The following is a 72,089-nucleotide window of genomic DNA, read 5'->3' as shown; positions in this document are numbered from 1 at the left end:
ACTAAGCAACTAAATTGGTTGTAGTTGCTAGTGGTGAACAGAAGCAATGGGGAACAGATCTCTAGTTTGAGTTCCAAAGTTTCATGGAGGTATAGCCCAAATAAATTTTTGGAATGGAGTTCCATGGAGGAGTTATCAAGTTCAAAGTTTGAAGGTAAACCTCTAATCTTTGATGAAGAACCAATTGCTAAGGAGGAGGAATCTTCCATCATTCACAATGAATTCCAAAATGATGGAGATAATACTTATTATCATGGGGATTATGATCACATTGTTTATATACATGTCCAACAAAGATCCTTATTCACAATAATTTTTGCAATGTCAAACAAGGTCAATAAAGGAAAAATTAAGTTATTTGAAGATCAAGAAAATGTTTCAGAAGTTAAGAGATATAATGAAGATACTTCAATTCATATTGGAGGATTACACCACTAATTACCCATGAAAAAGATAGAGAAGCACAATAGAAACGAAACACCATATATTAGGGGCCTCTCAAATGGAAACATGAATCCAGGGTCAGATTCTCTCTAACCCAGGGAGGATGGTGCAATAAGGGATTCGACCCAATTAAGTAAACAATTACTAAGTTGGCTTCGACATACCAATTCTCTATTTATATTATTATTTATATAGAAAAGTTTCATAAAAATGGTAACCAATGAGCAAAATTCACTAGGGGCCCGGGGAGGGAGGTGTGAGTGGTCAAAGTTGCATCCAATTCAATTTTGAATCTCTTTAATTGTATCTGTTATTTTCACTCCTACCTAATACAAAATTTGTATTTTTTTATCTCATCTATACGTGCTATCAATGTAAATTTTGCATCTCAAAACTTATGCAAAATGTGTATCACCTTCCTCTTGCCTTAACTTCTGTCATAAAGTGAGAACTGCATCATCTAAGCTTCCAACCTTACTCTCAAACAAATAAACCCCTCCCATATATCTTCATTCTCTTGTATTTATTTTCTATTTTACTTCTCACAAATAAATAAGACAGTCAAATTTGAAGCAAAAACAAATCAGAATTTACCCTCAACCTTTTGCACTTAGGCTCATTCATTTATGCTAATACGAATGAAAGTTGCACTGCAACCAAACTGAACCTTTTGGCTCAATTTGAAAAGTGTATAAATATAAATATGTACGGTGCAAATACAAGATTTAGAAATACAATCAATTTACAAGGTTTTACACTTACATATTAGTATTTGTACTCTTCCCTTGGTATAAATTGCTAAAATTAATGGCATCAAAGCAAACCAAAACATAAAAACAACAATACTACTTTCTATACTTGAGAAATTTTGATATAACTGTGCTTTAGATGCAATATATGTTTTTCTTTAGTCGGTAGACTCGGTACAAGAAGTGAAGAAGAGGGATTTTCAGATTTCCAACATAAATATATGGAGTACACTAATGTTTGAACCTTTACTGATCTCAAAACCTGTAAATATAGTCTAACAGGATTAGTGTAGAAATTAACATACAATTCCTTCATGCCCAGCCAAGATCATGTACTTATCTTTCCTACACTAAGTTTGGTGCATTCAAACTCTAAAGCCTCTCCGATGATCTCTTTCTGGACTTGATTCCCCACTTTAAAACTCAACTTTTGACCAATTCCGTAGGTGTGTGCCCCTAGTATCTTGTACCCAAGAAACTTTGCATTGCAGCTAGGATAAGGATTCAAGAGGAAGAAAGTTCGGTCTGACCATTTAAACCCACTTGTTCTTGCTCCAAAGTAAAGAGTTCAAGAAAATTGAATATAATATGCACTAGGTTAGTCGGCCTAGGCTCCAAGTATTTATGAATCATCATACAATGAAAACTTTACATTTTGAGAAACCAAGATTAAAGAAGATAGAATAAATAAATAGAAAGAATAACAAAGGAAATAAAAGACAACAAGAAATATTTTCAACTAAGAAACATATTGAAGGTTGAGTGTAATTTCCTTTTTAGATGCTGTTACATTTAATGTGTTAAAAAGTTAAACAATTTTATGTTTATTTTGTCTTCTTCTATAGCATGTAAAAGGTAACTTTAGTTGGTTCCTTTCTCACTTTTTATTAACCGAGTTTATTTGTAAGAAGTGTATAGAAGAAGCTTCTATTTGACTTGCTCAAAAAGCCATCTTCTTGTATTACTCTTTGTAAGAAACCAAAATGTGTAAGAAGAAGAAGATTTCAGCCTTTCTCTTACTCTGTTTTGCTCTCTATCTTAATTTAATCTGCTACATGTAAATCCTCTATTCTAGAATATATTCTCTACTTTGCATGCACCCACAGTTAGCTAAAACTACAACCAATACCTAACAAGTGGTATCAAGAGCTGCAATGTCCGTTGGAACAAGTTTAGGTGCAACAAAAGTTAAAGAAAATTGATTGTGGAGAAAACAAATCATGGCCAAAATTTTGATTAGTTTGCTTGAGAAATTTGATCCTATTGCAGTTGTCATTAAAGAAACAAAGGATTTTACTAAATTAAGTGTTTGAGAATTGTTGGCGTCACTAAAATCATATGAGCAAAGATTGGCACATCACTCAAAAAATTCAATAGAGAGTGCATTCCAATTCAAGTTCAATGATAGTTCCAAAAGTTATGATGGGACATCCTCGACTCATGAATATGGAAAAGGAGACTCTTATAGAGGAGGTAGATATGCAAGAGACAGAGGAAGAGATAGAAACCCAAGAGGAAGAGGCAAAGGTAATTTTAATAGAAAATCTAGTGATGAAGGGTCATCATAACAGTATTTCTTTTTTTTTTTTTTTTTGCAAAAGAAATAGCCATGTTGACAAAGATTGTTGGTTTAAAGAAAACCACAATGTCATTATTGCAAAAAGTTTGGGCACCTACAAAAAGGATTCTAGACTAAAAATAATCGATCAACAAGCAAACTTTTCAGAAGAAAAGGAAGACGAAGGAAATTTATTTTATGCATGTCAAAGTGCCAGCAAGGAAAATAATGATGTGTGGTTCTTGGACAGCGGTTGTACCAATCATATGACAGGGCGCCCAAATATTTTTGTTGGCATGGACACATCATTTAGCTCAAAAGTAAAATTGGAAAATGGAGAAACTGTTGAAGTAAAAGGAAAAGGCACAATTGGTGTTGAAACAAAGAAAGAAAGAAAGTTTATACATGATGTGTTATTTGCACCTGAGTTGAATGAGAATCTTCTCAGTGTTGAATAGCTTTCGATGCAGGTTATTCACTCCATTTTGAAGATCTTGGTTGTATTATTTATGATCATGAGAAACATATGATGAAAATGTGAAAATGAAGACAAATATAAATTTTTCGCACTAGTGTTTAATTGTGCAAAAAATGTTGCTATGAATGTCAATGAGGTTGATGAGTCATGGCCATGGCATAGAAAATTTGGCTACCTAAATTTCAAGGGGATGAAGTTGTTATCACAAAAGGAGATGGTTCAAGAGCTTTCCAAACATTGAAGAAAAGCATGAAGTTTGTGAATGTTGCATACTTGGAAAAGCATCACCGATAACCATTTTTAAAAGGAATTGCATGGAGAGCCAACAAAGTGTTGGAATTAGTTCATACCAATGTGTGTGGACCCATGAGGACTCCCTCTTATTCCCAAAACATATACTTCATTCTTTTTATTGATGATTATACTCACATGACTTGGGTTTATTTTATGAGGGTAAAATCTAATGTTCTTACTATTTTTAAGAAATGTAATGTCTTGTTAAGAAAGACAGGGGTTGTTATATTAAAAATTTAAGAAGTGATCATGGCAAAGAGTACACTTTAAATGAATTTGATAAATTTTGTGAATATGAAGATATAGAAAGGCAACTTACAGTCCATTATACTCCTCAGCAAAATAGAGTATCGGAGAGAAGGAACCAAACTATACTGGAGATGGCTAAATCCATGCTATATGAGAAGAAACTTCCTAAAAGTTTTTTGGGTTGAGGTTGTTAACACAATTGTGTATTTTATGAATCAATGCCCCACTGTTACTATTAAAATAATGACTCCATTAGAAGCTTTGAATGGAATGAAACCATCGACTAGACATTGGAAAGTGTTTGGTAGTGTATGTTATGCCCAAATTCCAAAAGAAAAGAGATCAAAACTTGATGAAACAAGTGAAAATGCATTTTTTTTGTTATAACTCTATGTCAAAAGGTTATATTTTGTACATTTTGAAAAGAAACAAAATGATTATTAGTAGAAATGTATTATTTGATGAGAAAGTTGCTTGAAATTGGGAGTAAGAAAATTTTGAAGAACATGTTCTCATGTCTAGTTTGGAAGAGAATACAACTCAAAATGGTGAAGGAACTTCTCAATCATCTCTAATTTCAAGCTCATCTTCATCTATCTCAACTCCAAGAAAAATGAGAAGCTTGAGTGATGTTTATGCAATGTATAATTTTTGTGTTATGGAACCAGAAAGTTTTGAAGAAACTGTTAAGGAAGAAACTTGGAAAAAAGTAATGGAAGAGGAAATTTTCATCATAGAAAAGAATAAAACTTAAGAATTGGTCGATAGACTAATCAACAAAGAAGTGATTAGTGTTAAATGGGTCTATAAAGTGAAGCATAATTCTAATGGTTTTGTGCAAAGAAACAAAGAAATGTTGGTTGCTAAGGGTTATGCACAACAGCCCAATGTTGATTACTTTGAAACTTTTGCTCCCATAGCATTATTGTATACTATTAGAGATCTCATTGCACTTAATGCTCACACGGGTTGATTATTTTGGCAACTTGATCTTAAATTATGTTTCCTTGAATGGAGAATTAACAGAAGATGTATATGTAGAACAACCACAAGGCTTTGTGATTCAAGGCAAGGTATACAGGTTGAAGAAGGCCCTATATGGATTAAAACAAGCACCAAGAGTTGATGCCTACTTTTTTGAGAAAGGATTCATGAAAAGCAAGAGTTAGCCTACTTTGTATGTGAAGAAACAAGGTATGCATGATATTCTCATTGTTGCTCTTTATGTTGATGAAAATGTTTGATGGTTTCACAAATGAAATGGTGGGAATATATGAAATGAGTGATATGGGGCTGTTACATCACTTTCTTGGTATTGAAATTTCTCAAGGTTATGATGGTGTATTCATTTGTCAAAGTAAATACATTGAAAAAGTTCTCAAGAAATTCATAATGTTTAGATTCAAATCTATAGCTATTCCACTAGTTGTCAATGAAAAATTAATGAAAGAAAATGAAGGTAAGAATGTGGGTGAAACCTTGTATAGAAGCTTGGTTGGAAACTTGTTCTATCTAACTATTACTAGAAAGTTAAACTATTTTATGTTTATTTTATCTTCTTCTACAGCATGTAAAAGGTAACTTCAGTTGGGCCCTTTTCCACTTTTTGTTAACCTGGGTTAGTTGTAAGAAGTGTATAGAAGAAGTTTCTATTTGGCTTGCTCAAGAAGCCATCTTCTTGTATTAATCTTTGCAAAAAACCAAAATATGTAAGAAAAATAAGATTTCTGCCCTTCTCTTGCTCTATCTTGCTCTCTACCTTACTTTAATCTACTACATGTAAATCCTCTATTCTAGAATACTTTTTCCACTTTGATGCACCCATAGTTAGCTGAAACTATAGCCAACACTTAATAGATGCAATCAAAGATTCTGGAGAAGTGGAAAGTTGACTAGCGAGGGAACCTTCCTTGTTTTGGTGGTAGCTAGTCGAACAAGAGAGTTCTCCAATAGCCCCCCTCAAATGGACTAGGTCAGAGACCAAGTTCATTTTGGCCTTCAAGAAGAAAAACCAATCAAGGGGAAGGGGTTTAGTAAAAATGTCAGCAATCTAATCCCGAGAGGAGAAAAATTGAACAAGAGAGATTTTTTGGACACTTGTTCATGGATAATGTGAAAATCAATTTCAATGTTTTTTTTCTCATGCATAAAAAACCAGGTTGGTGGTGAGCTAAGTGGCGCCCAAATTATCACACCATAAGATAGTCAGTTTCGGTAGTAAGAAACCTATCTCAGAGAAAAGAGAGTATAGCCAAATTTCAGTATATGCCATAGAGATACTCCTATTTTCCCTTAGTGTTGGACAGAGAGACGGTAGTCTGCTTCTTAGAGGACCAAGATATTATTATTTCCAAGAAAAATGCAATAACCACCCTGAGAGCAATGGTCAGAAAATGAGAAAACTTGGAGTTTCAATTTAAAAAAGGAATAAAGCGCAAGCCCATAATCAATGGTGGGATTCAAATAGTGCAAGATGCATTTGACAACCATCCAATGTTAAGTGATGTCAAGACGTGTAATGGTGATATGCTATATAAAGCCTCAATAATGCTTTTATACTCAAAGGCATCAGCAAGTAACTCACCAAAATCCTTGGAGAGTTTGTAGGTGGTGGACATAGGTGTAGAGATGAATTAGCCCACCATCATACACGAGCTTTGCACAATAAATCCACTATATATATTGAAAGAGAAAGAGAGTTGGGTCAGTATGATAAGCCTTAATGCCATGAAAATAATGAAAAGAGCCTAGATTTTTAACAACAAAATGGCATCTCATATTAGTGATAAGATTATGAACCACAAAAGCATGAGAACCTGTAACAATAATATATCATCAACATAAATTAAATTAAAAAGAGAAGAGCCATTCTTTATGCAAATAAAGAGAGAGGAATCACTTTTGGTGGCATGAAAATCTTGATCTAACAAGAATGGAATAAGTTTCTCATGCCATGCACGGAGAGTTTATGCTTAAGTCCATAAATAGACTTCTTGAGATGATATACATGATCTATATATACATAATGCGCAAATCCCAATAGTTGGTGCTTGTGAACTGTTTCTATCAAAGAACCATGAAGAAAGTCATTCTATATGTCATGCTGAATCGCCTAATCATGAGAAATAGCAATAGTGAGAAGCACCAATGGGGTATCTGGTTTAACAACCAAACTGAATGTTTTAGCATAATCCTAGGTGTTGATGAAACCCCTTAGCAACAAATTGCGTCTTGTAACGATTAATAGAACCATAGGGCTTGAATTTTAGTTGAAAACCAACTTATAGCCCACCAAATTCATGGATTTGTCAAAAGGAACTAATTCTCTCAAGTGTTGTAAAGGAGAGCATTCATCTAAATATGATGACCCTTCATTGCTTCAGAGTAGCAACTCGGTTCAATGTGATCAAGAGGGTGAATGGATGCAGTGCAGGTTTTAGGTTTGAAAATACCACTCTTATATTTTGTAAACATAGATAAGTATAGGTGGAAGGAGGGGGTAAGGATTGCGTTCATGGAGAAGGAGAGGATGATGTTATATTAGAAGGAGAACTAGGGGGAGAAAGAGAGAGAGAGAGAGAGAGAGAGAGAGAGGTATAGAAGTGGTTGTGGGACTTGGGGAGAGAGGTGTTGAAGAGGGTAGAGGGCAAGGTGAACTCAAACCTGGAAAGGAAACCATTGGCAACTGACCAACAAGGGTGGTAGCAGAAGATATGTGGGTGGCAATAATGACAGAGACAAATGGAAAATCATGCTCATTGAATTGAACATGGCGACAAATGTAAACTTGACTAATTGCATGGTGAAACTATTATAGCCGTCAAAATCATTATGATAACCAATAAAAATACATTTAAGAGACCAAAATTGCAATTTGTTAGTGCTGTACAGCCTCAAGAAGAGATAGCAAGAACATCCAAAGACTTTTCAATTGCTCATACTAGGGCTTTGTTTGATATAGTACTTACCAAGGAGACTTCATGTTAGAACTTGAGAAGGTAGTCTATTGGAAAGATAGGAAATAGTGCGAAACGCCTCCCACCAATAGGAAGGAAGTATAGAGGAAGTAGCCAAGAGAGTGAGCCCAGTCTCAAGAATTTGTCTATGGTGCCTTTCTGCAGCCTCATTCTACTCTTATCTGTGAGGATAGGAGAAATTTTGACAAATACCATTAGGTTCTAAATAGTACTTGAAAGTCTTGTAATCTCCTCCATCAAACCGAAAATTTTTAATTTTATGTCCAAGAGAATTATCGACATAAGTCTTAAATTTATAGGTTGGCAAAGCATCAAACTTGTGAAAGAAAGGATAAATCTATTGAAATTTAGAGAAAGCATCAACAAATATTATATAATAACAAAATCCATTAACAGAAAACTCAGGGCAAGTCTCCAAATATTAGAAAACACATACAAGGTGCAAAGGATAGTCATAAACTGTAGTGTTATTATTAAAAGGTAACTAACTTGTGGGACATTCCCATTAGGCTATTATGACAAAAGTAAGACATCTATTATAAGATAAAGGCAAATTGCAAGAAGAAACAATTACACAAACAATCTTGGGTGTTGGATGACCAAGTTGTTCATGCCATTTGTCAATGGACACCCATAGTAAGCTAAAAAATGTAGAGGATTTAGGTTTATTTCTTTCCTGAAACTTGAAGCGATAATGCCCTCCCTCATTCACACCCTAAAGTAGAATTTCATTTGTCTATGCATCCTTCATCAAAATTAAAATTTAAGGGTTGAAAATTCAAAGTAATTATTGTCTTTAATGAACTTAGCAACAGATGAAAGATTTTTGTGAATACGAGATACATGGAGCAAATCATTGAGAAACAATTTATGAGAATTACTAATAAAAGAAGAAGATCCAATGAGTTTAATGTGTAGACCCACACCATTGTCTATGGTGTGATTGTGACCCTAATATATATTTAGATTGTTAGACAGTGTATGCCCTTAGCTCCAATCAGATTGATGTACATTACACATTTATTGTAAATGAATAAAAGTACATAATTGATTCATATTATACTTGGTGTGTTTCTGTGTAATTACCGTTAAACTAAACACTTATGAAACTCGTGTTACTTTAGAATGTTCATAGCCGTTGGATAGACCTGGGGAGGTTTATCTTGCCAAGGCTGACACTAATGTGCTATCAAGTCAGTTAGGTAACTTGTCTCAGCTGCTAGGGTGAGACCCGAAGCACATGTACTATGTGTTTACTTGAAACACCAAACCCGGACCATTTTCCAGTTATGCCCTGGACCTTGGAGACAGGTGGGCAAAACTGGAAAGTTACACCTAACCCCTACACTCGATTATGGTATTGCACTGGGTGTTGGATTGGGTTGTCTTTGATATGCCAATTAATGAGATCATTAGCGGGGGTCAAAACTTGGGTATGTTGGGGTAGTTTGAGAATTCACTCGAGTGGATGATCATAGTGACAGGATGAGCCCTTTGTTAGACAAAGTGAATGATCAGGGACTACGCTCTCTTTGATGGAAACCAAAACTGTTGGCAATCAATTTCAATCGTGTTTGAAATTTGTTTTGCAAAAATATATTTATATGAAAATATATATTATGTTTTATGAAAAGATTTGCAAAAGGTTTTAATTCCTAGGATTCATCCGAGCAGAGAGTGTGACACTATACCTTGCAGCCGAGGGAGAGGTCATTTCTTCTCGGACAGTGTTTGATCATTATGGGCTGAGAGGTTAAATGTAAGACCATTTAGGGCTTTTATACCTAATGGGCTAATCTCACTTAAGAACCATAGTCCTTGGGCCTTCATAAGGTGGCTGGACTTAAGGACTATTTAGTGTAAATGTTGGGCCCATTAAGAACCCATACTGATGGACTCAGGGGTTCACTGTGTACAACAGCGAATTCGACCAGGCCTTGTAGCAGAGGCTAGACTGAACCCATATGTCTTTTGTGAGATCAATGTTAGGGTCCCACACCATACAAATAGAGTCAAGTTAGCCAGCAATTAAAAGGGGAGGTGAGCCCACTTACTTAATGGGACTAGGGCCCAAGATTAATATGATTAATCAGAGTGTCACATAACAGCTTAAACAGTCATGCGACATGGGGTGAATATGTGTATGGATCTGGGTTTGGATCAGTAGATAAGATTAAGGGATAAGCCTTATCACTTAAGGAGTCCAGATCCAAATAAAGATTTGGATTAGTAGAAGATGATCCTTAAGTCTTATAAATAGAGGGGGCGGATTGCTTCAGTTTCACCTTTTTTCCTGCTCTCAGTTCTCTCCCTCTGTTCTTGCTGCCTTACCCTATTCGATCTCCAGTTTCTTGGACTGATCAAGATTGGATCTTGATTCTGATTTTTGCAAGAAAATTCAGATTTAATTCATGCTCACCATCCCTTGCTTGATCCTTACTGAAGGATTGCAATTCTTGCTAAATGACTGCATTGTTGAACCTGCCTCATCTCAAACTGCACCATCTTTAGTGGAAGTGGGTTTTGGTACCTCTTTGAGTGTGAGCACAAATGTTGGGAGCTACACATGTGGATTCTATATCAGGTATTGCTCTCCCATTCTTTTGGTTTCAGATCTGGTCCAGTTTGTTTCAAGAACAATCCTTGAAAAATGTAGTTTTTCTAAAACTAGGAATACGATTCCCAGAAGGGAGAAAAAAAATTGAAATTTTGCTCAGCCACCTTGGATGGTTCGGCCATCCATATGATGGATCTCCCTTTCCTTCATAGACTGTATCTACAAGTTCTGAATATTAGGCATCATGTGATGGATGGCTCCATAATTCCGGTACCGGCTATTACCAACAACGTATGACCTTGCAGTGGCTGAATATGCTATAGGAGATTATCTTTAGCTTAAAACGGGTTGGGTTTCTTGCCTTAATTCATTTCCTGTGATTTGCTTTTAGTGTTTCTACTGTCAAATTTAACACTCTTGTTCTTCATTTATGAAAAGCCATGTTAGAAATAGTTTGGAATCCATCAAAAAGAAGCTTAGTATGTTCAGCTCTGATTTCATGATTCACAAGCAAAGGTGAAATCTTCTAGTTAAACAACAATCGTTGTGACCAATGATTCACAATCAGGTCCAAGACCACTATGAATATACTGTGTAAGTTCATAATCAGAAATAATTTCACCAATAGCTGCTAAGTTATCACAAATTAACCTAGATTTTTTAATTTAATCGGCCATATCTTTGTTTTCTTTCTTCAAGTGAAATAATTCAAACCTTAGTTGCATGATTCTTGCACATGGCTTGGAAGCAAAAAGCTAAGCCAATGTGCCCATGCGGATTTGGAGGTGTGATACCTTATGACCTACGAGCACTCCTTTACTAAGAGAAGAAAGTATCTATAAAATCACAGAGTTGTGATGAGGAAAGAAGACACAGCTCAGTGTAATCTACTATGAAGCAACAGTAGGTGAGCAATGCTCACAACAATTTGTGATGAAGCGACGGTAGTTTGAGATAAGGTGATGGCTGTCAGCTTGCCAAGCAAGTGGCAAGAAACCAAGAAACCAAGATCAAGAAGGCGCTAGTTGGAATGCCAGCTGGGGAAGTTGAGTAGCACATGTAGCGCGTGTTCTTGATGTCTTGATGTCATAATACTCCCCCTCAAGTTGGAACAAGAGGTTGAATGCCCAACTTGGATAAGAGAAACACAAACTGGTCACGCCCCAAAGCTTTGGTAAATAGATCAACTGGTTGCGACTTAGAAGGAATGTGGCTTGTCGCAATGGTGTGGGCTTGAAGATGGGAATGGACAAAATGACAATCAATTTCTATATGTTTTGTCCATTCATGAAAACCTAGATTGGCAGCAATGTGTAAAGTAGCTTGATTGTCACAAAAGAGCTGCATGGGTTGTGGATGTTGCAGCCCAAGATCAGCAAATAGGTGTTTAAGCCAGAGTAACTCACCTGTAGTTGCCGCCATTGATCTATATTCAGCTTCGGTAGAAGAGCGAGAAACGGTTGATTGTTTCTTAGATTTCCATGATAGAGGGGAGGAACCCAAAGTAGTAAGGTAAACAATTGTTGACCGTCTTGTTGATGGGAAACTTGCCTAATCTAAATCACAGTATCCACGTATGAGGAGATCAGATTTAGAAGAGAGAAATATCCCATGCTCAGGTGAAGACTTGTGATATCAAAGAACATGCATAGCAGCGTCCAGGTGTTGTTGTCGTGGGTTGCTCATGAATTGACTAAGGATATGTACTGCATAGGTGATTTCTGGTCTAGTGATGGTGAGGTATATTAGGTGTCCAATCAATCATCTATATTGATCAGGGTGTGGTGTGGGGGGACCAGAATCTGGGCCAAGATGGTGTTGCTGCTCCATAGGAAAAGCACTTGCACGACATCCAAGCATTCCTGTTTTCTTGAGAATGTTGAGCGTGTATTTACGCTAGTTTAGAAAGATGCCAGAAGGAGATCGAGAGCTCTCAATGCCTAGAAAGTATCAAAGTGACCCAAGTCTTTGATGAGAAAGCAATGACTAAAGTACCTTTCAAGTGACTCAATGCTGGCTGGATCATCCCCAGCTATGATTAAATCATCCACATAAGCTAACACAATCAAAGTCCCTCGAATTTTGTGAAGCGCAAATAGAGTATAATCTACAGAAGACTGAGAGAACCCTCTTTGCTTGAGTGCCTGGGTTAGAGTTTCAAACCAATTTCTGGATGCTTGCTTCAGCCTGTAAATTGACTTGTTCAGTTTACAAACACGGTTGTCACCTGGAGGAAAGAGGCCCGGAGAGGACCGCATATATACTTCTTCATGTAGAGTACCGTGAAGGAAAGCATTGTTCACATCCATCCGATGTAAGTGCCAATCCCGTGCAGCTGCTAAGGCTAATAGACAACGGATAGTGATGAGCTTAGCAAGGCATGCTTTGTAGTGCTCTTTGCATAGGTTTCTGTGTAGTTTATGCCCTTAGTTTGGGTGTAGCCCTTGGCGACAGGACACGCTTTGTAGTGCTCTATACCACCATCAGGATTGATCTTAATTTTGTAGACCCATTTACAGTCAATAGGCTTTTTTCTAGGAGGAAGATCTATTAGGGACCAGGTTTTGGAGGTTTCAAGAGCTTTAAGTTCAGCTTCCATGGCATTGCGTCAACACGGATGTTGGTTGGCTTGTTGATAGGTGGTGGGTTCACGGGGTATGCCAAATGGTGTAGAGCTTGAATTAAGATTGGTAAGAAAGTTACAGATTTGATGACTTGTGCTACATATTGTTGGTCCATGTTTGATGGTGGGGGAAATGAAGCCCTTCAGTTTGGTGGGAGCTTGACGCATTCTGATGGTTGTGATTGTGATGGCTCTACAACATCAATCTGATTTGTGGGATCTGCATACAGTTCTTGTGATGGGATCGTGCTTGTACCACCAACTTGATGAAGTGGACTTTGAGATGAATCCAGATTGAGCCCATCCCCATTGATTGTTCCCAATGAAGAGGCAACATCATCAGTGATTGGAACAGGAACCACTGTAGTAGGGAAAGTACCAACATTGCTGCGATCCGTGGTCTTGAACGGAAATTGGTCTTCATAGAACTTTACATCCCAAGAGACTAATACTTGCTTCGTTTCAAGATTAAAAACACGGTAACCTTTCTAGCCATGAGGGTACCCAATGAATATGCATTTGTTGTGATCGTGGACTGAATTTATCCCTACCATGTTTAAGTGTTGTGGCATAGCAAAGGCATCCAAATGTGCGGAGATGATCATAGGCAAGTGACTTTTGGAATAACATTTCATACAGGGTTTTACCAAATAGGTTCGAGGTGGGTAAATAATTGATCAGATATGCAACTGTAAGAATAAACTCTCCCCAAAACTGGATTGGAAAACCTGCTTGGAACCATAGCACTCTGGCTCGCTCAAGAATGTGACGGTGTTTTCGTTCTACCACTCTGTTTTGTTGCGGAGTTTCAACACACGAGCGTTAATGGAGTATGACATTCTCATTAAAGTATGTTTGCATAGGGCCTGACAGGAATTCCAACCTATTAACGGATCGAACGCATTTTACCCGTATACTAAGTTGAGTTTGAACCATGACATAAGCAAGTAATAATAAGCATTAGATTTGCTTTGCATCAAAAAAACCCATGTAGCTCACGAATAATCATCCACAATAGTAAGGAAATATCTAGCCCCTGTAAGTGATGGAGTGTGGTATCCACCCCAGATATCTATATGTATCAAACCAAAGCATTTTGTAGAATGCGTCTTACTAATGGGAAAACAATGACGAGCTTGTTTTGCCTTCATATAAATGTCACAGTAAGTGTTATTAGGTACAGAGACATGTAAATCAGGAATCAATGCAATGTTTTGATAGGAAGCATGTCCAAGTCTCCATAGTCTCGATTCAGCATCACATACAATGTGAAGGGCCATTGGCAGTGGGCTAGGTAGAAGATAATGCAGGCCATCATGCATCAGCCCGAGTCCAATCACCTTCTTGGAGCTCATGTCTTATATCACACAGAAATTTGAAAAAAAAAAAAACCGGACAACACAGTTAAGCTGTGAGGTCAATTTACTGATGGATAGTAACTTGCATTTGAACTCTAGAACGAATAAAACATCCCGTAGTAACAGATCCAGAGATAGTGCCAAATCGGCCTATGATTGCACTGGCATTACAAATCCGCTTGGCAAATGGATAGGCTTGTCGTGTGTAGAGACAATATGATTATCTAGACTCATGGTTGAGGGTGCCATGTGGTCTAATGCACCATTGTCCAGTAACCAAGATCCTGGCTTAAATAGCCAATGAAAACTAGAGGCCTTACTAGCAAAATTTGAGGAAATTACTGGGTTATCAGTCTTGAGGAGATTTAGTAGTTGTTGGTACTGTTCCATTATAAGACTTGCTATCAATGTAGAATTGGAAGCATTTGAAGCATGTGAGCTTGGCCTCGAGGTATAGATGTTATCCTTTTCTTGAAAATGGGTTTTCTTCATGCCGGATTTTCCTTTCACATCCCAGCCAAGAGGATAACCAACAAGTTCATAACAGCGATCTTTGTTGTGTCCTGTCTTTTTGCAGTGATCACAACAGAGCTTTGGCCAATCTTTGGTGTTCTTGGAACTACCCTTGGCTTGATTAGACACATGGAAAACTGCTGCTTCAATCATAGGATTTCATTGCCAGTAACCAACTGATGTTTCTCCTCCTATGTAATTAAGGCATATGCCTTGCTCACAGATGGAAATGGCTCCATTCCAAGAATGTTGGAGCAAACAGTGCTGAAGCGGTCATTAAGACCCATGAGAAACTGGTAGACGCGATCTTTCTCGCGTTCTTCTACTAGACCTTTCATCACACCACATGTACAGCAAGTGCATACAAGCGCTGGGATATAACTTGAGAGTTCATCCCAGATTGCCTTCATCTTCATGTAATACATTGAAATAGAGAGGTTGTCTTGTCTGAGCAGAGCTAATTCTTGTTTCAAGTGAAATACACGGGGAACATTTCCCTGCAAGAATCTTTCTTCAAGATCCAACCAGATTGGGCGGGAATCATCCATGTAAGCAACGCTGTCATATAACTCTCTGGCCAAGGCATTGTAAATCCAAGATATGACCATTGAATTACATTTCTTCCAAGCAAAGAGCTCTGCGGGTCTTGTCTGTTCTAGATTCAATATTGTGCCATCAACAAAACCGATCTTGCTCTTTGCCCATAGAGCATTGGTCATTGCTCTTTTCGAAATCGGATAGTTGTCAACGCTCAAAAGAGTGGTGACTAGCACCATGCTAGGGTTGTTTGAGGAGCCAAAATAGTATGGAGATGTAGGATTAGAGAAGTTTGTGTCTCTGATGTCAATGTCTCTACAGCCGCTACTTCTAACCACCATTATTGGTATGCAATGGTATTTATATATACAATTTGATGGTTGTCAGCTTGTCGAGCAAGTGGCAAGAAACTAAGATCAAGGAGGCGCCAACTGGGGAAGTTGAGTAGCACATGGTCTTGATGTCTTGATGTCGTAATAGTATCCAACTCAATATGAATAGGTCTTGTTACCAGAGAGCACATTCTAGGTTAATAGATTGTCCAGCATCACCTTTAGCAATATGGTCTTGATTGGTCGACCAATTGTGCCATCAATGAAACCAATGGCACAAAACCCTCCAAAATGATTATAAATTGTGATCTCCACATCAAATAGTTGTGGTGATCAAGTTAGACATTGATCAAATTGGCAATGGTAGTAGGAAGATTAAGATTGGGTATAGTAACAACTCCATTAATTATTGTTGCTACTGCAAGAGAGCTTTGAGTTTACGAGGAAGCAGAGGAAGTCCACATGATGAAAAACTCAGTTCTCTACCTTTGGCTAACGGGCTGTGTGCCCGTGCAAAGTGTGGGTTGTGTCATGCCAGCCCATGGGCCATCCTGGGCTGTGCCGTGGGCCTGGGCCATGCCGTCGGGCTTTGGGCATGGGCCGAACTGGGTCAGACTGGTTTTTTTTAACATTTTTTTTCTTTTCTAAGTAAAAAATAAAATATTTAACTTTCCTTTGGGAACAATTTGAAAAAATAATAAATCTAACAAAGAAATGAAAAAAAATACTTAACCAAATAAGAAGTCAAAGAGACAAAGACATAAAGTGAATAACAAATTTGAAGAAAAATAGGAATTTTATTTCATTTAAGTTTGAATGATATAAAGCATACAATGGTTGGATGAATGAAATATGAAAATTGGAAAATGGAATAAATTAATAAAATATAAACAAATACAATATAGTTACAAATTAAAAATAAAAAACTATGTTATTAAAAAATATCAAATAAATTAAATAAAATTAAAACAAAATTTACAATAATTTAAAAAATGCTATACATCTATTGAGTATACAAAATATTTTGACTTCATCATTTTCTCCTATTAATCTTGACTTTGATCATTGTAGGAATTGAAAATGATAGAGGATAGGGCCATTTATAGGAAATGTTGAATTGGTGTGATGAGAATGGTAGAGGATATGGCTATTTATATGAATTGAAAATAAATCAATTGCCCAAAATACCCTAAAAACTAGCCACTTTTTAGTTGTTGGGAGGGGTATTTTGGTCATTATAAAGTTATTTATCACTTTACCAAAATTCCCTCTCCCCCCAAAGTAGCTATTATATAGTTGTTGGGGGGCATTTGTGTCATTCTTTGTCCGCCCCCCCCCCAAAAAAAAAAAACCAAAATACATAAATACCACCCTATATAGTTGTTTATACCTGCTAGGAGGGTATTTCTATAAAAAAAAAAAAACAAATAGCTGAAACTAGCCATTGGGGACCCCCCCCAATGGCTAATTCATCGGGTGGGCTGAGTGCAGCCCGCGGGCCATTGCATGCTGGCCCATGACAAGTCGTGCCATCCTATGGACCTGGAACCCTAGGCCCAACATGGCCCAGACCATCATGTCGGGCCTGACATGACCCACATGCCATCATAACGGCGGTGGAACCTTCCTTGTTTTGATGACAGCCGGTTGAGTGAGAGAATTCTCCAATACAAAGAACAAGCTAACACACACGTCAATGGCCACAAGAACAAATAGGGAGAATGACGGTTCAGCCCAGGGTCAGAATTTTTAGGCCAAAGTACAGATGCGGTAGGTGTCAGTTCGAAATTGATGCCAATTCAAGGGAGGGCATTGATGTATAGAGTGGGGATTTTTGACATTTTGAATGTTTATAGGTCTACAGTGGAATTCAGAGATCTACACTGGGCCTGTCCATAAGAAAATATGGCTCTCTATACGGGTAATCCCTTCAAGACAAACAATAGCCTTGACTCAATAGCATATCCATCATCTCTTCATCTTTATCACTGTCTCTCTTTAGTTGGGCAGTTCTAATTTGTGCAAAACAGCTCAGTTGCTTTACTAATGCTATATGTGATAGCAGTGACAGGTCTCTTAAGGACAAGATAAACATAGAGTGGGTCAAGAAGAGTCCTATGGTTGCATACCTAGAGGACCCCCTTTAGCTTTCTTGGCTTGTGACATTTTTCCAATTTGAGGTAGTAGTGCTATGCAGGATTTGGGTTTTAATAGCATGGTTCCCATCTAGAGGTGTAAATCGGGCCATGCCAAGCCTGACACAATGGTCCATGCTGTGCAGGGCCCATAGCAGGCCAAGCGCGGCCTATCAAAAACTAGTCGTTGCCCCCCTCCCCACAAGCCCCAAGTCCCCCCAACAGCTAGATGGATAGTTTCATCTTTTTGGGGGGTTTTTTACATAAATATCCCCCTAACAGTTGTAAACAGCTATATAGTGGGGTATTTATGTATTTTGCTTATGGAGGGGAGGAAAATAACACAAATGCCCCCAACAACTATATAACAACTAGTTTGGGGGGCTTTTTGGTGAAAATTATTATTAACTTTACAATGACCAAAATACCCCTCCCAACAACTAAAACATAGTTAGTTTTTAGTGCATTTTGGGTAATTGAATTATTTTCAATTCCTATAAATAGCCATATCTTCCACCATTCTTCTCATCACACCATCTGACACCAATTCAAAAATCAACATTCAACAATTCGCTTAATATCTTCCCTCTCTCATACATTCTCTATAATCTGAGTGAACTCTAAGAGTCTAATTGGCTAATTGTCTGATTCTCTAAGTTAGCAATTTGGGAGGCTTGGAGCCTTGGATGTTGAAAGGCTTTAACCATTGAAATCAAATTGGGATTCTAAACCAGCAATCCAGGGTAAGTCCAATAAAATTAATTTTATTTTTTTTAATTTAAAAAAAAAATGGCCTGCTCTTCCTAAAACCCCAAGTTTATTAGCCCGATTTGAAAACTATTTAAAATAGAGAATGTTGAGGGAAAGGGGAAAAGAGCAGTTTGTCAAAAATGTAGAAAATGTTTTATCTATTGTAGCAAGGGTGGCACTGGCCATTTGAGTAAACATTTTCTCACACATGAGAAGGAAGAAAAAATAACCCACAATTTAAATGAATTGTTGAAATAATGGAAAATAAATTTTAAAAATATTGGGAGAACATTTCTCCCCTTTATTGCTTAGCTACAATATTAGATCCTAAGATTAGGAAAGATGGTTTTGACATTTCAATTGAAACATATTGTGAAAATATGAATATTGAAATTGGAAATAAAAAAGAATAAATTAATAATTTGTTATTTGAAATGTATAGTTTATATGAATCTAATTATCTAAAGCAATAGGAAATAATAAGTAAAAGGTAGAAATCTGCTACTCAATACTTCTACAACAAGTTCAGTTACTGAACTTAATTTATTTACTAGCAATTTTTTCTAGTTTAGGTGAGGGAACAAATAATTTTGATATTTTAGCCTGATGTAGTGATTAAGTAAACATTCAAAAAATTATCTAGTTCTTGCCGCCATGGGCCCATGGCACGTGATCTATGATCTACTAACCCCTCCGGTGTCTACAGGCTACAGTTCCATCGGAGTCTTGTTTAGTTGTTTTAGTGTAGGTACCACTATACCAGGGTTGGTTAGATGCAGTCATTCAGAATATAGATCACAACTTTACAATTACAAGACACATGAGGGCATGATACTACTATATACATCGGATATTTCACCTGAAGCAGATGATGAAAGTCATGATTCATGAACAATAGTTGACTAGTTGTATAGAAATTTTTATTTTTTCAAATTATTGTAAATTTTATTTTAATTTTATTTAATTTTTTTACTATTAATGTAATTTTGTATTTTCAATTTGTAACTATATTGTATTTTTTACATTTTATTAATTTATTCCATTTTCATATTTCATTCATCCAAGTATGAAGTATGAAGTATCCAACCATTGTATATTTCAAAATTTGTTATTTGTATCATTATTCATTCAAATTTAAATGAAATAAAATTCCTATTTGAAATGTTATTTATTTTATTTATTTATTTTTTGGGTAATTGTAATCCATTCAGTCTAAACCCGTTCAGCCCAGGCCCAAGGCCCGCCCTGTGACCCAGTCCGGCAGGGCCTACAGCCCTGCTCGACCCAGATTTGAATTCAAATTCAATCCGATTAAGGGTGATCCAAATGTTGTATAATTGTATCTATTAGTAAAATTGATTTGAATATTGCGTTTTTAATAAATTTTTCATATGTTCAAGTTTCATATAAATAATTTTCAATTGATTTTGTTCAGAAAATATAAACGGTCATTTTTAATTCATTTTATTAATACTATACAATATTTTGTTCATAAAACATAGCCAATCAATTGGCATGCGATGACCAATTAAGTGGTATTAATCAAATTTCACAGGAATGCTTTGATTGATCAAAACTCTTCCCATATCTTTTGGTTATTTGATTTTCCCTCTTTATAATATACAATATCTGGTTATAATCTGAATCCAACATAAATCCCATGGAGCAACATGATGCGCTTGACTGTAGAAATTTGAGCAACTTTTCCCGATGTAACAGTCCACATTTAACCCAAACCACTAGCTATTCCATCTCGTTGATTCAATAGAAAAAACCACTTTTGCTATGACGCTGTTGTATCAAAAGTGAACACTTTGACACGTGGCAGTCAACAGGGACTCTCCTTCAAACACCATTAGACATTCATGATCCAATCATTCATGCAGCAGACATTTTTTTTGGAAAAAGTATAAATTTGCTCAATGCGGATTTTTAATTTACAGAGCTATAAACATTGAAAAGGATCACAATTCACTCTATGCACCAACGCCCGCCCGTAAATTGACATCAATTCCAAACCAGCACCTACCCCGACAGTATTTTGAGCTTAAAAATTCTGACCCTGGGCTGATCGGTCATTCTTCCTCTCTTTTTTTTTTTTTGGTATATAATGTTAGAATTCACAAGTTACAACTCACATGTCAGTGTCCATGCAATACAAATGTGAATCAAGTGTCATTCCAGGTGAGCCTTGCAAACAGCCCGGGCAGTCAAACTAGGACAGCCAAAATCTTCCAGAATTTTAACATAACTTGTGGCAAAATGGATGACGGAAGTACTTTGCAAATCGCAATCCACGCAAAATATCCTGAAGCAAACCTGACAGTTTATGCTGGTTGATGACAGTGAATTCTAAAAATAAACAGGCTGGCATGGACGTTATCTGAATAGGTTTTGAAAAAGCAAAACCAGAAACCTGTCAATAGATTACAGCATCAACCCTTTTCTAATTCAGCTAGAAAGCCAGACAGAGAGAGATCAACTTGAAATGCCAAGAGTAGGCAACTGTTTATAATCAAAGGCAACGAGCAAAATGCAACATGAACTCATTTCAAAGAAAAAAAAACATGAACTAATTTAAGTTTCTGGCATTTTTTTGATAGGTCCATTTTTCTAATACCCACCCATCCATCCATTCACAACAGTTGCTTTAGAATTTTCTTGCTGGAGTTCATTATGCCAATACAACACAAGGACCCTCTATAAATAATTATGCTACCTCATTATTCAGAGAACTCCAAAAAAGGGATTTACTATAGCAGAGTTCAGCTCAGAGCCAGCAGAGTTCAGCACTGCCATGTCAACCTTGTCCCTTGCAAGGAACAAAAACTCGCCCCCTTCAATTTTCTCGAATCCGCACAGCTCAAGAAACTCAATGCCTCCTTTCAAACTACCAACTCTATCCTGTTAACCATACACAGAACAGTTGAAGGTTACAGTATCCATGAATAAACGAGAGAAAGATAATGTGTTTGTGTGAATCTGAGAGGATTAACTGGGGGAACTTCAATCAATATCACCCTTTGGAGCAGTCAATAGACCTGATATGTAACACCATCAACTCAAAAGAGCACAATTATTCAGACAAAACAGTCCAATCAGTGTTTTCAACCCACCATTGACCCAGACAGTCAAACCACCCGAACTGTCACCCGGCCACGATTCCTAGTCTATTTTGGTCAAAACCCAGGATTTGCTTAAAAGCTGCTGAACTTGGTCAAAAACCAGTCAGCCCAGATGGTTGAACCGTTGACCCATTCGACTTGGTCACTGGGTCACAGGTTGCACACTCAATGCATGTGCAAGCTTCGGGATGCCATAACTTTGTGCTCAGATGTCTGATTAGCGTGATTTTTTTTATTTTGAGTAACTTTTCAAGATCTGTGTCCAAAGGTGCCTTGCCTCGTTATTTTTGCCAAAATAAAACCTTTTTTGGCCTCATATTGCAATTTTTAGCATTTTTTACAAATAAAAAATTAAAAAATATATAAATTAAATATAAAATTATGCATATATGCATGTATGTATGTATGTTTGTGTGTATTAAATTTGCTGATGTGGCACGGTCTGACCCATTCGACCCAGAGGCAAAAACAGTTGGACCTCTAGGTCAGTTTTTAAAACATTGGGTCCAATCAGTGCAGTTTTAAGGCAACAACCAATACAAGAGTTCCCCATCAACTGGCACATTGGATAATTGAGATACTGATACTAATTACAAGAACCCGAATAAAATCATTCTCTACTCATCTATAAGTATAAATACATTTAAACTAATAAAAGCCATTTGAATGTTTATAATTTACAAAGAGGACTATAAAGAAAAAAAAAAAAAAAAAGACTTGAGTTAAATGGCTTAAACATGACATATTATGTAAGGGAAGTTCTTACCTGGAAGGACGGGTTACTGAGTCGAATCTTCCTGAATTTCTCCTCATTGGGATTCTTTGCAACATTCCCTACATATGTCATTAGAGTTTGGAATGCCCTCTTCACTTTGGCATCGTCATCCTTCCCAAGCAGAACATAAACTAGGGTGAGATTAATGAATGCAACAATTCTATGGAAAACCCAGAATTTTAACATACATAGGAGAAGTACTAGTTCTCATACTAAAAACGGAAAATGCATCCTTCTTCTCATAGATGCATTTGATAAATGAAGGAACAGTGTCCATAAATTTATCTTAGCTCTGCTCTGTAAAGCCAGACTCTTCTACACATTCTTAAGTTTGGAACATAACAGGTTTACAGAACCAGAAGAATTGAACCTTGCAATCTTGAATTTATCTCTTCAGACCATATCAAAAGTTATGGATATGTACCTAGTGTATGGAACATGTATAATATTGTATCGGCAATTTCTTATCCATAATATAACTGCACATTTTAAACATACTACAGGAAGGTTATTGAGTTATATAAGATGAGAATATTTATCATATATGCATACACTAACATCAAATATTCTTGTACAATACAAAATTTAAACAACAAAATTAGGCCTTGTTGGTGGTACTTTTGAAAGTGCTTTTCATACTTTCAAAAGTATGAAAGTATGAACAGTACCAGAACGTGTTTGTTTAGGGTGTCTTTTACTTTTAAAAAACACAAAGTAAAAGCACAAAAAAACACGAAAATCACGAAGCCAGCTTTTGATACTTCGTGCTTTTTGGCTCTTTAACATACTTTATACTTTCTAAAATGTGTACATCAACCACACTTGTGATACTTATACACCCCACCACGTAGTAGCATATATAAATGCTGTGGAATTATGGAAACATTAACGTATTCAATGACACGTGGCATACAGTGTTGTTGACTTACCTTCAGGTGCCACATGCCATTCATCTATTTTGCCATATGGCATCATGTCATTAATCCAACATTCAGATGTCACGTGGCATCCATATATATTGCCATGTGACACTTATGGATGCCACAAGTCATCTGAACATAATTCGTGACGATTATATGCCACATGGCATTCATCTATGCTGCCACATAACATGTAATATTTAGTGTTTTAAAAGGCGTGGGAGGCGTACGCCTGGAGGCACTAAGGCACCCCCCTCCAAATGCCCAAAGGCATATGCCAGAGGCATTGACACCTCTGAGGCGTGGCCTCAAGTGCAAGAGGCATACACCTCACTTTTTTCATGAGGCATATGCCTCATGCACACTTTTTATAAAAAAGACAAAAAAGAAAAAAGTAAAGGAAAAGAAAGAAAGAGAAGGAAAAAAAAAAGAGAAAAAGAAAGAAAAGAAAAGGAAAGGAAAGGGAAGGGAATAAAAGAAAAGGGAAAGAAAGTGGGCCAGGGGCTCTAACCCCAAACCCCCTTGATTAGGGGGGTTCACCCCCCCCCCCCCCCAGCCCCCCTTTTTAATGCAGCTCAATTTGGTTATTTTGTGTTAGGGGGGTTGGGGGGCTTCGCCAAGACCCCCCTTTCAACTAGTATTATGCATCTTCATTCTTCTTAATATAAAAGATTTTTATTAAAAATAAAGAAAAATGAGATCCTCCCTCTTCTTCCTCCTCCCCTTCCTTCTCCTTCCTCTTCATCCCCACCCTCCTCTTAAGGAGGCTTACGCCTCTTACGTTCTAAACTACACCTCAAGCCTCTAGGTAGTGGAACATCTCACGTCACACCTCCGTGTTTAAAACATTGGTAATATCATTGACTTACTTTCAAATGCCACATAGCATTCATATATGATGCCACATGACATCCACATATTATTGCTACATTTAAATGCCACATGGCATCCATATGATGCCATGTGGCATTCACATATCATTGACTTACATTCAAATGCCATATGGCATCCATAGAGGATGCCACATGGCAAATGTAAGTATAAAACATTTTGTTGTATCCAAACACCATCATTTACTTTTACTTTGAAAAAAATTTTTTTGAAAAATTTCCATCAAAACAGTTTTTGAAATAAAAGTACAAAATCAAAAGTATACCACATACTTTGTACTTTTGTGCTATTGAAAGTACAAAGCACGAAGTACCACCAAACAAGGCCTTAGTTTTGTATCTTATGATAATTTTATGTTCTTATATGGTACAAATAGTCCAAACACTAGCAGACAAATGACCTGCTTGGTGGGTCCTACCTTTCCTAGTATTACATTTGGCATGCACTTATTGCATTGGGTAAAATATAAAAACCTCCCCTATAGTTTCACTTTAGCAAAAACCTCCCCTCTATTTTTGAAAAATTCAACAAATACCTCCATTCTGTCAATGACCTTAACGAAAAATGTTAAAGAGATGATATTTTTTCAAAATACCTATTTTACCCTTTATGAATTAATGTACATCTACTATAAAAATAGTCTTGTCTCAGCAACTCCATAATCTACTTGCACTGTTCATCTTCTTCCTCATGACGCACTGCGCAGAATGTTCGAAACCGAGATTCCAAAAATATCACGTTTCACCAACATTTAAGACCATACACGGAGACGTCACCTTTTAAAAGAGAAATATTCAAATAATAGTTCCTCCTCAAATTTGCGTTCGTTTTTTCATGAAGGAGCACGATGTTTTTACACAGAGATTTCCACTCTACGTCTCTACAAGACTGTAACCGAAGCCACAAAAAGTTGTCTATTACGTCTTTTAGTTGGAAAAGGAAAACCCTAGAAGTCTATAACTCATTGAAATCCTTCTTTGATAAGCCTTCGATAGGGAGGTATTTCGTCTGAGGGTCTTCAGTCTTTTTAGGGTTTTTATTTTTGTTCTTATGTTAAAAGGATGACCTCAAGAAAAAAGTTCTAGGTCCTATGAAATAATATTTCCTCGTTCGCAGGTCTATAGGTACAGACAAAAGGAAAAAGCATAGAAAGAACAGAAAATAAGCCATGGGCATTGCGGAAGAGAAACTAAACAGAGATGATAACATCGCCATTAGTGGCGAAAGTGAGGAAAGACATTTTGAGGGAGAAACTAGTGAAGAACCATATTTGGAACACGGGACCAAAAGTGTATGTAGTGCAAGCAATGAGATAAAGCAATCAGGTATCCGTGGTTCCCCTCTTCCCCTCTAGAGTTAGTTTTAAGGTCTTAGGATTTTATAGTATGGATTATAGAACTCTATATGTACTTGTGTTAGAAATTTTGGTTTATTAGATTTGGGGAGAGAGGGTTCTCGCGTTGAAAGTCAGCCCTCCAATGCATGGCCTTAATGGAGAGGTCTATCGATGCAACCTTCTGGAGGGGGAGTGCACCGCCACCGTTGTGCATCGGGAGGAAGAAGATGAACATTAGAGTAGATTATGGAGTTGCTGAGACAAGGTTATTTTAATAGATATACATTAATTTGTAAAAGGGTAAAATAGGTATTTTGAAAAAAAATATATCATCTATTTAACATTTTCCATCTTGGTCAATGATGGAAGGGAGGTATTTGTTGAATTTTTCAAAAATAGAGGGGAAGTTTTTGCTAAAATAAAACTATAGGGGAGGTTTTTATGATTGTCAAAAACTTTAGGGGAGGTTTTTGTATTTTACCCTATTGCATTCCCTCCCAGCTTCTTGCTACACATTTGTTTCACTAACAATAATCAAGAGGATTTATTTACAAGGAAAAATAATAGAAACCCTACATTGAAAATTGGCCCAAATGGAGGGAATACTCAACATGAAGCCATCACAACTAAGTATAACAAAATGTAAGTACAACAAAAGAAAGAAAAACTAAAGTCAGTGTTTTAAAAGCACAAGGTGCAAAAGAAAAAAGCACAAGAAGCATTTTGTGCCCAAGGCACAAGGCAAGTGCACACCTTTTCAAAGCAAGGAACAAAAATACAAAAAAAAATCAAAAATTAATAAATAATAAAAGATAAAAATAATAAACATAATATTAATTAAAAATATATTTTAAATTTTAATACAAATGTTTAAAAAAAAAAGCTATTATCTAAAACCAAAACACATAAACATAACATGTAAAACAAATTCAAATGAAAATTTAAAAATAAAATCAAACATACAAAACATATTAAGCATGTAAAACTCCCAATCTCTTTTTTTCTTTTTGATCAATAACCAATCTCTTTTTTTATCAATTGCATTACTTCAAATAGCTATTGTGATGTAAAACATTTTGCATTCCTGATTCTACAAGCCACCTTTGTACCAAGCCCCTTGAGGCAAGCCCAAACAAGTCCATGTTAGGGTCTTAAATTCTTAATTCCTACACAAAAAGAAATGATTTTATAATTTTATTTGCCTTTTAAGAAGATATTTTATCATGAAAAAACAATAAAAACATGGAATTTGTTGATGAAATTTTATGAATTGTTAAGGGGTCTTTGGTTCACTACAGATAAGTAACTTTTAGTGACCATCAATAGAAGACTAAAATAGTAGATATTGATTCGCATCCCAAGTTCATTTTCAATAATGTGATTCAAAAAAAAAAGTTCATTTTCAATATTTAGTATTTACCTTGTGATTCTGCTTCAGAAATCGTAGACAGTCTCTCATTCGCTCTGCTTTTGTAGCAGGCTTAACAGGTAAGAAACTCTGTCATTTAAATACAATAGCTTGTGTCAAAACAAATGTCAAGCTAAATATTGCATAATAAGGAAGAATATTTAATTGATGGAAATTATTCAGACCTTTTTTTCCTCCACAACAGGTGTTGCAGGTTTAGCATCTGCTGGGTCTTCTGGTGGCAATCCAAGCTTACGCCTTCTTTCTGCCTGTAAATGCATAGAAATACAATTAGATATAAACTGCAATCAAAGTCCTAACAAATCAAAAAAAAAAATGTCAAAAAAGTGAAACTGAATTCCAACTAAAAATTATACCTATACACAAGAAAATGCAAAAAGATGTAAAAGAAAAACAACTCTTCTTGTTTAAAAAGTTAACTACATATGAGCATATGAATTTACCTTCCCAAAAGGAAAACAACAAAATATTAGGGACTTGAAAAAGATACAATTAAATCTTTGCATAAGCTATAAAAGCTCGGGAATATCAAAGAATTTGAGGGATATTACTACTCCCCATGGATACCATATCAAACCCAGCCATGCAGAAAGGTAAATTTAAAATTGACTGGATTGTTGAGCATCCTGATATTTTGAAAAAAAAAATTAAAATGAAGTTCCTTGACAAAAGCTTCAAGGCTTCAAGTGTAACTAATCTATTTGTGTTCTAGTGGTTTTTTATTGGAAATGGTAACTTTAATTAATAAAATAGAAGTAGAACCAGCCACCCCAACAGGAAGGCAACTTTTTGTACACTCCCTAAATTCCTTAGGTTTGTAAGGTATGATGTATGCTCTATAAATTCAGTCCTCTTTCGGGAAGATGTTTGGGTGGGTACTCAACCTCTAAAAGAATGATTCCCTTCGCTTATTCTATTTCCCTCTTTAAAAAGAAATTTCTCAAGGTTCCTCTCCCCACCCCCAGCTCTCCCATTGACTTTAAATTGGGACTTTGGGTTTTATAGAGGTTTAAGGGATGATGAATCTGCTTGTGTTTTTGAGCTTTTGCTTCTTTTAGACTGTGTTTGGACCCCACCTAGACCTGATAAAAAGATTTGGACTTTGACTCAGAGTGGCTCCTTCACTTGTGCCTCTTTTTTTAAATCCTTATGTTCCACCCCTTCCTCTTAGGTGTTCCCTATTAAAGAAATATGGTCAAGGTCAATTCCTCCTAAAATATTTGTTTTCTGTTGGTAAGCCTATTATGGTAAGATCAATACTTTGGAAAACATGCAAAAGAGGAAACCTTATTTGTGTTTGTCCCCAAACTGGTGTATCTTGTGTAAAGTGAAGAGTGAAGACTGTCATCATTTGCTGATATCTTGTTCTTTTGCTGCCAATATTTGGAATTGGGTTTTAATGTTATTTGGGTGTAGGTGGAACTTTCCTTCTGAAGTACAGCTGCTTTTTGAACCATTTGCCTTTGGAGTTTGGGCGGCTGACAAAAGGAGGGAATTTAAAGTGGAAGTGCATTAGGGTAACTAGTTTGTGGACAATTTGGGAGGAGAGGAATGCTAGAATATTCCAAGAAAAGGAAAGAAGCCTTGATGAGGTAAAAGAGTGTATCATGACAAGGACAACTTTTTGGTTGAAAACTTCAGACCTGTTTGTGAATAATTCTTTTGATGATTTAAGGAGAAATTGGGCAGCAATGGCATCTGCACCCTCCACAAAGAACAGTCTACAAGCAGAATGGAAGCCTCCTCTGGAAAGAGTGGTAAAACTGAATTTTGAGAGATAAAGATTGCAACATCATATCTTTATTCTTAGGACCAGTGGAAATTGGTGACCCTACAAGGGCTGAGATACTAGCAGTGTACAAGGAATACAAGTTGCTAATCAAATTGGAGTGGAGAACTTGTTAGTTGAAGGGGACTCCAAGGTGATAGTGGGCCGGCTGTCGAACACAGAAACAGTCTTTTGGGGTACAGGGATCTTCTGAAGAAAGTTAATTGGCTTACAAGGAATATGTCAGTTTTCAGTGGGTCAGCAGATCGACAAATGCCATGGCTGATTCTTTGGCTAAACAAGGGGTATCAAGGGGTGATCTGTTTGGGCTACCTTATAATTGTAATTCAGGCAAGAGTGTGCTTATTTCCTTAATTCTAAGGGGAGGTAACATTGTGTGCCTCCTCTGAGGCTGATTATACACTTCTTCTATGCTTAATAAAATATTACTCATTTATCAAAAAAAGGGTGTTGGCCATGTACTCAGAACCTACGGGAGTGGGACTCTCTGAAAGCTGAATTGATGGCCCTACTACAAGGTGTAAGACTAGAAAAGCACTCTGGTTTCAATTTCTTTGAAGTAGACAGGGACTCAAAGCTGATAACACTTGGGCAAAAGGCTTGTGCAAAGCCCCTTGGATTTATAGGCATGTTTGCAGGGAAATAGAATGTCTGTCAAGGGAGTTAAATACCTCCTATAATTAGGTTAGAAGAACAGCTAATGGGGTGGTGGATTCCTTAGCAAAACAAGGGGTAAATAGATATCAACTTTTTTAAGCTTAGTGTAAAGCTATTGTACTAAACTTTCCTCGTATTTTAATAAACTTTTCTTTATCTGATAAAAAAAGCTACTACCAATCAAAATGCATATCATTTGATGACTGCAATTTCAACATAGAATTGATGGAAAAATTAAATATTGACCTTATCTTCCTCAAGCTTCTGACGGATTTTCTCCCTTGCTCTCTTCTCTTCCTCTTTCTCTGCTTTTCGCAAGGCCAACATGCTACAAGAGCAAAGGATGAATATTCCATTCAAAGGGAGAAGTTTGCAAACTAAAATAACAGGGTTACAGGAGTAAATGTTGAAACTGAAAACAAGGAATGGGAAAGATCAAAAAGTAATGCAAATAAAAGTCCAAAGGCAAACCGTTTTCTTTCATTTTCTTCCTCAATTCTCTTTGCCTCAAGGAGCTCCTTACCAACTCGAATCCTCTCCTATGATAATGCAACAACTAGGTTACACAGGTATATGAATGAATGCTTAGCCAAATTCATGATATAGATACAGGATATAATAATATACAGAAAATTACTGTATCTGCATTTAACCATAAAACCAGAGTAGGTAAAGAAAAGTATATCTGATAGAATCTCCTCAAATAAAGACCATGTAAAGAACAATGTTAAACTTTGAAGTGTTAACTTCTCAATAGGTAAAACCAAGATAGCAAGTTGTTTATCTGTGTTTATCTATCACTATTCCATTCTTTTAACTTCAATGCATCATGAAAAATTAGCATTAGGTTAAAAGGTATCAAAGCTATTCATTATTAGACATATTTAAGGTGGCAAAGATAAAGCTTCAGGCCGGGAGTTTTTAAGATGTTAATAAGGGAAGAAAAGGAAAAAGAAAGGACAACCTATTATCTACTCCTGGTCAACTTTCAAGGTCTAGGAGTTTTTAAGTTGCTAATATTAGTTGTCAAGTCTTTCATATGCAAAATGTGTATAATTATCAAGAATAGTTGGACCAATAAGAAAATGTCATGGGAAATTTTATGAAAACTTTCAAAATAGCATAAAAATTTTTCAGTAAAAGAAGATTCCGTAAATGCAAAAGATTAAAAAAAAAGGTTTCCCTTTGTTTCGAATGCAGATATAGTAACCCGAACCAGGAGAGAAGGAAGAAGAAGATGAAGAAGAAAAGAGAGAGAGAACAGGAGGGTTTAGTCGAAACTGATTAATTCACTATTCATTCGACCCCCTAATGTATATTAGGTTCTAATAACATTTACAAAGACTAAACTGCCCTTACTTAAGTGGGGCAGAGTATCCCTAGTAAAATTGCCACATAAGCAAGGTACTTAACAAACATGAGATGACTAAACTACCCCTATTCGGCTCACTTTAACACTCCCCCTCAAGCTGGAGAACATATATCATATAATCCCAGCTTGTTATATAGATAGTTCACTTTCCCTGAGGGGGAGTGTTAAAGCTGGAGAACATATATCATATATCTGTAAACAAATCTGCCCATTGATCATTCGAGCCCACATGTTTGTGTTTATCTCTCCAACAAGGACCTTCTCCCTCACAAAGTGGCAATCAACCTCTATATGCTTTGTTCTCTCATGAAATACAGGATTGGATGAGATATGGAGTGCAGCTTGGTTGTCACAATACAGTCTCATAGGTTTATCCATGTGAAACCCAATTTCTTGGAGAAGATTCCTCAACCACACTAACTCACAGGTAGTATGTGCCATGGCCCTATACTCAGCTTCAGCACTACTTCTGGCCACAATTGTCTGCTTTTTACTCTTCCATGTCACAAGATTTCCTCCAAGGAATGTGCAATAGCCTGTAGTAGATCTTCTATCATTCACTGAGCCTACCCAGTCTGCATTTGTATACCCCACTACTTCAAATTTTCCTCCTGGTTTATACAATAGTCCACGGCCTGGAACTCATTTCAGATACCTTACAATTCTAAGAACTACATCCCAATGAGGTATACGAGGGTTCTGCATGAATTGGCTCACCACACTAACTGCAAAGGATATGTCAGGTCTCGTGATAGTCAGATAGTTCAGCTTCCCCACTAGTCGTCTATACCTTCTAGGATCTTCAAATACTTCTGTATCACTACTCAACTTAACATTTGGTTCCATAGGGGTCTCAGCCGATTTTGCACCTAACAGTCCTGTTTCTTCCAATAGATCAAGAACATATTTTCTTTGGCACAGATTTACACCTTGTTTTGACCTGGAAACTTCAATTCCCAAAAAATACTTTAATGTTCCAAGATCTTTTGTTTGGAAATGATTTTGCAGAAATACCTTTAGTTTGCCAATCCCCGATTTATCACTGCCAGTAATGACAATATCATCCACATAGACCACTAATAGGAACTTCCCAGCTTCTGAGTCATAGTTGAACACTGAGTGATCAACCTGGCATTGCTTCATTCCAAAACTCTTCACCACTTCACTGAACTTCCCAAACCGAACACGCGGCAATTGTTTCAACCCATAAATTGCCTTATTCAATCTGCATACCTTACCATCCTCCCCCTGAGCAGCAAACCCAGATGGTTGCTCCATATATACCTCCTCCACAAGATCACCATGAAGGAAGGCATTCTTTATATCAAGCTGAAATAGAGGCCAATCATACATAACTGCTAGGGAAATTAGTACACGAACAAAACCAATCTTAGCCATCAGAGAGAATGTCTCCATGTAGTCCACTCCATACAACTGTGACTAACCTTTAGCAACAAGTCTGGCTTTCAGATGCTCCACACTACCATCTGGCAAGTATTTCACAGTATACACCCATTTACAGCCCACAGCATGCTTACAAGGTGGGAGAGTAGTAAGTTCCCACGTTTGAGTATGTTGAAGAGCAGAAAGTTCCTCCTCCATTGCCCGCCGCCACCCAGGTGAACTAAAAGCTTCTTAAACATTGTTAGGTATGGAAATAGAGGACAAAAGTGAAACAAGCTGGCGATGTGAGGTAGAAAGACGAGATAATTAAACAAAATTGAAAATGGGATGGAGGGTAGAACTGCGTTTACCTTTCCATAAGGCAATGGGTAGGTCAAGGTTTGAAGGTTCAACAATAGGAACCATGAGAGGATCCACAAATGAGGTAGAAGCTGGAGGAGGGGCTGGTGTCGTTCGACGTGTAGACACTTGTCGGGTCGGTGGTCGTTCGGTGGTGATCTGCACTAGATGAGGTGATGAGTCTACTCCAACAACAGCATCTAGAACAGGATCATTGACAAGAAGAGGAAGAGGAAGTACGGGTGGAGACGAAGGTGCTTCAAGACTTGAGAAGAAGGGGACAGACTCAAAAAATGTGACATCAGGGCATACATAGCACTTTCGGGTAATGGGATTATAACACTTGTACCCTTTTTGAGTCCGTGAGTAGCCAAGGAAGACACATTTAATTGAGCGTGCATCTAGATTGTCTATTCCAGGACTCAGATTGTGGACAAAGCACACACAACCAAAAACACGAGGAGTTAATGGGAATGGAGATAAAGTGGGAAACAAGATAGAGAAGGGGGACCGACCATGAAGGATGAAAGAGGGCATCCGATTAATGAGAAAACATGCAGTGAGTACAGCATCACTCCAAAACCATTTAGGAACATTCATGTGATGAAGAATAGACTGAGCAAATTCATGAAGCTGACGATTCTTCCGTTCAGCTACCCCATTTTGTTGAGGGGGGAATGCACATGAGGTCTGATGAATAATGCCATGTTGTTCTAAATACTGTTGAAATGAAGTAAAAAGTGATGAAGGATGATTTGACCCAACCTATGAAACGGTGACACGTAGACAGACTCAGCATAAGCGACAGCTCAACATTGAGGCCCAGTACAACCAAGTAACGGGCCCATAAAGCAGCTCGCTACATCGTAGCGCACAAAGGGAGGAATTCGCCACAACGCGAGCTCCGGGTTCCTCGAGCTACCTCTAAAGGGATATTCCGAGGCAACTTTAGCTTGCAAGCTAAGAAAACCAACTCGCCCGAGCTCCCAAGCAGACAAGTCATCCCGAGGACCAAATCTACTTAGGGTACTCCTAAAGTATTCTGAGCTCGCTGCAAAGTAGCTCGCGAATGGGCCGCATGAGCATGTTCCTCAGGAAGCTTCTATCTGACAGGCCGTACCGATCAGACAGCACCACGTCCCTTACTAACAGGGCAGTCCCTGTCCTTTCGACAGTCTGCACCCACGTCTCTCAGCAGGCGGAGGCGTGCCTGTCACTTTGGAGATGTGTCACTCACCCGAGCGAGGAGTACGTTACAACGGCCACCTGCGCAGCCCTGGCAGGTAACGGCTGTGGTAGGGGCCCAGTGGCGGTTATACCCAATCTCGCAAGACCCCTATAAAAAGCCCTCAGGGCAGAAGAGAAGCTTGGGCTGGAGACCTCTAATCTCTCGAGTGAAGTGATAAAGCGCGACCTACACTCTTAGCTACCGACTCTTCTTTTCCTTCTTTCTTGCATTCTAACTTAAGCATCGGAGTATTCCCACCGGGTAAAATCCCCGGGAATCCTTCCTTTCATCTTCTCATGTGTCGTCCGTTGCCAGCAAGGAGCCAGTCAGCAACCAGCTAGGAGTGCCCGGATCGTGCCGCATCATTTGGCGCCATCTGTGGGAAACGCTTCAAAAAGCCTTCTCTCTAAACTTTTTTAGTTCTTTTTTTCCTCGAAACAATCCAACGCTCATATCTTCCTCCAGCAACGTCGAACAAAGCACGGAAATGGATAACTCCAGGGAACAACCCCAACTTCCTACTGTCTGTATCGAACAGTTCACTGTCCCCCTCTCAGCGGACGGAATCCCCAGCTTGAATGTGCCTCTCACGGTGGCACCTGTCATCGCCCTATTCCCTGCTACAGACGAAGTGACGTTCACCGAACCCTTGGTCATGCTCCCAGTGACCTGCTCAAACCAACTAGAGGACTTGATGCAGTCCATGCGGGCCATGCAGGCCCAAATGCAACAGTTCCAACAACTTCAGCTCTATCAACAACACGTACTGCACCAGGTCTCCCAATATCAGTATCAACAACAGTTCCCCCAACTGCCTCAACCTCAACTTCAGCAGCCGTAGTTCCCGCCTCGGCACCCGGCCTCGCAGCAAGCTAAGTCTCGCCGCCAGGACGAGCGCCCCTCTGGCTAAGGAGAGGCCCCCCAAAACTTCCCAAAAAACCAGGCCTCCTCCCGCAGCAAACGAGAGAGACTGGCTACCCCGATCTCACCGCGGGCGGACAGGTCAAGAGGAGCCCAACTCGCCAGGTCTACATCACCTCGGCAGTCGAAATTTGAAACCTTGCTCCTTGAGAACCGATTCGAGGTCCTGGCAACAGACTCCAAGCAGGACCCCTCTGTTCGCAGCCGTCACCAGCAGACCGAGATACTCCCTGCGCAGACCATTCCGGACAGCGCAGAGGTGAGCAGCACGAACACCGAGCTCACCAAGAAGCAGAGACGCCGCCGCCGAGCTCACCAATCTGTCACCCGCGATTTGCCCGAGCTCGTGGGCAAAGAAGAGGTAAGCTCGGCCGAAGTCAAAGCCCCCCTCCTCTCCGTTCCATCCCCCCTGTCTTCCGAACTCCTGGCAGTCCCGATGCCCAAAGTCTTCAAGCTCCCCCCCCCCTTGACAAGTATGACGGGTCGTTTGACCCAAATGATCACGTAGATGCCTTTTAGACACAGATGCACCTGGCGTGAGATAGTGAGTCGTGCATGTGTGTGGCCTTCTCCACTACTTTTAGGGGAGCAGCCCGTACGTGGTATCGGAACTTGGCACCCGGGTCAATAAGAAGTTGGGCGCAGTTCGCACAAACCTTCACGTCCCACTTCGTTACTAGCAAGTGATGTCCGCGAACTGAAGAAAGTCTCCTCAGCATAGTACAGAGAGAGGGAGAATCCATCCGAAGCTATATCAAGCGGTTCAATGATGCCTGTATGCAGATACCGCGCCTGGACCCCGTCGTACGCCTTGCAGCAGCTAAGAAGGGCGTGGCGCACAAAGAGTTTAAATGGCACATGGTCGTCAGCCAACCGGCAACCATAACCGAGTTCCTGAAGCTTGCGGATAGGTTCATAGCCACCGAAGATGAGATCAACCAAAAGGGCGAGGGCGCGCCCGAAAAAAGAAAGAGGGAAGGAGAGCTTTCCAGTCAAGGGGACAGCCGAAAGAAAAAGGACACAGCTCGGGGGGCAAGGCCAAGTCAATTAATCCTACCTCCCGTAGTGGACCGAGCCGATTACACCACTAAACACGAAGCAGGCTGAAATCCTAATGGCGATCAAGGACGCCCCGTACGTGAAGTGGCCACCCCGTCTGAGGAGGAATCCCAATGAAAGGAATAAGAATCTGTATTGCAGTTTTCACAAAGATCACGGTCACAGTACCGAGAGTTGTAAAAACCTCCGCAATGAGATAAAGGAGCTCATCCGTCGCGGGTATCTGAGAAACTTTGTACAGAATAATAATAATAGTAATAAAACAGATCGGCAAGGGGAGCGCAGTAAGGACGTTCCCGAGTCCAACAGAAGTCCGGTCGAACAACCGCAGAGGCAGCCTCCGGAGGAGAGGCTAGTCCGGGGAACCATCCACATGATAGTGAGAGGCTCTATCGTCACGGGTTGCACTTCAGCAACGGCTCGGACTTCGGTTCGTGAAGCCACTCGGGAGGAAAAGAGCCCCCCAAAACGGCCGAGGACAGAAGAGCCAATTTTCTTCATAGAAGATGATGCGCGAGGAGTCCACTATCCCCACGACAATGCGCTCGTAATAAAACTAAGAGTCAACGACTTTGAGGTCAGGCGTGTACTCGTCGACTTAGGCAGCTCAGCCGACATCCTCTTCAAAGCTGCATTTGACCAGCTCCAGTTGCATAGAAGCGACCTGAAGCCTGCAGACACTCCTTTGGTAGGCTTCAGTGGAGAAGAAGTCCGGCCCCTTGGGAAAATAACAGTACCTGTGGAAGTCGACACGTGGCCTTGTGTGGTCAAATTCAAGCACGACTTCTTGGTGGTCACGACCCCCTCCCCCTACAATGCCATAGTAGATCGACCGATCACCCATGTCCTACGGGTGGTGGTCTCCACTTACCATTTGGCTATGAAGTTCCCAACAGACTTCGGTGTGGGAGTAGCGCGGGGTGACCAGCTCAAGTCCCGTAAGTGCTACATCGCCGCCCTGAAGGGAAAAACCAAGGTAGCCGACGACCTTGAGATGGAGCAGCCTATGGAGCAAGACGAAGAACAAGCAACGCCAACAGAAGAAACAGTCGCAGTTCCAACCTCAGCAGCGGACCCAGCTCGAACGCTTCAGATCAGCGCTTCCGTCCAGGAACCTCTACGATCAGAATTGGTAAGTTTCTTACTTCAAAATTTAGATATTTTTGCATGGTCCGCGGCAGAGATGCCCGGCATAGACCCCAAACTCATAATTCATAAGCTGAACACTGATCCTGTAGTTAGGCCCATTAGACAGAAGAAACGCAACCTAGCCTCGGAGCAGTGGAAAGCGGTCGACGAGGAGGTCGAAAAGCTCCTTGCAGCGGACTTCATAAGAGAAGTCCACTACTCGAGCTAGGTAGCCAACCCCGTCCTGGTAAAGAAGGCCAACGGCAAGTGGTGCATGTGCGTCGACTACACCAACCTAAACCGAGCTTGCCCAAAAGACTACTTTCTGCTCCCTAGAATCGACTGCTTGGTAGACGCGACCTCAGGGCACGAGTTGCTAAGTTTCTTGGACGCCTATTCGGGCTATAACCAAATCAAGATGGACCCAGCGGACGAAGAAAAGGCTGCCTTCATCACGGAATTCGGCCTATACTATTACAAGGTTATGCCCTTCGGGTTGAAAAACACAGGGGCAACCTTCCAAAGGCTTGTAAATAAGTTGTTTGCGCCGTTAATCAGTAGAAAAGTAGAATGCTATGTAGACGACATGGTCGTCAAAACTCAACTCTCACAAGAATTAATACAAGATTTGCATTCTGTTTTTAAAATTCTACGTAAGTTTAATATGAGACTGAACCCAAACAAGTGTGTGTTCGGTGTGACCTCGGGCAAGTTCCTAGGATACATCGTTAACCGACGCGGCATTGAGGCCAACCCGGATAAGATTAAGGGCATTTTAGATATGAGACCGCCCCGGAAGTTGAAGGAGGTTCAGAGGTTGAATGGCCGCATAGCCGCCCTGAGCCGCTTCATGTCTAAATCGGCGAACCACTGTCTACCGTTCTTTAAGGTAATTAAGAGCAAAGGGTTCGAATGGACCCAAGATTGCCAGCTCGCGTTCGACGAGCTCAAGAAATACCTCGCTAGTGTGCCGACCTTAACCCGGCCCGAGGAGGGCGATGTCTTAGAACTATACCTCTCGGCGAGCGACGAAATGGTCAGTTCGGTACTAATAAAGGAAGTAGATCGGGTCCAACGACCCATCTATTATGTTAGTAAAGTATTGCAGGGAGCAGAAACAAGATACTCGGAGATGGAAAAGCTAGCATATGCACTGATAATCGCAACTCGGAAGCTCCGCCCATACTTCCAAGCTCATACTGTTATCGTCCTCACCGACAAACCTCTGAGGCAAGTATTGCTTAAGCCCGAGGTCTCTAGTCGGTTGACGAAGTGGGCCGTTGAGCTCAACGAGTACAACCTCCAGTACAAGCCGCGAACTGCCATTAAGACCCAAGCCTTTAGCAGGTTTCATAGCCGAATGCACATTCAGCTCCGAAGTTCCCAGGCCAGTTGAGCACAAGGCTCCCACCTCGGGTGAGCCCGAAGTTCTCGGGTCGGTCGAGTTCGAACCGCGAGCTGGGGTGAGGAGCCCTGGATCCTTCACGTAGATGGCTCCTCGAACCAACAGGGCAGCAGTGCCGAAATAGTTCTGCACGGCCCAAGCGGTACAAAACTAGAATACGCGCTACGCTTCGAGTTCGCGGCGTCTAACAATGAAGCAGAGTACGAGGCGTTGATAGCTGGACTAGCCATAGCCAGAGAAGTAAAAGCAAGGCACATTATTATCTGCAACAACTCCCAGCTTGTGGTTAACCAGGTCACCGGCGAGTATGAAGCTCGCGAGCCAACCATGATTGTCTACTTGACCAAAGTTAGGGAAGCTCTTCTCAACTTCCAATCACACTTCATTAGACAGATCCCTAGGTCGGAGAACGCTGAGGTCAACGCTCTGTCCAAGTTAGCCAGCACTAGTGACATCACCATGAGAACCGTGTACATAGAAGACCTGTGTCGGCCTAGCATTCTCAGGGGGGTATAGGAGGTCGCTCCCGTCATCCAAGCAGAGCCGAGCTGGATTGACCCGCTCGCAAGCTTCTTGCTACACGGGACCCTCCCTGTAGATCGCAATGCAGCCAGAAGGGTGCAGCGCCAAGCAGCCAAATACGTCATGATAGACGAGCGACTGTACAGGAGATCCTACACGCTCCCCTATCTGTGTTGCTTGCGGCCTACCGAAGCCGAACTCGTACTCCGCGATAGTCATGAGGGGTTGTGCGGCGGGCACTTGGGGGGCAGAGCCCTTGCCCAGAAAGCACTTCGACAAGGGTATTATTTGCCAACAATGAAGGCAGATGCCATTGAACTCGTTAGAAAATGTGACAAATGCCAGAGACATGCCAATATCCACCACCAACCCGCTGCCAACCTCAAGTATCTCACCAGTCCGTGGCCCTTTGCACAATGGGGCATCGATCTACTCGGGCCATTCCCGCCAGCAACGGGTGGAAGGATATTCTTAATGGTAGCAGTGGACTATTTTACCAAGTGGGTAGAAGCCGAACCCCTCGTAACGATCACAGCCCGGAATGTTCAAAACTTCTTTTGAAAAAACATTGTATGCCGCTTCGGATTACCTCGGGTATTGATTTCCGACAATGGCAAACAGTTCGAAGACATCAGATTCCAAGACTGGTGCCAAGACATGGGAATCCGACAGAACTTTACTTCAGTCGCACACCCTCAAGCAAACGGTCAAGCAGAAGTAACGAATAGAGCCACCATCCGCGGATTAAAGGCACGATTGGACCGAGCCAAAGGATTGTGGGCAGATGAGCTACCCAGTGTTCTGTGGGCGTACCGGACCACAGAGAAGACCGCCACAGGAGAAACTCCCTTCAATCTCACCTACGGCACTGAAGCAGTAATCCCTGCAGAGATCGAAGTGCCCACGCTAGAGGCATACAGTGATCAGACGAACGAAGAAGAGCTACGTACCAACCTCGATCTACTCGACGAAGGGACCTCGCGTACATCAGAACCGTAGCCTACCAACAGAGAGTAGCTCGGTACTATAACGCCAAGGTCAAGAGGCGAAACCTCCACGTTGGCGACATGGTCCTTCGTAAAGTTATGGTACCTGAGCCCGGCACTGGAAAGCTCGGGTCCAACTGGGAAGGCCCCTACCAAGTGAAGCGAGTGCTCGGGGAAGGAATGTACGAGCTCGAGACCCTTGAAGGGAAACAAGTACCTCGGGCATGGAATATCGTCAACTTGAGACAATACTACCTGTAACAACCGAGTAGGCCACGGGCCGCTCCCTGAGCCTAAGGGCCAAAATGCCGAGCTAACACGACCTTGGCGCCATAAGACCTAGTCGCCTCCATGGCATGGGCAAATTTCAAGGGCAGACTATAAGTCACCCCCTCAGCCAACGGGCCAAAATGCCGAGCTAACATGACCTCGACGCTGTAAGACCCAGTCGTCTCCATGGCATGGGCAAATTTCAAGGGCAAACTATAAGTCACCCCCTCAGCCAAAGGGCCAAAACATCGAGCTAATAAAGACCTCGGCATCAAGAAAGACTTAGGCACTTCAGTGGCAAAGGACATACATGGTAATCACTTCGCGGTATACCATAGAAACGCCTTATGAAGCACAGCTCATCTCAATACGTTGGTTGAACTGAGTAACCAACCAATGCATAGTCCGGGCATGCATGGTAATCACTTCGCGATATACCATAGAGATGCCTTAAATGTTAAAGGACAGATCGGGATAGCAACTACCGAAAAGTCCTACTTCGGACATGTAGCTCTAAAGCTCCAATGATGAGGTCGCTTTAGCAAAAATAAAGGGAGTTCATCATACTCAGGAGAAGGAAAGAACTCTCATTATCACTTCAAAAAAAAAAAGGAGAGAAGAAAAATAACAAGTGCGGTAAACGAGCAGCTCAAGAAAAGTTTGACTATCACAGGGCACAACCGCCCAACCAAAGACTTGTAAAAGACCGGGTTTACGGCACCCGAAAGCCACCAGAAGCCCAGAGAAATGCCGCCTCAAGGATCCACCTCCTCATCCTCTTGAGAGTCGGGCTCCTCTTCCTCCGCTTGGTCCGCTGTCTCAAGAGACAGACCCTTCATAGTAATGCCGTCGAGGTTGAGTCCAGAGAACTTCCGAACCAGCCACCGGCAAAGCTTAAACCCCGAGCGGTACGAACCCAAGCCGTATTCCGCCTAGAGGTCCTGAAATTCCTGGGAGTCTTTAAAATCCCAAACCGCTTTCTCTCGCTTAGCCTCCACCATCTAATCAAAGTTTCGAGTCCGATTTAGACGAGTGGACTCCAAGTCCCGCACCTGCTGCCTGAGGAGCTCCCTCTCCGCCGCCATCCTCGACGATTCCTCCCTATAATGCGTCCTCTCTTCAGAAAGTCGGGCGATTTGAGCCTCCTGGTCGTGAACGAGCAACTCCTGAGACTCGCTCCCCTTAGAGGTGTGATGGAGCTCGCCCCGAATCCGGTCGAGCTCGCCCTGGAGCTTCTGGTTGGCAGCCCGCTGGTCAAGGGCGTCGACGTGATGGATGCGCGTCTGGAGAGCCATGGCATGGATGGCGGAATTCACCTGCCAACGGAAAAGAAGATCAGAAGATAGCGGAAAAGGACAAAACAAAAGAGAAAAAAGGGAAAAAGGTCACTTACCACCATGCAATGAGTAGAGGCGAACACGGAGAGGTCCCCGGGCTCCATGTTTCCCCACTGAGCAATCTCGTCATTAGTGATCGCCTTCCGGCTCCTCCGACAAGCCACCAGATAATCATTTACCCCTTCCTAGTTTCCCACTAGGAACCGAGGGTAAGGACAGGGTTGAAGGGGATTACAGGGAGCCTCCCCCGGCTGAGGGAGCTCGTTTCCCCCAGGGTTAATCCCACTAGCCCCCTCAGGTGGGGGCATCGGAACCTCGGGCGGAGGAGAGGGTAGAACCGCCTCAGCAGACCCGAACTCAGTACTTCCCGAAGGAGGGGTTTGGTCGGAGCACGTCCTCTTCGCATGGCGTCTCCGGCTGCCCGAGAGAAGGCGACGCGAATCAGAACTGGACATGATGGCTGCCAAAAGACCACAAGATATTAGTTCGACAAGAAACAAAATTCATGTGTACACAATTTTGTCACAAGGCACTACACGACCTAAAAGGCCGACCTACCCGGGCTCAAGCCTACCTGCACGAGCTTCTCCTCGGTCAAGTAGTCTGAGCAAAGGGAGCCTACCGACGCCCAGGACAACATCGTTTTCCAAGTTTCGGGATCCAGCTCGGCCCCGGGGCCCTGGATGGCGCCCCTCCAAGCAGTGGGGAAGGGCCACCCCTCGGGGTTACAGACCACAAAGTAATCCCGCTTCTAGGCAGGAATCTTATTCGACAGCTCGTACAAGAGCTTATAGCCACGGCGGGGAGAGAGGTAATAAAAGCGCCTCTCCGGAGGAACCCCGGGAATAGCATTTTTTATACAGAGAATAGAAGTAAAAATGTCAAGGTCCAAGGGGAGGCAGTACTCATAACACAAAGAAATTGTCCCAACCATGTTCCGGATAGCGTTGGGATGAAGTTGATCGATGGTAACATCCACTATTAGGGGGTGCAGGGGAAGACGCAGGCCAGCCTCAAGTTGTTCCTAGAAAATAACTATATCGTTGGGACCATGCTCCCAAGGGAAGATACCAGTGGGGAGACTATAGACAAGATCCCCAGGAAGGTGAAAATAGCGGATTAGGGACCTGAGTCTCTCCGCCGTCATAGAGGAGGGACCGAAGGTGTCAGGCTCCTTCCCATGAGAAGTAGAGGCCACATCACTGGAGGTCTCTCGAGCCTCTGGAACCTGCTCCCAAGCTCCCTCCGAGCTTGAGGGAGCATCGTTGTCCTGGTTACCGTCCCGGTAATAAGTATGGTACGGATACCCAGACATGATTGACAGTGATTGAGACTCACCAGAAAAGACGAAACGAAGTGAACGGAAGAGCTTGGGTAAACTAGATGGATGTGCAACCTCAAAATCCGAAGACAGCAAGATAGCATGAAAGGAAATGAGGGCTGGGGGGCCCTCCTATTTATAGCCACTACGCCTCTGAATCAACGGCCCAAATTGAGGCAGATCCGACGATTCGCAGTCAAGCTGACCGCACGCTTTCTGAAACCGAAATGTGATTGGCTGCACGTCTCCCATGATTGAGGTAATGGCGGTTACACGACATCCGGAGTTAAGAGCCGCTTCAACGCATTTTCGGTATTCGAAAAGTTAGAAATCCCCTGATTCTCGCGCACACATTTAATATGAGCAGTCAATCAAGTTTGTATTTCGGTCAAATAAGTCCATCGCACTTCATAAACTCCCTGCGCTAAGGCGGTACTCTTAGCTCGAGGTGTGGGGGGCCATTGATGAAGGATAATTTGACCCAACCTATGAAACGGTGACACGTAGACAGACTCAGCATAAGCGACAGCTCAGCATTGAGGCCTAGTCCAACCAAGTAACGGGCCCATAAAGCAGCTAGCTACATCGTAGCGCATAAAGGGAGGAGTTCGCCACAACGCGAGCTCCAGGTTCCCCGAGCTACCTCTAAAGGGATATTCCGAGGCAACTTTAGCTTGCGAGCTAAGAAAACCAGCTCACCCGAGCTCCCAAGCAGACAAGTCATTCCGAGGACAAATTCTAATTAGGGTACTCCTGAAGTATTCCGAGCTCGCTGCAAAGTAGCTCGCGAATGGGCCGCATGAGCGTTCCTCAGGAAGCTTCTATCTGACAGGTCGTACCGATCAGACAGCGCCACGTCCCTTACTGACGGCACAGTCCCTGTCCTTTCGACAGTCTGCACCCACGTCTCTCAGCAGGCGGAGGCGTGCCTGTCACTTTGGAGACGTGCCACTCACCCGGGCGAGGAGTACGTCACAACGGCCACCTGTGCAGCCCTGGCAGGTAACGGCTGTGGCAGGGGCCCAGTGGCGGTTATGCCCGATCTCGCAAGAGTGCCCTTATAAAAAGCCCTCAGGGCAGAAGAGAAGCTTGGGTTGGAGACCTCTAATCTCTCGAGTATAGTGATAAAGCGCAGCCTACACTCTTAGCTACCGACTCTTCTTTTCCTTCTTTCTTGCGTTCTAACTTAAGCATAGGAGTATTCCCACCGGGTAAAATCCTCGGGAATCCTTCCTTTCATCTTCTCAGGTGCCGTCCATTGCCAGCAAGGAGCCAGTCAGCAGCCAGCTAGGAGTGACCGGATCGTGCCGCATCAGAAAGTATTCATGACCATTATCTTAAAGTAGAATTTTGATTGGAACACCAAATTGTGTGCGTATTTCAGCATGGAATTTTTGAAAAATTGAAAACAATTCACTTCTTTCTTTCATTAAGTAAATTCATGTCATTCTTGAACAATCATCAATAAAGGAGACAAAATACTTGTACCCATTATAAGACTATTTTGACTGGACCCCAAAAATCTGAATGAACCAAAGAAAAATGACTCAACATACGACTCTCAACTCTTGGACTGAAGGACACATGACGATGTTTCCCAAACTGACATGACTCACATTGCAAAACTGACAAATGACTCAATGACGGGACCAAAATCTTGAGAGCCTTGAGAGATGGATGTCCTAGTCGGCAATGCCATTGTAGAGGAGTAAGTGAAGTCTGAAGAGCAATTGAAGATCCACCACCGTCAAGATAATATAATCCACCAGCTCCATGCCCCCCACCAATCTTCTTCCCCGTCTTGAGATCCTGAAAAACACAAGTGGAAGGAAAGAAGGTAACAGAACAGTTAAGAGCTTTGGTTATTTTACTAACAGACATAAGATTGAATGGAAACTTAGGTACATATAAAACAGATGATAAGGGCACAGAAGCCATGTCAACATTACCAACACCACAAATGGGAGATGATGACTCGTTGGCAAGTGTAACAGTTTGTGATGTGGAGGTTTCAGAAAGAGAAGAGAACACACCTGGAGTCCCGGTCATATGATCTGAGGCTCCAGAGTCAATAATCCAGGGAGGGGTTTTAGATGACATGCAAGCAATACCTAATTGGGCAAGTGTGGCAGTGGAATGCTGTGAAGTAGTTTGAAGGAACCGTTCATACTCATCACGCGGTACATCACCATCTCCCTCCAAAAGTAGATGTATATGTGGGAGGAGTTCGGTCTGCTTATTTATTGTCACTGATATCAACCTCACAGGCTACAACATGATTAGCCCATTTAGAGGCAGGGCCATGTAGGTCATAACAGAAATTCACTATGTGTCCTTCCCTACCACAATGAGTATACTTCCTTGTAGAGTTATTCTTCCCTCTGCCACGGCCTCCCCCTGAGTCGACCACCCCGACCAATCATAGAACTGCCACGGCCTCCTCGGGGTGCATGACCTCCCCCTCTTGTACTATGTCCACCTCCTCTAGTTGTCACAAGTGCTGATCTATCAGACTGTGTGGAGTTCTCAGTCTGTCCCAAAGAAATTCTACAAAGCCTTGAGAAAACTTCCTCAAGTGTAGGAAGAAAAGAGCCCCCTAATATTTGGGCTCTTACTGGTTCATACTCCGACTTCAGCCCCACTAAAAATCTTGTAACATCTAGTTGTTCCCTTTGTTGTTGCTGAACCTTAATATCTGGAGTGAGGGGATGATAAGACATTGAGTTTATTCCTTATATGTACTCTTCTAGTGTTTTGGTTCCTTGTTGTAAATCAAAGTACTCCTAATAAAGCTAATATACTCTTGTTGTATTATCTTGTCCAGAATATAGCTTCTTAGCATACTCCCATATATCCTTAGCCGTATCAAGGAACATGAAGTTGGCACTAATTTTGGGCTCCATACTATTCCACAGCCAAGTCTTGATTTGAGCATCTTCTTGTTCCCAATCATCAAACCTTGGAGAGTCAGCCGGTGGCTTCTCATCTTTTACATGCTTCACTTTCCTCTTTGCCTTGAGAAAACTTCCACAGATTTAGCCCATGGAACGTAGTTTTCCCCATTCAGTCTAATTGAGGTTATCTGTACCCCTAGGTAGTCGGAGGAAATCACCACACTAGGTTTCTGATCATTGTACCCATCTCCTATTGCTGCCATTGTACTCTTTCACAGTTGCCTCTAACTTGACTTCTCAACTACAAGCTGACTGATGTTATTCATAGTTTGATATTTCAGCACCTATTGCAGCCCCTAAACACAATAGTGAGAGCCCACGCCTTGTTCTTATTCACACTACTGCTGACTTCACAAACCCACGAACCACATAAGCATCAATTTAGCACTCACTAGTCACATGTAGGCCCTCTTACAACCACTCAATAAAAGTTGTGCACCACAAGCACCATAACACTGTCAAATTTGCTACACCCAGTTCAGACTTGTTTAACACATTTAAGAGGGCATTACACAACCACAAAGAACTCGGCTAGGTCACTGCATTACACCTTACACCACTCGGCCACCTATAGCAGCCCTAACCCACTCAACCACTTACAGCAGCCCCTACACCATTCGGCTACTGTACACAGCCCGTTCTAGGGCAACAATGAACCTAGTTCTCTAGGTTATAATCAGTACTAACTGATTCTTTAAGGGTTTCTACCCAGAAATACCAGCAACACAAAAGGATTAGATAACCAACCTTCCTTTGAGAGTATCGACCAACCATTCACTGTGGAAATCACTTTTCTTGATGAAGAAGACTGCGCAGCAGAGAGAAACAAGTTGTGATGTCTCGGACCAAGGGCGAACCAGTTCTCTCCATTAACTAACCAGAAACAAAGGTGTCACGAACACAGCTGAAATGCTTTACAAATTGAAGCAGATCAGGAACCTCGCTCTGATACCATGTTTCGAATGCAGCTACAGTAACCCGAACCAGGAGAGAAGGAAGAAGAAGATGAAGAAGAAGAAAAGAGAAAGAGAGAACAGGAGGGTTTAGTCAAAACTGATTAATTCACTATTCATTTGACCCCCTAATGTATATTAGGTTCTAATAGCATTTACAAAGACTAAACTGCCCTTACTTAAGTGTGGTGCAGAGTATCTCTAATAAAACTGCCACATAAGCAAGGTACTTAACAAACATGAGATGACTAAACTACCCCTATTCGGCTCACTTTAACACCCTTGATGAATGACAGAAAATCTAGGAGAGGTATAACAGGAATTGGTAGAGGTATAACAAAAGGCTGAAATCAAGTACATTTGGCATTACCTTCTCTCTTTCTCTTTCCATTCTCTTTTCTTCCTCTTCTTTCTTCTTCCGAGCACGTTCCCTGAATGTATGAAAAATCATATATAAGAAATAACAACAATAACATCAAGGAAGTAGGAAATAAAATTAAACTAGTGGTATAAGCAATATACAACTATCTTTTTTTTAATCAATAGCAATGTACAAGTTTCATGAACCAAACATAAAGGCAATGGTGAAAGTAGATAAAGTGAACCAACAAAAACAAAAAGGTCAAGAACAAGGAGAAAGAATCTAAGAATAACTACACATGATGCACTGAAATAAAAATTGAATCTGGAATAAATTTCAAATGAATTTCACTAATAGAGAAAGAGGAGAAAAGGCAAAGCATGCAGCTTTCCCCTGTAGACAAAAAGAACAACCTGTACAAGAAACACAAAGTATAAACATTCATGAGATAGTGCATAAAACAAAAGCAAAAGTTCTACATAAAACCCTCTAGAACCGTCAACTCTTTTCCTGAAATTTCAAATGTAGGGCATTGAACAAACAAAGACAAGGCACAAAAAACATAAGGCCTCTAACTTTTAATGGCTGAGATCTCCAAGGAAAATTGTTTCCCATTCCAAAAGCATTCACAAACAGAAAAAGGAGAGATGCAGCAACAAGATGCCACTTTATTGGGCTAAGATTTTCAGAGATCCAAGATGGAACAGATAAAAAAGGTTTCCAGGACTAATCAATTAAATCATGATGGGAATACATGTGCTGTCATACTCTCTTTGAGAAGGGAAAACGAATGAGTCGATACATAAGAAACAAATATTCAAAGTCACCACCCTGGCTAAACAAGTGATTCATTGTGAATTTCTGGTAACATAAGGAACAAGATTTTCTAGGAATAGAAGTGTTCCAGAGTAGTTTTCCAAGGGACTAAGGGAGATTCAGAAAGGGAAAAAAAAGATTAATACTACCAGAATATATCAGTGGAAGGAGAGTGCTTTCTAGACAATAAAGTAATATGGTGAAAATAAATAAATAAATTCAACCTCCATGATATTTGGTTTACCAAGAATTGCAAATAATGCCAACCCAGGGTGACTAAGTGGTAGTAAAATGAAACACCAGAGAAGGCATAAAGACTGTCAGAATACTACCTTAATTCTTGTGCTTTCGTCTTCATTTCCTCTGGAGTAAGAGCTGATTTGGGAGGCTCAACTTTTTTATTGGCAGGAACCTGTTTGCACTTAAAAGCATATGAAATGGTTAATAGCTGAGAAGCTATTTTCTAAACTTATGTAAATCCAATGCACCAACAAAACGAAATTTGAGAAGCATTGTCGTGTTTATGTGCCATCAATTCTTTTATGCGAATAAGAAGAAGCAGTTGCATAATAAAACTGAAGGCCTTAGGTTGAAATCACAAAAATAGCATTCTATTAACATGCCTAGGATCCAAATGAATGCAGCACTTGTTCCCAAATGGTAATCAAGATAGACAAGCAGTTCTTGAAAGCAGGGAACCCTTTTTATTTGATAAATAATCTTGATTACATGTCAAAGCTTACAAAGAAATAAAGAACAAATACCTCAAGAACTTTACAATACCACAGTTATTGTGCATAAAAACAGCCCTAAGCTAAAGTTAAAGGAGTTTTGTGCATAAATGCTTGTGACCCTCTACGCTCTGGCTAGTCTCAGAGACAACTAGAAACATGGTTAGAAGCCAAGGAAGAGCCTTTATCGACAAACAATCAGAATTTTATTAGAATGTTAAAAGAATATTTTGCAAACGTTTTAAAGTCTAGAACAGTTGGGTAGAGTCAGTAGACTGGACAATCAGAGCCAGATCAAATATAGTTTCATCTTGATTTAAAGGGATTCTCGAATTTGGATGATATAACAATGGTTCAGACTTAAAACAGAAAACAAAAAATAGAGAGAAGAGAGACCAAAAGAGAACATAGGCAGAAAAAAGCCTTGAACTCTTATCCTGTTTGGTGAAGACTGTAATTGAGTCCAGTGTTTCAAAAGCGCAAGGTGCAAAAAAAAAACGCAAAGGGATTTTTGCACCTGAGGTGCACACACGCCTTTTTGAAGCAAAGCACAAATTTAAAAAAAAAAAAAAAAACAATGCAAAGAACGTAAAAATTCAAAATAAACCAAGAAAGTATTAAAAATAGCATTAATTAAAAAATGCAAACTTTAATTTTTTGATAAATAATGCAAACTTTAATTTTAAATTAAATGTTTTTAAAAGCTTATTAGTTCAAATTAAAAGGGTAAATTTCAAATAGGTACTCTGTACTTTGGGGGAAAGAGACACTTGAGGGCCTAAACTTTTAATTGCAACAGTTTAGTACGCTAAACTTTAAGAAATGTACACTTAATTTCAACTCCGTTAAAACTGACATTACGATAAGGATAAAATTATGAAAATGCCCATGTTCAGATTCTCTTTTTCATCTTCTTCTACCTTTTGACGGAAACAATGGCAGCAAAAAATTTTGGTGGGCAGTGCATTTGTATGGGTACAGAAACCTACATGACAGCATTGCTCAATATTCATCCATCCTCGTCATCTGGAGGCTTCACTAGAGAACTCAAATGTTCTTGCTTGTTTCTGGATGCTTTTATTTAGGTGCAAACTTTATCTGCTTTGTTATTCTGTGAATTGAGCTTTTCTTTGTGCTGCCACTAGATTGCATTTGAAGGTTGCAAGAGAGGAAAAATAAAAAAGGAGAATCTGAACATGGGCAACTTAGTAATTTTCACCCTAACTGTAAAACTGGCTTAATGGAGTTAGACGTAAGTGTATCTTTTTGAAAGTTCAAGATACTAAAATGTCGCACTTGAAACTTCAAACCCTCAAGTGTCACTACCTCAAAAGTACAGGATATGGGGTACCTATCTGTAATACATAAACATACCATATAAAACATATTAAAGCACTCAACAATCCAAACATGTCATACTACTTTCAATCTCTTTATTTCTTTCCCAATCAAATTATTTCAAATAGCTAATATGATGTTAAGGATCTTTCATTCTTGATTCTACGAGCCACATTTGTGCCAAGCCCCTTAAGGCAAGCCCAAACAAGTCCATGTTAGGGTCTTAAATTCTTAATCTGTACAAAAAAAATGGCTTTATAATTTTAATTATGGTTCTTTGTCTTTTAAGAAATGTCTTGTATTAAAAAGAACAAATGAACAACATTAGCAAAAGGAGGTTGTATGGATTAAGAATTTAAGACCCTAATATGGACTTGTTTGGGCTTGCCTCAAAGGGCTTGGTCAGGGTCTGAGGATGGAGCCCCTGACCCAGTCACTATGCTTCAAAAAGCGCAAAATTTAACCAAGGCACATGCTTGAGCTGAGGCACAAGGTGCACCAAGCACACATCTAGGCGTATTAGGCACGTGCCTTCTCAAAGGGGCTGCACCTTGGCCTAGGCAAGGCACAGACCTTGAAATGTACCCTGCTTGTGTGCCTAGGCACACCTTTTAAATCCTTGATTGAGTCCCCACCTAGAGGCATGTGATATGTAGAGTATTAAAATAGAGAGAATTACAAGTCCACCCCTACTTAAGTTACAAAAGGGGTCAAATAAGAGAACCCTTATTTAAAGATGAAAAATGTCCAAACTCCAAACTGCTCATATCCACACACGCCAAACTAATCATAAACTCTAACAGAATAAACATACAATCACATATTTAACTCATTGAACTGGTTAACCTAAAAGGACTAACCACTTCAACCCAAGCAATCAAAAGAGACTGACAGAGAAATAGGGAGTCTTCCTACTTGCCACATGGTCACTTCCTGAGTAATCATTGTCACCATGCTTTGCCATCACCGTAATTTTATCTTTCCTTTTTTCCTTTGAATTGCAATTGTCATTGCGACAATGCACATATATTCTATAGTTTATAGAGTATTCACTTTAAATAAATATTCACAAATATAGAAATTTCAAACAAGTAGATCCATTATTTTGCTCCTAAGTTTGCCAATTATCCAAAGAAAACCACCAAAAAAAAATGAAATTTGGATGCTTGGAGGTTTTTCTGTTCTTGAAGGCAAAATGAATGGCTTAAATCATGCATTCTCTCTTTCAATTGAAATAGGTAACTTTATAACGTAAAGTTTCCAACTTCACGTGAAATTTCCCTAAACGTTATTATGAGGTATTTCAACCAAAATATTGTCAATACTTGTCAAAATTATGAAATTCTGCAAACTCCTTCAACTGATATTTGATGACCCCTTAAAGTGGCAAATTATGGCAAATTTCAGGAAAATTAAAACCCATGATTGTCAAGAATGGGAGTATATAAGAGTAACAGTTGGGGGATGGAAAGTATAGGAGAGTAAGACAAGGTGAGGACTAGGTTGGTAGGGGAGGGGATCAGATTTATCTTGACTATAATGTGGTATTTCTCAGTGTGGGATAACAGGATCTCATGGTGTTTTTTCATTTGATTATTTCTTCACCACTGCTGCAGTGAGGTCAAGATGGACATTAGTAGGTGCATTTTCCTGTCTTTTCTGGTGTTTGTTTTGGTGGGATTGGAGGATCTGGAGCTGGGTTTGGCTTACCACAAGCTTTGTGATCTCTAAGGTTTGTGTTTTACCTTGCAGAATTGTGTTTTTTTTGTATCCTAGCCTGAGATTAGGTGTTGGCGCATCACTGAGGAACTCAATTGATTTGTGGATGCTTTTTTTATTGGAAACAGTAACTTCATTAAGCAAATTAAGAGATATCGTGCACAACCGTCAGCCCCTGAAAAGGGTGCTAAACCCCAAAAATCCTTATTACAATTATGCCCAGACTAGATTCTCCTTCATTGTCCCCTGTTTAGCAAAGGTATCAGCCAGTCCATTAGCTGAACTTCTAGTCCACTTGAAAGAGGCCCCAGTCTCCTTTGTTATGTTGGTGATCTCCCTTATGGCATGTCTATAAATCCAAGCTCCCAAACTTCCTGATTTCAACCAATCAATGAGCATTTTAGAGTCTCCTTCAATCTCTATTTGGTTTAGCCCCATCTGTCTGGCAAATCTCACACTTTGAAGTAAAGCCATTACCTCCACCCTCAAAGAGTCACCTACTCCTATAGGCCCTGAATACATAGCGACAATTTTACCATCTCCATCTCTGAATACTCGCCCAATTCCTGACAGCCCTGGGTTGCCTCTAGAGCTCCCATCAAAGTTTAGCTTCGTATTGTGTTGTGTTGGTGGGGACCATAGTTCCTGCACTTTAGGCCTAAAGAAAGATGTAGCAGCAATCTCTCTCCAGTTTCTGTAAATGTCCTCAGCTAAGAAATCCTTAAACAAGTCAATTGATTTCAACTAATGTATGACCCTGATGAAAATTCTTTCAACAGTTTCTTTGATGTACCAGCTCAGTTCTAGTACTTAGAGAATGTTGAATGGTCTTCTTGATCAGATTTTTATGGCTGTCAATGGTTGTAATGGATTCTGAAAGGAATAAGAGAGAAAATAGGGAGAGAAAGAAGAGAGAAAATACATAGAATCTGATAGAACCCAGGTAGGTAATCCGCCATCGGGTCACCAGGCCCAGGCCCATGCAGGTCGTGAGGCACATGCAGCAGCAGGAGCGGCACATGCAAAGCATTGCAAGCCCCCCCTGCGATTCGTTTACAGTCGCAGCCCACGTCTTAACCACCCACCTGCATAAACGCGTGGTCATGATGAGCTGATTAGGGGAAAGCCTATATAAGGCCTACAGGTAGAACTGAATGAGCAGAAAAAGCATAACCAATTTCGTCTCTCTCTCTCTCTCTCTCTCTCTCTCTCTCTTTTTGTAACTCTGTTTTTGGAGGAAGGAGCTCCCTCGAAGAAGCTTCATCACTGAGATCCATCAACTAGTATCAGAGCCCCCGATCCGCCATGCCCACAACTCGCAACCAGTCACAACAAGACAGGATTGGCCGGATGGAGGGTGAACTGAGAAGCATGAAGGACGCCCTCTCTGTGGTAGTATCTCAGCTCGAGTGAATGTCATCCCGGCCCAATAAGGAGGTAGACCAGGAGGGATCAAGCAGCGTTGCTCTTCAGCCGAGCAGCACTTTCAACTTCCACAGCCCCAAACTAGTATTTTCCACGTATTCAGGTGACGATCCTTCCCCTTGGATCTATCACGCAGAACGATATTTTGATTTTCATGAAATTTCGGGCGGTCAGAGAGTTCAGATTGCCTCCATCCATCTTGATGGAGGGGCTAGTCTCTGGTACCAATGGTACTGCCGTTCACACCCACAGTTGTCTTAGTTAGACTTTGTGGAGGCCTTGCAAATACGGTTTGGTCCTTCCAGCTTCAAAAATTTTGACGAAGCTTTATCTAGAGTAAAATAAACTAGCTCCATTCGAGAATATCAAGTTGAATTCGAACGGCTAGCCATGAGAGTGCATGGATGTTCGGAACATGCTCTCGCCAACTGCTTTATTGGAGGCTTGAGGGAAGACATTAGACTGGAAGTGAAAGCCCTGCAACCCCCTACTGTGCTGGTTGCAGTGAGCCTAGCCCGTCTACATGAAGACAAATTGAACTGGGCTCGAAGGAACCCACGACCGGGAATTCTCAGGCCGGCTCCCAAACCCTTGACATCTAAAACCAAGCTAACCCCGGCTCGACCAAACCCCCCGAAGGCCCTCACTGTGAGAAAACTCACCTGGGCCGAGGTGCAGGCCCATCGGGAAAAAGGCTTATGCTACAACTGTGAGGAGAAATTTTCTCTGGGACATAAGTGCAAGGCCCAGCAAATGTTCCTTCTTCAAATTATTGACAGCCCGGATGAGAATGAAGATGTGGATACCAGACCCATGGTCCCTGACAAGGCGGAAGATTCCATCAAAGAAAACCCAGAGATCTCACTCTACGCCCTAACTGGGCTCCACTCCACTGAGACTATGAGAGTGCATAGTGTTCTTAAGGGTAGAAAAGTGTGCACCTTAATTGATAGTGGGAGTTCTCTTAACTTTATCACTTTGGACCTAGCTCGACAAATGGGCCTAGAGGTACAGGCGGTTACTCCCTTTGCGGTTAAGTCAGCTAATGGACAATAGATACCTTGTGGTGGGCTATGCAAGGCGATGGGCCTAGAATTCAAGGCCATGTGTTCAGCGTGGACCTGTATCCCTTGGATTTCAGTGGGGCTAACTTAGTCTTGGGGATCCAATGGCTTAAACTCCCCGAGCCAACAATATGTGATTAGACCCTCCTGACTATGGATTTCTGGATGAATGGGAAGCAATGTCATTTAAAGGGGATTGGACCAACCAAAGTAGAAGCCAGCTCAGCCCGGCATGTCGTCAATTATAACAACCGACCCAGCAACCCTGGTCTATCTGGGTTCGTTGAGCGTAGGGCCCAATGTTTATTGTGACAACGGAACCCACAAAGTGATAGAATACCCCATTTTACAACAGCTCCTAGTAGCATATCAAGATGTCTTTGGAGAACCAAACGGCCTACCACCTGTACGCACTCAAGATCACCAAACGGCCTACCACCTGTACGCACACAAAATAGTCACAGAATTGTTGACCAAGCAACTGATACAACCGAGCCACAGTCCCTATTCTTCTCCAGTCCTTCTCGTCAAGAAGGATGGAAGGTGGCATTTCTGTGTTGATTATCGGGCCCTCAATAGCATCACTGTGAAGGACAAATTTCCCATTCCATTAATAGATGAGCTATTTGATGAGTTGAAGCACACTGTTTATTTTTCCATATTGGACCTACGATCCGGCTACCATCAGATCCGGGTCCATCTAGAAGACATCCACAAAGTTGCCTTCAGAACCCATGACGGCCACTATGAATTTCTGGTCATGCCTTTTGGGTTGACTAATGCACCCTCCACTTTTCAGAGCCTCATGAATGATATCTTCCAGCCCTACTTCAGGCGCTTTATCTTGGTGTTCTTTGATGACATCTTGGTCTATAGTAGTGATTGGGCTTCTCATTTAGAACATTTGGAGCCGGCGACACCAATTATTCGCCAAGCCTTCCAAGTGCACTTTCGGCCAAACACAGATTCAGTATTTGGGGCACTTAATTTCGCGTGGGATTGTAATAACTGATCCTAAGAAAATTGTGGCAATGACACAGTGGGCCCGACCCAAGACCATCAAGAGTTTGCAGGGTTTTCTAGGTCTCACCAGCTACTACAGAAGGTTCATAAAAGGTTATGCCTCCCTAGTCACCCCTCTCACAGCTTTGCTAAAGAAGGACGCCTTTACTGATCAGAACAAGTGGAGGTGGCATTTGAATCCCTCAAGAAGGTGGTGACGACACCACCTACCCTGGCCTTAGCTGACTTTTCTAAGCCCATTTGTGGTGGAGTGTGATGCATTGGGCAGAGGAATTGGTGCAGTCTTGATGCAAGAGGGACACTCTATTGCCTATTTTAGTAAGTTCTTATCAGCCCAAGCCCAATTAAAGTCTACTTATGACAAAGAGTTTATGGCCTTGGTGCTCTCAGTGTACAAGTGGAGAGCTTATTTGTTGGGGCGAAAATTCAGTCAGGACTGATCAGAGGAGTCTCAAACATTTGATGGAACAAAGGATTCTTAACCTTGAACAACAGAAGTGGGCCAGCAAGTTAATGGGCTTTGATTTTACCATTGAATACAAACCTGGCCCATCCAATGCAGCTGCTGATGCTCTATCCAGAAGGGAAGAAATGAACTCTTTGACAGTTTACAGACCTCTCCACCCCTTGCTTGATCGCATCAAGGAAGAAGCTCAACAAGATGATGAATTAAAACTGATTCGAGAACAGTTGGAATCAGGGGCAAGCCGAGTGGCAGGGTACTCCCTAGTGGGTTCAGACTTGTTCTACAAAGGGCAGCTAGTGATAGCACCCAAATCGGCTTTTCACACAGATCTCTTGAAGTTGTTCCATGAGACAGCAGAGGGAGGTCATTCTGGGATGATCAGAACTTATAAGTGCATAGCAGCACACTTCTACTGGCGGGGTTGCTACAGCCCTTACCCATTCCAAATCAGGTGTGGGATGAGGTAACTATGGATTTTATCACGGGGTTGCCTAAGTCTGGAGGGAAATCTGTTATACTGGTTGGTGTGGATAGATTGAGCAAGTATGCGCACTTTTCTGCGCTTTCCCACCCCTACACGGCATCTCAAGTAGCTCAAGTCTACATTCGAGAAGTGGCTAAGCTCCGTGGTACTCCAACAACTATCATCACAGATCGGGACCCAACCTTTGTGAGCCGATTCTGGGAAGAATACTTTCGGGCACAGGGTACTCACACTTACCATTCCACCAGCTACCACCCGCAGACTGACGGGCAAATAGGAAGTGGTTAACCGCTGTCTAGAGACCTACCTCAGGTGTTTCACGGGAGAAAAGCCTACCCAGTGGCTAAAATGGCTCCCGTGGGCTGAATTCTGGTAATAATACCACTTATAATGTTTCTACTGGGACCACCCCATTCAAGATCTTGTATGGAAGGGACCCACCCTCCGTGTTACCCTATGAGAAGGGCACATCATCAGTTGCAGAGGTTGAACAGCAACTCGAAGCCAGGGACGAAGCACCTCAATCATTCAAGAACCACCTACTCAAAGCCCAGAATTACATGAAGATGCAGTATGATAAGAAACATCATGATGTGGAGTACCAGGTGGGGGACTTAGTCTACCTGAAGCTACAACCTTACAGGCAGTCATCTCTGGCAAAACGAGCATGGCAGAAGTTCTCACCTCGTTTCTTTGGCCCCTTTCACATCTCAGGGAGAGTGGGAGCAGTAGCTTACAAATTAGACTTGCCGAGTATTGCCCGGCTCCACCCAGTATTTCATGTCTCACTCCTCAAGCCATGTCCAACATATGCAGCCTTGGTGAAGCCACTATTACCTGAGTTTACTAGTGAAAGGCAGCTGATTGTTGAGCCCAATGTCATCTCAGATATCCGCTGGATAAAGGTTGGTCGCAAAGTGGTGAAGCAAGCCCTTATTAAGTGGACGAACCTGCCCACAGAGGATGCCGCTTGGGAAGACTTCAGTAAGTTGCAGGAGCAGTTTCCCCATCTTGACCTTGAGGCCAAGGTCATTCTTAAGGGTGGGGGAGATGATAGAACCCAGGTAGGTAATCAGCCATCGGGTCACCAGGCCCAGGCCCATGCAGGTCGTGAGGCACATGCAAAGCATTGCAAGCCCCCCTGCAATTCGTTTACAACCGCAGGCCACATCTTAACCACCCACCTGCATAAGCGCGTGGTCATGATGAACTGATTAGGGGAAAGCCTATATAAGGCCTACAGGTAGAACTGAATGAGCAGAAAAAGCATAACCAATTTCATTTCTCTCTTCTTCTTCGTCTTCTCTCTCTCTCTCTCTCTCTCTCTCTCTCTCTCTCTCTCTTAACTCTGTTTTTGGAGGAAGGAGCTCCCTCGAAGAAGCTTCATCACTGAGAATCCATCAGAATCACTCACGGGGTGCCTAGAATCACTCTAGGGCATGGGAATCACTCACCATAGCAAGCATAAGCTGAAGAAAACTCAATATGATTCATTGCCTTTGTGTTAAACATCCATACATATTTATAGACTCTAAACTCATAATAATCCTAGGAGTCCAACTGTTAGACTCAGAATAGTCTTAGGAGTCAAACTGCTAGACTCAATATCCTAGTAGGACTCAAACTAAGCTGTCATATCCTATTTCAATTCAAAGAAAACTTAATAACTCTAATCCTACTTATGCAATGACTCTGAAATTTTAAACATAAACAAACTATAACTAAAAAATTTAAACCCTACCATTGGACCCCATAGAAAAGTACAAAAATGACAAAAATACCCCTACTGTCCAAAAATACAGAAATACATAGAATATCATAAAATTCCAATTTCGACTCTTCAGCTCCTGCACTTCTTCCTTTGATTTCTCCACTCCATTGAAGATCCTCTTATTCCTTTCTTCCCAAACTGACTAGAGAACAGCTGCTCTTAACCTCCCTTACCCTTTTTTCTTTCTTTAACAAATTATTAGTTACACATCCCCTCCCCCCCAAAAAAAAAAATGAAAACAAAATATTCAAGCATTAGAAATAAGTCAAGGAACAATGTAGCGATTAAGGAAGCAATCATACCAGGGGCATCTCATCAATGTCCGGGTCATTCTCATGTTCAACAACCCAGTTTACAGCTGCTTCAACACTAGTTACACATCCTTATCCTTTCTTCTTTCTTTAACAAATTATTAGTTACACATTCCCACCCCCCCCCAAAAAAAAAAAAAACAAAAATGAAAACAAAATATGCAAGCATTAGAAATAAGTCAAGGAACAATTTAACGATTAAGGAAGCAATCATACCAGGGGCATCTCATCAATGTCCGGGTCATTCTCATGTTCAACAACCCAGTTTACAGCTGCTTCAACACTAACATTACCTGCATGGAAGAAAAATGCAACATCAAATAAATGAAAGAAAACTGAATGGTGCACTGGAATTAGATTAAACTGATATTTCAATATTTTTCATAAAATAAAGATTCATAAACTAGTTATCAAGAAACACTTGGAATTTCAGCAGTAAAAATTACCCCAAAAACTGAAGAAAAACCTGAAGAAAAGAGGCTGAAAGCACGAAAGATAAGAGAGAAGAGAAGTTGGGAGAGAACAATCAGTCGTGGGGGTTAGGATGTCCCCCAACATCTTTGTATAATTCAGCCACTACTGAATTTTGTACAATTACAGGTTCACCCCTGTTAAAGTTGAAGTAAAATAAAGATAAAAAAACAGCCCATTATGGTAAGTGCTCTGTAAAAACAAATTTTTACCTCAAAAAAAAGCATAGTATCCAGAAAAATTACTATAAAAGTCCAACAATATGCAAAGAGTATCAATCTATTGGTTTAAAATTTAATAGCAATGTCTGTCAGGTTCTGGTAACATTAGCAACATGCAGAGGATTGAGAGCACCATTCAAGGTTTCCACCTTAATTATAATACCAAAGAGAAGAAAGAAATGAAAACAAATATTCAATATTAACCATCTGTTATATTAAATTCAGAAACCCCATCATTCAGATGGTTAGAATAGACAAATTAGGACAAATTTTTTATCCAGAACAGTCAAGGTGGTATTGGCCAAATGACAGGTCAAATTCCTGGTGTATGTTCAATCTAGCTGTCATCATACTGAGTTTAATACCACCCAGTCCCCCCTTTCAATCACTTAGCAGTTTAGTAGCCTATTGGCCGATAGAAGTTCACAAAAGGCAATGAATTTAAATGCATAAAATATAATTTTTCAAAATAAAAGCACCTGAAAATTCAATCTAAAAAATTATTTGCTCGCAAGGATTTAATAATTAGACAAATTCAACCATCAAAACATCAAAAACAGAATTGACTAGGCATATATAAGCAGGATTACACTGTTACTATGTTATAAGAAATAAGTATTCATAATAAAAAAGTGTTTTGGAATTAAAAATGGCCTCACCACAATAATGCAGTGCACGTGTTGCTCGGGCTTTTGAGAATCCCATTGCTTCAAGTTCCTCAAGCAATTTTGCATCAACTTCTGGAACAACCATTTCTGGATGAAGGAAAAGAGATTATTTAATAAAAAAGAAATCATAAATTAGTAAGTGAAAGCAAATACCAATCAAATATATAAAAAAAAATGTAGACAACAATCTATGAAATCATAAATTAGTAAGCGAAAGCAAATACCAATCAAATATATAAAAAAAAATGTAGACAACAATCTATCTTTCAATTCAGAAACCATGAACATTAATTTATTGTACAGAGAAAGTTGTTAAGATTATCCAGAAAAGAAAAGTGAGGCTCAAACTATAACAAATTAAAAACAAAAGACAACTCCCATTACCGACAGCATGAAACTAGTAAATTTGGACCTTACCAAAAAATACATAAATTAGCAAAATAAAACTTGCAATCAATAATCCATAGGTACAAAAGAAGTGAAGAAGCTTAACTAACAAGAACCCCACATTATACAATACTACCAATAATAAAAAGAAAAATTATAACCAATGGCACACAAATTTGGTATATTCAACTTGCAAAAGAAAGAAAGATAGTGATACATACATACCAAAGCATATTGGCATATTCAACTTGCAGAAAACCACAGAAAAGTAAAAAAGAAAAATAGTTAAACTCATTCATAGTTTTTTTTTTTTTGATAATTTAAACTCAATCGTAGTATCAACAAACAACAGAAAAAAATTAGCACCAACTTTCCCACAAATATACAGCTATGGTCATGGTTCATACCCAAACCAATAAACCTGGAGAGGCAAACAAATATGACAGCCAAGAAAACGGTGAAGTTAGCAGACTAATTAATCAACATAACGGGTAAAATTATCAAAAAATATATAAACAGCAAAACCAATTAAAATAAACACCACCAAACCAAAAGGGGGAAAGGTCTAATAACTCATCTCCCATCTGTGACTTCAATCAAATTGAATAACACAACAGAAATAAAATGCAGAAAACCAAAACTAGAACTTGCAGTGATTACTCTCAAGGAACCTTCAACCTAAAAGATTAAGCTGTCAGGTGAGGTCCTTGAATAAGTTTTTATTCTCTGACATGCCCCTCACGCGAAAGCCTATCGGCTTGAAGGTGGATAAACACAGGCCCACCCATGCCTTGTGCTGAAATATAATTAATCATAATGGGGGAGAGGAGAATCGAACACTAGACCACTTGGTCAAACAGGTTCTGATACCACCATCTCAAGGAACCTAAACGGTGAGGTTCTCTAACAATTACAACCTACAACATCGGAAAACAAAAAACAAAAACATAAGAAATGAATATAACCTTCAGGCTGACTGGTTTCACCAGCAACAACACTCTCTTCTGGATCAGCAGAAGGCTTCGGAACCTCTAAAGAGATCGGCTTTGCTGCTTCCGAAGTCTTATCAGAAAAGTCAGTGTGTCCAGTTCTTTTCGTATGCAAATCAGTTTCCTTCAAAATAGAAAACACAAAATACCAACAACCATAAGCATACCAAGATGTACTAAAAAAAGTTCCAGAGAAAAATTAAAGCAAAATTACCCACAATTACATCAAAGTTAACAAAGATCATACAGTTTTGGATCGGCAGGGCTTTCCGCAAGTAGTGCAGACGAGATTTAGGACTGCTTCCGTCGATTCGGAGAAATTTGAGTGAGAAGTGAGCTCTGCGTGTTCTTGAGCTTCTTCTACAGACTTGAGAAGGGTCCCACATTCTCCACATTTGAGGGATAGGCCCGCCATTGGAGAGCTTCGAATGATGATTCTCCACAGAACCGAAGAGAACCCTAAACCCCTTTCGATTCGATGCTCGTTTCTCTGCCCCCTCGACCTTTATTCAAAATTCTGATTCCCTTATTTATAGTTTTCGTTGCCCTGCCGGTGAGAAAGAATCTAGCCTTTCCGTGGAGAGAAGTCACTGTTGGGTGATGGAATGGAGTCGATCTACACCCAGAACCATTGGATAGGAATCTTTTATAGTGGAACAATTTCGTTGTCTTCGATGGTGTGAGACCTTTCTCTACTACTGCCTATTGTGCCTAATCTATAATCCCGATCAGTTCCATTCCGTTGCATTGAAGTGTTTTAAAAACCGACCCTGAGGATGAACCGTTTTCCTCTAGGTCGCGGGTCATCGGTTCATCGCCGGTTGGACAAGTGATATTTGAAATAACCATGCGATGCAGGAGAAAAATGTAATATGCAATTTGTTGATGAAAAGTATCAAAATGAAATATTAATTGTTAATGTGGTGACTCGTGTGATGCATGGATTTGTCAAGGGAAGTTAAAATAATGAAAACAAATAAATATTATAAGGAATGCAATATTGTTTAAAATAGTTATTCTTTAATTTAATAATCTGTTATACAAATAATTTAGTAATGTAGTAATTTAGATTAATTAGTCAAATTTTTAACAAAAATAAAAAGTTATTGATAATTATTTAATAAATAATTATTTTTTACATATTATTTGTTAGTGTTATATTTTATGATAAAAAAGGTCAAAAGGTAATCTCGATTGTTAGCAGCCACTGGAAAATTAATTTCAACAAATCTTGATTCCTTTTAAGTATGTTTCTTAATAGTTTTCTATTAATTTTCAGAAATATTTTTCATTTTTGGTATTTCTAGTATTTTTTCATTGATTTACAGATATTTTCAATAATTTTTAGTAATTTTTGCATTTTCAATAGTTTTTCAACAATTTTTCAGTTATTTCTCAATATTTTTCAATAATAAAATTGTGCACTTTCATAATTACTATGGGTTTTCAGTAATTTTTTCATTATGCTTCAGCATTTATTTCAATAATTTTAAGAAAAAATGAATTTATGAGTAAATTTTCACTAATTTCTAGTTGATTTTTAATAAAATTCACCAAAAAAATAATTTCAGCAAAAAGTAATTTATTAATGCATTTTCTGTATTTTAATTAATTCTCAATATCTTTTCTTCTATTAATTTTTACTAATCTTTCAATAATTTTCAGTTGATTTTCAATAAATTTTCACTTGAAAATTAACTGTTTATTGCCTTTTTCAATATTTTCTTAATTATTTTCAATTATTTTTATAAATATTTTGCATTTTTGGTATTTTCTATCCTTTTTCATTAATTTTCTGTATTTTTTCATTAATTGTTAGTCATTTTTGAAATTTCACTAAAAACAATTTTCAATTAATTTTCAATAATTCAGTTTATTTTCAATAATTACAAACAAAATTAGTTGTATTATTTTCACTGTTTTTAGTATTTTCTAATTAAATTATATATTTTCAGCTTTTTTTAGTATTTTTTCACTATTCTCATTTGGGTAAGGCTAGTTCCAATCCAATCCAAATAATATTGTTAAATTAACAGATTTAATAATATTGGTGTAATTAGTATAAATTTAAATTGGTTGTAGATATAGATAAATGACTTGTACTATACACGTGTCATGGTGAACCTATACAGTACACGGGTTAGGACATATAGCCCAACTTTTCAAATTTGGGTTCATTGAAAATGGGTCACTATAGACCCATTTTGATCGTCTTCTTCGTCCAAACAGTAAAATGGTCACACGCCGACCCAATTAGTTTTCTTCTCTATTTTTAATGTTTTTAGTTGTTTTTTCAAATTTCCATTTTTCAATATTCTATACATCTATTCACAACAAAAAGGGGCTTGGCCTCCTACCAGAAATTTTGGAAGTGTCTAAATTTTGGATGACAATTTGAGTCGCACAACCGTCACCAACTACAACTACAATTGGTACAACTAAGGACCCATTTGGTTTGTAGTTAGAATCGGAATCAAAATCCTCCGGACTCGAAATTGGATTGTTCCATTCCCATAGTCTGTTTGTTCAAATAGTAATGGGAATGAGAATTGGAATTAGCAAGAATGGGATTTCATTCCCAAGGAAGGGGTAGAGAATGGCCGTTTCCTCAAATGGGGGAATGTCATTTTAGCAGGAATGGGAATGTGATTCCAATTCCGCCCAACCAAACAGTTGGAATTGGAATAGCCCATTCCGATTCCAATTCCACACCCTTATTCCTGTGAATCAAACAGGGCCTAAATGTTTGCAACCTCGAAGAATTTGAAACTTATAACGTTTTGAAACTTTTAAGAGTTTGAATCTAATAAACTTAAAAAAATATATATACCTTGAAGGTTGAAAACCTATAACCGGAGACATTTAAAACCTGGAATGAAGCCTTTGGTCTCCTAAATGTGTGAGAGTATGAGAAGTTGTGAGAGTTGGGTTTGAAACATTTGAAAATGTCGGTTTTGAGAGGTTGTGAGAATTGGGTTTGAGACATTTAAAAAGGGAGAATTTGAGAGGTTATGAGTTTGGTTTTGAGAATAATGCATGTTTTTTAGATGCTTGGTCTCCCAAAAGTGTTTTGGGAATCCAAATGTAATGGCATCCAACTTTAGTCATATTTTTTGAAAAATAAATAAATAAAACCTCAAAAAAAACAAGAACAAAACATAATGGATTCTCAAAACAACCAAATAGCAACAAAGTGTGATCTTAAGTTAACTACATTTCGGTTTAATATATAGATATAGATTATATATTCAACATATATAATTACTTATATATATATATGGTGAAATAAGATAGTATTATATATCTAACATAAAACTTACAAAGCCTCCATTGGGAGTATTAATCATATCTTCCCATAAAAAAAAAGACAAAACATAAAACATCAGCTAGAAAATTAGTAAGATATCTACAGCATAAAGATCTAGAGAAAGATATGTTAGGTGTCATTTGGCACGTCTTTTTGCATGGTCTTTCGGCTGTTTATAAGCTGAGAAGACCGAAAATTGGTCTATTCCTATTTGGCACGCAAAAGATCTAGCTGCCAAAAGACGCGACACCGAAAAGACGCACGAAGCCCATTTTAGGCTGATTTCGGGAAGCTCCAAATGAAGCTTCTCGCGTCTTTCACGTTTTAATCTCCCAAGGAAAGACTTGAAATGACACAAGGAAAGACGCATGTCTGCCAAATGGTCTTTGGGCTGCCCAGATCTTATGTCAAAAGCTCAATGTGTCTATTGGCTGTCAGAGCTATGAGAAGATCTTCTCAAAAAGATTTGCCAAATGGGCCATAGTTAAATCATCTACACATCGGTTTGTTTTTTTAAACTTACATTTTTCAATATTCTATACATCTATTCACAACAAAAAGGGAGTTGGCCTCCTACCTAATGTTTAGAAGTGGTTAAAATTTGGATGACAATTTGAGTCTTACAAACGTCACCAACTACAACTACAGCCTACAGTTGGTACAACCAAGGTTCAAAGTATCGACACATATCGGCCCGTATCGACCGATACATATCGTTCTGAGACCCCTCCGGTATGCCCCTACAGTGGGTGTATCGGAGGTCGGTTCAAGTGGTAGAGGAGACCTAAACCGGCCCCCCTGAACCAGTTGCAAAAAAAAAAAAAAAAAAAACCAAAATGTGTATCAATTTGCTCGGTACGCCCCTACCGACGTATCAAACGTATCGATATTTTGAACCTTAGGTACAACTAAATGTTTGCAACCTGGAAGAGTTTTAAACTTAGAAAGTTTTGAAACTTTTAACAATTTGAATCTACTAAACTAAAAAAAATACCTTGAAGGTTGAAAACCTACAATTGGAGACATTTAAAAACTGCTATGATGTTTTTGATCTCCTCAATGTGTGGAAGTATGAGAAGTTGTGAAAGTTGGGTTTGAAACATTTGAAAATGTCGGTTTTGAGAGGTTGTGAGAGTTGGGTTTGAGACAATTGAAAAGGGAGAATTTAAGAGACTGAGTTTGGTTTTAAGAATCTAATGCATGCTTTTTGAGACGCTTGGTCTCCCAAAAGTGTTTTGGGAATCCAAATGTAATGGCATCCAACTTTAATAATATTTAAAAATAAATAAATAAAATCTCAAAAAAATAAAAACACAACAAAATGGATTCTCAAAACAACCAAAGAGAAACAAAGTACGCTCTCAAGTTAACTACATTGCATCAATCTGCCAATTCAATACATTGCGGTTTTATATTATAGATATAGATTATATATTCGACATATATAATTACTTATATATATATATATATATATATATATATATATATATATATATATATATATATATATGTGGTGGAATAGGATAGTACTATATATCTAATCGAAAACTTACAAAACCTCCATTGGGAGTATCAACATATTTTCCCATAAAAAAGACAAAACATCAGCTAGAAGACTAGTAAGAAATCTACAACAGAAAGATAGGTTAGCTAAACCATCTGCACATCGCTTTGCTTCTTGGACACAGTGGACCAAGGTAACATTGGAGCTTTGGTAAAGTGGTTACGCAATTGATTGGAGTAGCAGCACAAAATGCTAATTGGTTCATTCAAAAGATCTTTCTTTCTTTTTCAGTGAGTTGTAGATGGTTCATTCAAAGGACATTGAAAGTTTGATTTCTAAAAGAGACACTTGGCTTTTTTAATGCTTCCAATATGGTTGTAGTAGATATTTTGAAAGCATTAGACAGAATATTGTTGTAGTAGATATTTTGAAACAAAGGTTACAATTTTTTGGAGTGCAAATGCAAATTTGTATGCTGCAATAAAGTTGTGTTCCAGTTGATTGGTTGCTTCAGCAACTCATCACACCACATGTTGGCCCATGCAAAACTCATGCATGAGAACTCTACAACTCAACCTTTCTAGCTTATCTTCTTATTTTATCTTTATTTTTTTTGTACAATCCTAATCAAACATTAACTCTCTAGTGTTTTGATGAAAATACAATGTTCTTTTTATTCCCAACACTCGGTTTTGATCGTGGTATTAGAGCGTTAAGCTCTGAGTTCAATTATGGCCTCAAGAAATGATTTCCAATTAAACCGTTACAATTGAAGTTACAATTGGTGAGGATGTGAATAGTCCTTATTTTGTTCATCACTTAGATAGCCCTAGTGCAACATTGGTTACCACGCCCCCATAGGAGAGAACTATGCAACATGGTCACAAGTCATGGCAATGGCTTTATCAACCAAAAACAAACTCAGGTTTGTTGATGGTGCACAGGATTAATAAACCTGATCTCTCAGATCCTCTCTACAACTCCTATTTATAATCCAACAATATGGTATTATCTTGGATTCACTGCAACAAAAGACGACTATAGCAGCGTTTTTTTGTGCCGCTATATATCAGTTTATAGGCCGCTATATACTTATGGTGGCGTATTTGTGACGTATCGTTTTATGCCGCTAAAAACTATGTCGGTATAAGAAATAGCGGCATTTAGAGAAACACCACAGGAAACAATTCTATAGTAGCGTTTAATCCGTCAATAGCGGCATATGGGTATTCCACTATAAGTCTAAAAAATTAATTTATATATGTCTTTTGCAGCATATATAATTGCCACTATAAATATAACATCTATAGTGCATTTTATAAACACCACAATAACAATAACTGCCTATCATGGCGTTTATAAGCGCCACAATAGATCTATTTTAATGAACGTGTTGTGGCATTTGTAAGTGTCGCTATAGATCTATTTGATTGAACCTGTACTGGCGTTTATAACCGCTGCAATAGGTTTGTTTGGTTGAACCTATAGTGGCGTTTATAACTGCCACTATAAATAATTAAAACCTGTTTTATCAGCTATCATATTCAATATTAGAATCATTAAAAATCAGTAATTTTAAAACAAAATTCAGGAAAATAAATACTCATTTCAAATAGAATTCGTACATTTATATCTTAAAATAATATTTACACAAAAAAGGTATATTATAAATGTTAAATGAATTGTTCTAATACAAATGAAACTTCAAAAAACATATCAAAATATTAATCAAAAGACTTCATCCATCCATTGATCACTATTGCTCCTTGCGTAGTATGTAATATCAATCTACAAAAAAAATGCAAACTTTTGAGAGTCCACAGAATGTCTGTTACATCTAGCCATTTGAATTCAGCACCCAACTCTCATGCAGTCCTTTCTATTTCCTTGTAGCATTCTTGAGAGTCTACATAATATGTCTCATCTAGCCCAGGATAAAGGAATGCATAGAGTGTTGGAATCAGAAGTAGACACTTCATCCACTTAGAACATTACATGTAACACTGGTTGAAACCCCTTTTCACAAGTGGGTTTGAACTTTTTCCAGTTTTTCGTATCATGGAAAACTCGGCATACTACGCCAACTCTGTACAAGATTTAAACTAAGTAAGCAATATATAAGGACATGACTAAACTATACAATTCCACCTACAAGGGTACAACCTGTACCCATTCCTTACCGTACCCTAATATTTCATTCTACTGTGAAAAACTGGCATAGTATTAAAAACATATTGAAAGTGACTTAGAAAGCTTTAGCTCCTAAAGCGTTTTAGTTGTAATGCTTATTATCAGAGGACTCAAGGTGTGATAAGATCCAATGACAAAAAGTCTTCCATTTATAGTCCCTTGATGGGGGTAAGGTTCTAGTAAGATATTTGGAGTAAAAAAGGAGCACTTGCTTCTGGTTATCGTTGTTAGAACAACCTCCCTTCCTAAAAGAAACAAAGATGGGTTCATTTATTCATTCATTTGTTATTTGGACTCTCATAGAATCTGACCATTTTCTAGGAACTTCAAGAAAATGAAACCAATCAAATTACCAATCTTATTGAGCACTCCTAATATGCATTGATCTCTCCCTCATAATATAATAATAATCTCTAGTCACTGTGGCTTGCATAGTACTTTTCTTATAAATGACTTATTCTTTGAAGCTTTGTAAAAAAATGAAAAAGCCTCTCCAATTTTAACACAAAGGCTTTCTGAAGTTGCCAGCTATCCCAGTAGCACATCTAATTCAGTAATCAAGATAAAAAAGAATGAAAACTATGGTTATACATGCCAAATATGCAACTTTATAGAGAATGAGAAACCCATGTATGCATTTCCAATTATATTTGGAGATATATACTACAACCCATTATATTGGGGCAGAAAGAATGTTGGATTTTAATCTCATAAGAGATTAAATCCAATGGGTTTGATTGGTCAATTACATGAGAAATTGCACCTGTACACTTGTTTGAAAAAATCAGTTTTTTCTCTTACAAAAACCTAGTTTTGAACTTGTCCCACATTGGAAAATTATAAGTTTTGTTTTCAATATTTCAATAGGAGCTGATTTACACTCCTTAGAATTAGTAGAGGAGAGTATGGGGATTCGATACCGTGCAATGCGCGTGCACGCCTGTGCGTGCGTGTGTGTGGCGCAATGAGGCGCTTTAGAGGAGCACTTTGCTCGCACCCACGTGGCTTGCGATGGGCGGTTCTGGTTTTGGTACGTTGAAGACCGTTGATCACCATTGATGAGATCAACAGTCACGATTCGATCGGGTGTGATCAAGAGGCACAATTCAAAGTTAACAGTCACCAACTGTTAACAACTTTTTAAACAGTCACAATGGTTGAAATTGTGACTGTTCAAGGTGCCTTCTCTAAACCAGCACCTACATTTTCCTCATACCTCTTCACAAGTTATTTAAGGAGCATGAATCAGACTCCAAAAACACAATTTCGAAATTCACTATCTCTCTCTCTCTCTCAGTCCTGTCTGCTACAGTCTCACAGAAGGTTTCTTTGGAGACTCTTCAACTTTTCTAGTTGCAGATTCTCGCCCAAGGCTCTATTGTATCCTGGGAACGAATTTGCTTGTAACCCAATAGCAAACTCAGTAAAACTGAGTGGGGGCAAATAACATTCTAAAAACAGTGTCTTCAGACGCGCCTCAGAGCTTCTCCTCCTAAGTTACAGTGACCCCATCTTCACCAACATTTTTAGAACATTATTCTGCAATGGAGGCGGAAGCAAGCATGACTTCGATCAAAATGATGAACCAAGATCTTGTTCGACTAGACCAGTTCAATGGAGCAAATTTCAGTCGATGGCAAGACAAGATGATCTTCTTTCTGACCACACTGAAGCTATACTACCTGTTGGACCCGAATCTACAATCACTTCCTGAACCACTGACAAAGACTCTGAGAAACTAAAGAAGGAAAGAGCAAAACGGGAAGATGACTCACTTCTGTGCTGAGGACACATACTGAATGCCTTCTCAGACCGGCTCTACAACTTCTACAAGGAACTTGCATCTCCAAAAGAAATCTAGAAGGTCATCGAATTCAAATACAAGGTGCAAGAAGCAGGTACGAATAAGTATCTTATTGCAGAATACTTTGACTTCACCATGAACGACCATAAACCTATATTGGAGCAAGTTCATGAACTACAGGTGATAGTCAATAAAATTCGATCCCTTAACATCATCCTTCCTGAATCTTTCCAAGTGGGAGCAATCATTGCCAAACTTCCACCCTCTTGGAAGGATTACAGAAAAAAGCTTCTACACAAGGCTGAAGAACTTACCTTGGAGCAAATTCAGCAATACCTTCATATTGAAGAAGAGTCTCGAATTAGAGACAGTAGGGATAAGACCATGACCGGTATGCTGAACTCTAAGGTAAATTTTGTGGAAAACGAATCAAAGAAGACTAACCCTGCATTACAAGTAAAGAAGAAGGATGGGAACTTCAAAAGGAGCAACAACAAGAAAGGATCATGTTATGTTTGTGGAAAGAAGAGGCATTATGCCCGAGTCTGCCAACATCGGAAAAGCGGAACCAAGTCTGCAAACATGGTAGAAGACAATCTCGTGGTCATGATTACTAAAGTCAACATGGCAGAATCGTCTTCTGGATGCTGGTTTGATTTAGGCGCCACAGTCCATGTTTGTAAGGACAAGTCCTTATTCAAGACATATGAAGAAGTGACTGATGGCCAGGAGGTACAGATGAGAAACCAAACATGTGCCAAAGTTGTTGGAAGAGGCAACGTAGAGTTGAACTTCACCTCTGGAAAGACACTGACTCTCTTGAATGTTCTCCATGTTCTTGACATTAGAAAGAACTTGGTCTCAGTAAATCTTGTTTGTAAGAGAGGATTCAAAGTTGTCTTTGAATCTGACAAACTAATCATATCCAAGAATGGGATGTTTGTTCGAAAGGGATATGGTTGTAATGGTATGTTCAAATTAAGTATTAATGAAGGAAAAGTTTCTGCTTATATTGTTGATTCTTTCTCTTTATGGCATGATAGATTAGCACACTTGAATTTTAAATCCATAAAGAACATGAACAAACTAGGTATAATTGCTTACAGTAATGAATCAACTGGAAAATGTGAAATATGTGTAAAATCTAAAATGGCTAAAAAACCTTTCCCTAGTGTTGAGAGAAATTCTCAACTTCTAGAACTAATCCATTCTGACATCTGTGAACTTAATGGTGTATTAACTAGAGGAGGCAAGAGATACTTCATAACATTTATAGATGACTTTTCTAGGTACACCTATGTCTACCTTATGAGAACTAAGGATGAAGCCTTTGACATGTTTAAACTATATAAGACTGAAGTTGAAAATTAACTAGAAAAGAAAATTAAAATCCTTAGAAGTGATAGGGGTGTTGAATACTTTAAAAATGAGTTTAATTCTTTCTGTGAAGAATTTGGAATAATACATCAGTGTTCTGCTCTCTATACCCCTCAGCAGAATGGCCTGGCAGAAAGGAAAAATAGAACATTTACAGAAATGATAAACTGCATGTTGTTAAAAGCTAATGCACCCTTAAACCTGTGGGAGGAAGCACTCCTAACAGCCTGCCATTTACATAACATAATTGTTTCTAGAATTAATAACAAATGCTCATATGAATTATGGACAGGAAGAAAACCTAATTTAGCATATCTAAAAGTGTGGGGGTGCTTAGCATATTATAGAGTTCCATATCCTAAAAGAACCAAATTAGGACTTAGAGCTAAGAAAAGTATGTTTGTTGGATATGCAGAGCATAGCAAGGCCTATAGGCTTCTAGACTTAGAGTCCAACATAATAATTGAAATTAGAGATGTTGAATTCTTTGAAAATAAACTGTGTTCTGAACCTGTAGAAAATGAACACAGAAAATGACAGAGAAACTCAGATCTCAATACCTGTTGATAATAATGAAACTGAAAGAAGAAATGACACAACTATAACACCTACAATAGGACTTAGAAGAAGTCAAAGACAAAGAACAGAGAAACACTTAGGTTCTGATTTTATCTCTACTCAGTCAATTGTATTTTTGGTTAAGGCTGATAGAGAGAAGATTTTAAATAAAATACCCATTGTCTTAAACATTGAAAATGATCAAAAAACCTATAATGAGGCCATGACCTCTAGAGATGCTGCCTTTTGGAAGGAAGCTATAAATGATGAAATTGATTCAATAATGTTAAATAACACATGAGTACTAGTAGATCTGCATCCAGGATCAAAACCAATAAAATGTAAATGGGTGTTTAGAAGAAAATACAACATTGATGGAACTGTGCAAACTTTTAAGGCTAGATTGGTAGCCAAAGGATTTAGTCAAAA

The 72,089-nt window shown here is 39.6% G+C and overlaps 2 protein-coding genes and 1 long non-coding RNA gene across 4 annotated transcripts in view; all 3 read right to left on the bottom strand.

The window, feature by feature from the left end:
• Window positions 1-14,991: 14,991 nt before the first annotated feature.
• LOC148874714 (uncharacterized) lies at window positions 14,992-15,678 on the bottom strand. The gene has a single exon (XM_088962664.1). The coding sequence runs from the start codon at window positions 15,676-15,678 to the stop codon at window positions 14,992-14,994; it is 687 nt and encodes a 228-aa protein (XP_088818790.1).
• A 5,354-nt stretch (window positions 15,679-21,032) lies between these two features.
• On the bottom strand, window positions 21,033-61,651 carry LOC148874713 (ubiquitin-associated (UBA)/TS-N domain-containing protein). The gene is made up of 12 exons (XM_088963609.1): window positions 61,168-61,651; window positions 60,897-61,044; window positions 59,536-59,631; window positions 58,401-58,477; window positions 48,185-48,264; window positions 47,046-47,106; window positions 29,948-30,015; window positions 29,723-29,804; window positions 27,195-27,278; window positions 27,022-27,099; window positions 22,446-22,565; window positions 21,033-21,458 (listed from the first exon to the last, which is right to left on the bottom strand). Exons 1-12 carry the CDS (start codon window positions 61,333-61,335, stop codon window positions 21,282-21,284), a joined length of 1,239 nt encoding a protein of 412 aa, XP_088819735.1. The 5' UTR covers window positions 61,336-61,651; the 3' UTR covers window positions 21,033-21,281.
• Window positions 61,652-67,337: 5,686 nt separating this feature from the next.
• LOC148874712 (uncharacterized) overlaps window positions 67,338-72,089 on the bottom strand; it is a 10,606-nt gene continuing 5,854 nt past the window's right edge. Inside the window, exon 3 of one of the 2 annotated variants that reach the window (XR_016104781.1) lies at window positions 67,338-67,817. This is a non-coding gene — a long non-coding RNA (uncharacterized LOC148874712). The remainder of the gene's footprint in view (window positions 67,818-72,089) is intronic. The other variant, XR_016104782.1, reaches the window with a different exon arrangement.

This window comes from Nelumbo lutea, chromosome 1 (genome assembly GCF_056320005.1).
Source record: "Nelumbo lutea isolate HS-2025 chromosome 1, American lotus-T2T, whole genome shotgun sequence".
Classification (NCBI taxonomy): Eukaryota; Viridiplantae; Streptophyta; class Magnoliopsida; order Proteales; family Nelumbonaceae; genus Nelumbo; species Nelumbo lutea.
This window is presented reverse-complemented; position numbering and strand designations above follow the sequence as displayed.

Coding starts and splice junctions, on each gene's coding strand:
- LOC148874714 (XM_088962664.1), bottom strand. CDS start 15,678: ATGGTGGTTAGAAGTAGCGGCTGTAGAGACATTGACATCAGAGACACA.
- LOC148874713 (XM_088963609.1), bottom strand. CDS start 61,335: ATGGCGGGCCTATCCCTCAAATGTGGAGAATGTGGGACCCTTCTCAAG. Junction 58,478..59,535: donor ACGTGCACTGCATTATTGTG/GTGAGGCCATTT, acceptor TCTTCCATGCAG/GTAATGTTAGTGTTGAAGCA. Junction 29,805..29,947: donor GAAGAAAATGAAAGAAAACG/GTTTGCCTTTGG, acceptor TTGCTCTTGTAG/CATGTTGGCCTTGCGAAAAG.